The 72,089-nt window shown below is 33.5% G+C and overlaps 3 protein-coding genes and 1 non-coding gene across 4 annotated transcripts; 2 read left to right on the top strand and 2 right to left on the bottom strand.

Moving 5' to 3' along the window:
- The first annotated feature begins 1,566 nt into the window (after positions 1-1,566).
- Positions 1,567-4,097, top strand: LOC110636220 (uncharacterized). The gene is made up of 2 exons (XM_058136431.1): positions 1,567-3,349; positions 3,584-4,097. Exon 1 carries the CDS (start codon positions 1,926-1,928, stop codon positions 3,258-3,260), a length of 1,335 nt encoding a protein of 444 aa, XP_057992414.1. The 5' UTR covers positions 1,567-1,925; the 3' UTR covers positions 3,261-3,349; positions 3,584-4,097.
- Positions 4,098-6,695: 2,598 nt separating this feature from the next.
- LOC110636181 (inorganic phosphate transporter 1-4) lies at positions 6,696-9,237 on the top strand. The gene is made up of 2 exons (XM_021785752.2): positions 6,696-6,905; positions 7,417-9,237. The coding sequence occupies exon 2, from the start codon at positions 7,465-7,467 to the stop codon at positions 9,067-9,069; it is 1,605 nt and encodes a 534-aa protein (XP_021641444.2). The 5' UTR covers positions 6,696-6,905; positions 7,417-7,464; the 3' UTR covers positions 9,070-9,237.
- Positions 9,238-10,808: 1,571 nt separating this feature from the next.
- On the bottom strand, positions 10,809-20,362 carry LOC110636175 (uncharacterized). The gene is made up of 13 exons (XM_021785742.2): positions 20,149-20,362; positions 19,964-20,060; positions 19,808-19,871; positions 19,550-19,651; positions 19,395-19,459; positions 18,976-19,056; positions 18,496-18,575; positions 14,213-14,429; positions 13,942-13,997; positions 12,477-12,602; positions 12,032-12,215; positions 11,030-11,149; positions 10,809-10,910 (listed from the first exon to the last, which is right to left on the bottom strand). The coding sequence occupies exons 1-13, from the start codon at positions 20,196-20,198 to the stop codon at positions 10,896-10,898; spliced, it is 1,257 nt and encodes a 418-aa protein (XP_021641434.2). The 5' UTR covers positions 20,199-20,362; the 3' UTR covers positions 10,809-10,895.
- A 47,130-nt stretch (positions 20,363-67,492) lies between these two features.
- Positions 67,493-67,599, bottom strand: LOC131174384 (small nucleolar RNA R71). Its single transcript, XR_009144632.1, has one exon. It is a non-coding gene; the product is annotated as a small nucleolar RNA R71 (small nucleolar RNA).
- Positions 67,600-72,089: the final 4,490 nt, after the last annotated feature.

The raw sequence follows: 72,089 nt of genomic DNA on the forward strand, positions 1-72,089 counted from the left end.
ATGTGGCATAATTTTTATTTTTTATTTTTATTATTGTTAACGTGAATGTTGATGCGATAAAATATTAATATTATTATTTTATATATTATTAATATGAATTTTAATAATAAAAAATAAATAAAAATTTTTGACTTTGTTAATTATAGTTAATTTTATATTTATTTTATTTGTAGTTAATTGATTAATTTTGATTTATTATAATAAAAAATTAATATTTTATTACTTAATATAATTATTGAAAATGAATATTTATGATATTTAGTATAATTAAAAAAAATAATATCACCTATCTCTTTCTCTCCTTATATTTTTTTTTTATATTAATGAAATTTATTAGTGAAAATATATAAATTTTTTATTTTTTTTAAAAAATTAAAAATTCTTTAAAAAATATCAATAATAACAATAATTAACATAATAATTATAATAATAACAACAACAACATGAGTGGATGTGTATATATATTATTAAATGATAATGGGTGGGAGGAGAGAGAGGGAAAGAGAGAGGAAAATAGTAGTAGGAATATATGAGAGAGAGAGAGAGAGAGAGAGAGAGAGAGAGAGAGAGAGAGAGAGGTGGAAGGGTATTTTTAATTTTTAAATAAATAAAATTAATCTATTTTTATAAATAAATTTTATAAATACTAACAAAAAATTGAGGAAATAGAGTTAAAATTTATTTTTTTTATTATACTAAGTAATATAAATATTTCTTTTTAATAGTTGTATTAAGTAATAAAATATTAATTTTTTATTAAATTCAATTAAAATTAATTAGCTGATTATAAATAAAATAAATTTATAAAATTACTTAACAAAAATAAAAAATTTTAATCTTTTTTATTGTTATAAAAATAATAAATTTTTACTATAATAGTCATCATATTAATAATATAATAAAAAAATTAAAATTTATGTTACATCAATTATCACATTAATAATAATATTTAAAAAGAATACTTTTATCACGTTAACTATCATATTAACACTTAAATAATTAAAATTAGTCAGCTTACTACAATAATAATAGAATTTTAGATTAGGCAAAATTGAGAAAATTAAAAAAATTAATTATAATTAACAAAACATGTGAAGTTTTAGTTTTTTACCATTTGACTTAATAATAATAATAATAATAAATAATAATAATGCATTTTGATATCATAACTGCTAAATTTTCATAAGAAATAAGGGACTAATCACACTATCAAATCTGTCTAGAAACTAGAGAGAGGGGAACTTTTATTTGGTTCAACGATTGGTCTGCATTGATTTTGATCGTAGCATTTTCTTCTAAGACTTTGGTTTGTTTTCCTTCCTTTTCCCATAGCATTGGGACAAATAATTGTTTGAAAGGTGTCGCTCAAACACTTTAACATAAACAAAAACATGTACTTTCAAAATAGTTTTGATGTGCATTAATTAAAAAATTTAATGGGGAAATTAAATAATTAAAAAAATAAAAATATTAAAATTAAATAATATATTTTTTAAAATATAAACACAAACTAAAAACTAAATAATAATTTTTCTTTACTATTTGCGGTGGCCTCTTCTTTTTTTTTTTTTTTTAATTCGAAAAAATTCACTTTCATCCCAAGGCAGTAATCCTACATCACTTTCTCATAGATTCCCTCGCTTTCTCTCCAAATTTTCAAGAGAAAATCCTCCTCCATATACCTTGCAGAAAGCCCATCTTAGCATCTCCCCTCCCCTCGATCATTCTGCAATCTCTACTTCACAGGTAAGCGCTGCTTCTCTCTAGTCTCTGCTGTTGTCAATTTTGTTTAGCTTCGTCATTGGGGTAGGTCCAAGGGCTTTTCTTTCTATGCAACACGGTTTGGTATGCGATAATCTTGTTGTGTCCATTATTGAATAATTGAGTGTTAGGGCTGGTATTGTTGGCGTTGATATTGGTGTCTAATGGTGCCGCCGAGAAGAAAGAAATGGACAGAAGCAGAAGAGAAAACCCTAATTGAGAATTACGGTGAGATGGTCTCTGATGGGACCCTCGCGAAAATGAAAACTAGAGAGAAGAAATATAGACCCATTGCTTTGTATGTGAATTACGTGCACCATGTTCGTGATCCTGTCACCTACTCTTGGCAGTGGACTTGGAAAGATGTGTCCACTAAGGTGCAAAATATGAGGCACCAATACTTGCTTGTTAAGCAAAAGATCAAGAAGCCTGAGCTCTCTGCACTAGAGAATTCAGTTAATGGAGAGTGCAGTAATGGGGATGAGTTTGACTGGTTGGAAGGGCTTACACATTGGTCGAATTTTTTGCTGTACAAGGAAGTTTTCGGGGATGTTCCCATGGCATATAGTTCGAATGGCAGTAATGGGAGCGATTTGACAGCAGTCTTGAGTGAGGATAGGGAAAATGGTGGAGGGTTGTTGGGCGCTGGTAGGGGGATGGAGATTGCGGAGTTTGGGCAAATGGGTAATTCAGCAGAGGGAGATTTTGCTGGGATTGATGGAGGTGAGAATGGGATGCTAGGTTTGGGTTTTGATTATGAGGGGGAAGAGGCAGAGGCAGAGGAAAATTATAATAGTAATGATCGAGTGAGAGAGGAAGGGGATGAAGCTTTCATGTACGAAGAAGTGGACCCTAATGTTTCTAATTTGAGGAAGAAAAGGAAGGTGTTGAAGGGTTTGGGGAAGAGGGTGTTTGGTTTCCTTTCAAACCAAATAGGGCAGTTGAGGGAAATGGAGACTCGATTTGAGCAACATGAAGCGGAGATAGAGCGGGAGAGGCAGAGGAGGGAGAACATTCGAATGGAGAGAGAGCAAGAGTGGGAACGGAAATTGGAAGACAGGGAAGAAAGGGAAAAGGATAGGGAAAAGATGAGATGGAAAAGATATCGAGAATGGGAAGCTATGGAAAGGGAGAGTGAAGAGAGGGAAAGAAGAAGAAGAGAGGAGGATTTGATTCAGGAGAAAGAATGGGAGGAGAGGATGAACAGGAGGAGGTCAGAATGGAAGAAGAGGATTGATGGTATGTTAGAACAACACCGAGCAGAAATGGGGCAGATTCAGACCCGAATTCTTCATGAGCAACAGAACCTTACTGGCCAATTGCTTGGGATTGTTTCGCAGTGGACTGGTCATTCGACTGGGCTTTCTGATCATACTGGTGCTAGTAACCATTATCTTTCACAAATGATGCATAATTTGCACCATGTGGGTGGTATGGTACATGGAGACACCAGGGTTGATGGTGATACTCAAGATGATCAATTTATTGTTGATGGATGATGTCTTTTTCTCAGCACCATCATCTGCTTGGTGAGCTCAAGTAACAATGAAATACACTGGCAGGTTTCTGATGGTGACAAGGTGTAAAGGTCAGAGAATTATTAATCGCATTTTATCATGTATTATTTATTACATATGCTTGTATATCTATCTGTTCAGCAAAAAATTTTAGTTAATAATGAGAAATATTTATTTGTTTCAATTTTTCATGTAACTTTTGTTAAATATAAATAGTCTTTATAAATATTACATTGAGATTTTTGAATTCCTCTTCCTTTTCTTTTCCTCTAATATTATTTACTTGGTTATCCTACATGAGAAAGGACAACAAAAAAGTGAATGTGATGAATAAAAGAAATAGAGGGTGGAGTTCCAACATGTGTATAAAGGCAGCATGGTTGCGGACCTGGGGAGTCTGGGTATGCTTGTGCTGAAGGATCTTCCAAAAGCTGGTGTTGAGTTATTGAAGGATCACGTTCTAGGAGTTTCATGGCCTAATAGAGTTCCTAGTTAGTGTTATCTGGGTTTGCAGGCCTCTTGATAGAAGAAGAAAAAACAGTTCAGCTGCCATTTTGGATTTAGGTCTTGGAGCTTGGAGAAGCAAATGCTTGTGCAGATAATGTGGCTAGAATTGCTGCTAATTATAGACTATCTGTTTGGGATTCTCCCCCAGATGATATTTCCCACAATTTACTAGCTATTACTGTGGGCGTTATTTTCTGTAGATTTTAGTTGTCAGCTATTACTGTAGGCGTTATTTTCTGTAGATTTTAGTTGTGTTATTTTGTTTTTCCTCTGTAAAATAAATAAGTGGCTTTGGCAGAGTTGCCTTAAATACACCATTCCCATTCACAAAATTGCCTCCAATGTAAGCACCTCATGTCATATAGCCCTAGACCTTCTGGGTCTCTTAAAAAAGTAAATATTACTGGTAGAATGGCTAGTTATTTTTTGAATCTTTACAATTTCTGGTGTAGCAACCATGTCATGAACCTACAAAATTAAAAGGGCAGATGTGTTATTATTCCTAAAATTTGCGAAAAATAATTTGGCTCGAAGAAAGTAAAGCCCACTTCTCTTCGCTGCTTCACAGCAAAAAGCACCTTGATCTCTTGACCCATATCCACGGCACTTGGGGCACCCAACCTAGAAGAAGGGCAAACATCTGGCATTTTTTCAAAGTCCAAGATCACAATAATTGAAACAGCAGCAGAATAGTTCCCAAAGTCCAAAGACTAGAACCGCCGTATTCTCAATTGCATCTAGCCAGGGATCACCATCAGATTCTCGAGGGATGAACGTTCAATTCAAATTGAAGAGAAGGCTATGAAGGACTTGAAGAGGTTCTTCAGTAGCGTAAAGGTTGTGAAGAACCCAACTTAAAAAGAGGCTCTTCATTGTTAATGCTCCTTTTTCTAGTTCATAACTGTGAATTTCTTCTTTTAATTTTATTCATTTCTCATCGGCCATCGATTTGTTTTTCTTAGACTTAAAGAGGTAAATTCAATTAATTTAATTTAATTTAATAAAGCTAAAAATTCATGATGAAAAAAAAGGTCAAACTACAAATTCACCAAGCAAAATGATATGTCGTTTGATAATGACGATAAAAGCAGCAGAAAATAAAATAAGGAAAGAATACGAGTGACCTTAATTTAACGATTTTATTATCAATTAGTAACACGTTATATCGTTTAATAACCCATAAAAAAGAAAAATTATTATATGTATTCAGAGTACTAAATTTTAATATTTTTTTTATATTTTTATAAATATAAATTTTATCATAAATTATGAAAAATGAATCTCATATCTATGCGAGTTTAAAAAACACAAATACTTAATATATTATATAAATAATTTGTCATAAAAAAAATATGCAACATTATTATAAGTATGCATAATTTTCATATTTTTTATTCTTATTTTAATTTCAAGGGTTACAATTACTTCAATTTTAATAATCATTTGAGGTAATACATACGTTTCTTAACATCTTACTTGTTTTGCATCATTTAGTAGGTCATCGTTATGCAAATTTTCTATCACCAAATATTTTTTTTTTAAATTGTATTTATTTTGTAGGCAATGTCAAACAAACCAATTGGATAAATTATTTATTATAGTTGAAAAAAAAAAATCAACTGTATCATTGAATTTGATGAAGTTTAAAAAATATCTACATATGTCTTATAAATTAATATAATTAATTAGATATCAATTAATGGATTATTAGGCGGTAATCAATGGTTTGATGAAGTCTTCATCTAATTATGTGAATTTTTTTTCTTTTGGTCTAAAGTTGACCAAAGCAGTATTGTTACAGATAAGGGAGCAATGTGAACCTAAGCAATGAGACGACCAGGGCGCCACAGGCTCCAACACACAAATAGGTTCATTTCACACTTGTACTAAATCATTTTAAAGAAAATTTTATTTTTAAATTTTGATAATTTTATTAAAATATATAAATATTTTTATATTAATAATATAAATATATATTATTAATTTAATATTATAATTAAATAATAAAAATATTTTTATATTAATATATAAATTATTTTTCATAAAATAAATATGATCCAATCTCATATTATTTTATGTAGATATATAATGTGGGTGCAGTTCCTGTATGTGTGAATATGTGTACATTTTATTTATAATTATGTAATAAAAAATAATATTTTAATGAGTAAGATAATTTGTTGTTTATATTATAAAATAATTAAAATTAAAAAATAAAATAGAACATAGAAAAATTTGGAGTCTAGTTTGGGAATTCAGCAAATGTTGACTTTGGAATAAACGTATATAATTATATGGAAATAAAAAAATTAAGATATTACTGCTGAAGCAATGATCGTTACTATTTTATTACCATGAATACGACATAACGGTCTAATAATGCAGCTAACGATTAATTAAATATTATCTCCAGAAATTGCGTGCTTAATGGTGGCATGTAGTTTGGAGCTTTAGTTCTTGCCATGACAGTTTCTTTACCTTTGTTTGCAGAGAGAGGAAAAACAAAAGGAGAAAGAAAATAAAATTAATATCTTTAATTTTTATTTAAATATAAAATAAGAAAGAGAAATAAATAGAAAGAAAAATAAAAGAGAAATTTATTTTTTAAATTTTCTTTAAATTAAAGTGAAATATGAAAGAAGGTGAAAATAAAAGTATTGTTTATGTGTAAATTACTTAAGAAAATAAAAGTATAATAACCATTTTTCGTTTTTCTTGAAAAAATAATTATATTTCTTTTTTATTTTGATAATATATTCAAATCAAAAGGTAAATTTTTCATTTATTTATTTTCTCTATTCAATTTATGTGCAACTAATTAAGTGTCCAAACAAAGGGTTAGGAATCCCACTTGTCCGCGTATGTGTAAATAACATTGACAAGCTAGTTTCTGGTGTCGAACGCCATTAATGTAGAGATTGACGAAGCAAAGAAAAATGAAAACATTGACTTCCATATTATTATATTAGAAGAAGACTTGAGGCAGGCATATGCGATTTGTCCATTAGATGCCGGAGATTATTCTGGGTTTTTGATGGAGGGAGGTTCACATAAATAGCATCCATCATCTCTTTGCAACAAACCTGCTTCTCTATCTCTTCTCTTTCATCAATCCAAAAGGTAGGCCTCTCTCTTGCTATCAAGTATTTGGCTATAGCCACTGTTCTACTATTCCCTTTTTGCTTACCAAAGGATACATGCTAGTTGCTAGTTCCTTGCATAACTAGGATCTTTCCCTTTCCAAGCTAGCTAGCTCCTTCTTAGTGTTTCTTTGCTTGCTTTTTAAGACTTCTTTTCTGAAAAGAATTTGTTTTTTTAAAAGAAAAAGTATTATTTTGAATGGAGGACACTAGTAAAATAGTGTACTTTATGATACAATCTTTCTTTTCCTTTTTAACCAATAAATCCATACATGCTAAACCCGCTTACTTTAACCAGTGATGAAGTGTATAGAAAAGGGGGGAAATCAAGATTTAGTTGCAGAAAGATAATGAAAAAAAGAAATATAGAATCATTGAATGGTAGCAATTTATAATTTTATATGGTGAATAGTTGTTGCACCTATTCTTGAATTTTGATTTCTTGTTGTCCAAAAGCGATTACTCATATCTTTCAATGTGCTCTTTTGCAGTTGTTGGGGGAAGACAGTCACCACAAGAACTTGTGAAACTCTCTAGTGATGGCTAGGAATCAGTTAGGAGTGCTTAATGCACTTGATTTGGCAAAGACACAATGGTACCATTTCACTGCAATCATAATTGCTGGAATGGGTTTCTTCACAGATGCATACGATCTTTTCTCCATTTCACTTGTTACTAAATTACTTGGTCGTATATACTACCATGTCGATGGGGCAGCAAAGCCTGGCACGCTGCCTCCCAACGTTGCAGCAGCAGTTAATGGCGTGGCGTTTTGTGGTACTTTAGCTGGCCAGCTCTTCTTTGGATGGCTTGGTGACAAATTAGGCAGGAAGAAGGTCTATGGAATGACCCTTATGCTTATGGTGGTCTGTTCCGTTGCCTCAGGACTTTCCTTTGGACATTCTGCAAAGGGTGTCATAGCCACACTCTGTTTCTTCAGATTTTGGCTTGGTTTTGGGATTGGAGGTGACTACCCTCTCTCTGCAACAATCATGTCCGAATATGCTAATAAAAAGACTCGTGGGGCATTTATCGCCGCAGTGTTTGCAATGCAAGGATTTGGAATTCTAACTGGTGGGATTGTTGCTCTGATTGTGTCAGCGGCCTTTGATCATGCCTACAGCGCCCCTACTTATGAAGTTAATCCATTAGGCTCAACCGTGCCGGAAGCAGACTATGTTTGGCGAATCATTTTGATGTTTGGAGCTGTACCAGCAGCCATGACTTACTACTGGCGAATGAAGATGCCTGAGACAGCTCGTTACACAGCTCTCGTTGCAAAGAATGCGAAGCAGGCAGCTTCAGACATGTCTAGAGTACTGCAGGTGGAGCTTGAAGCAGAAGAGCAGAAGGTAGAGCAGATATCTCATGACCCATCCAATTCATTTGGTCTTTTCACCAAGGAATTTGCCCGTAGACATGGGCTTCACTTGCTTGGAACCACTGTCTGCTGGTTCTTGCTGGACATAGGATATTACAGTTCAAATCTTTTCCAGAAGGATATCTTTAGCGCAATCGGTTGGATTCCAGCTGCACAGACCATGAATGCAATTCATGAAGTATATGTGGTTGCCAGAGCACAAACACTTATTGCCTTATGTGGCACAGTTCCTGGATATTGGTTCACAGTGGCTCTCATTGATCGTATAGGGAGGTTTTTCATCCAAGTGATGGGTTTTTTCTTCATGACTGTATTTATGTTTGCTCTGGCAATACCTTATCATCACTGGACTTTGAAGGAGAACAGGATTGGGTTCCTGATCATGTACTCGTTGACATTTTTCTTCGCCAATTTTGGACCAAATGCCACCACATTCGTTGTTCCAGCAGAGATTTTCCCTGCAAGGCTAAGGTCAACTTGCCATGGAATATCTGCAGCTTGTGGAAAGGCTGGGGCTATTGTCGGTGCATTTGGGTTCCTCTATGCTGCACAGCCCACAGACCCTGCAAAGACTGAAGCTGGCTACCCACCTGGCATTGGAGTGAAAAATTCGCTTATCGTGCTTGGTGTGATCAACTTCTTTGGAATCTTGTTCACATTATTGGTGCCAGAATCGAAAGGAAAGTCCCTGGAAGAGCTTACAGGAGAAAACGAGGATGAAGCACCAGAAACCTCTTCGAGTAGGACAGTGCCAGTAGTATGAATATGATTTGGCTTCACCAAACAACTTCATCAGATGAAATTATGTTATTAGAAAATTTGTAAAATTTTAAGTGCTTCTCACTCCTCAAGTTTTTTTCTGCTTCTATTCTGTGTATTGAATAATTATTGACAGTGTATTTAAATGTGATGTAATACTTGTTTCCTTCAATCACGCCAAGCCTTGTTTAAGAATATTGCAGTGCACAAGATTTTCAGTATTGAAATTAAGTTGCAGAGAGAATCACGTCAAAAAAAATAAAAATTAATTTCTAATTTTCATAACAATAATTAGCAAGGAAAATACTATTTCAATGAGTAATATTTCAGTGGCAGGGTTGTCAATATGCAATGCAACTTCCAGCAATCTTCCCTGTTTAATAATATTATATATGCAGATAAGGCATTAACCAAATTGTAAATTAGATGAACATAGGAGTGGCCACCGGTCCGGCCAAAATCAATAATTTCAATTTAAAATTTAAGGGGATTGAATTACAAGTCTATTCGATTTTATTTAAATATTGAAAATTTTTATTTTAAAAAGGGAAAAACTTAATTTTGACTAAAACCGATGAATTTTTGTTGGATTGAAAATTGGTTTTAACTAAATTCGATTTAATTTTAATTTTAAATTAAATTAATCTAATTTTAATTCAATTTCAAAATATTCATAACCAACTCTACTTCTACTATAATGTTATTGAATATTTTTATTTTATATATATATATATATATATATATATATATATATATATATATATATATAGAATTGGCGTAGTAAGAGAATATCAATTGGAAGTTAGGGGAGGTTGTTGGGAGTTGATTCCACAATGTCACTATCATTTATTAGTTATAAAATTTTCAAAACATGGATAGTCTTAGGCATGATGTTTATAGCATTTGGTCCAACAGAATGATCTAAGCAGTAACACCTAACACTGGAAATTTTGGCCCCAAATGTCCAATAGAGAAATTATGCTACGTACTACAAACAATCTACAATGGCTTCTTGCTTTGATTATAAATTAAGAAAATTAAAAATGCACATCTTAAATTCACATCCATTAAAATTAACATATATTATATATATTCAAAATATATATATTAAAATTCGAATTATTCATTGTTTATTCAGGCTTTGATATATTTAAAAAATCACGATCCTCGGTTCAAATCCCACTTATGACATTCAAATATAATTTATTTCATGTTACTATTTTTTTTCCTGGGATTACAAATTTTTTTAAAAAATTTTAAATTGTGAATTTCGGTTCTGTTTGTTAACTATTTTTTCCTCTTCTTCTGTAGTTGTGAAATTGCTTTAGAATTATAATTTAATAGTAGATAATTAGCTAACACAACATCGAATTGCGAATTTAAACTGCCTTCATATAAAGAAGAAACAAGAATTTATGAGTTTAATTATGTAATTAGTTAATACAATGTTGAATTGTGAATTCAGTCGGCTTTTCTCTTATGGATCCAAAAACTAGGGTAGAAAAAAAAGGAAATTACTATTTTTAACTTTAGAAAAACGGTGAGTTTGAAATCAAATTCACCCAGCTAGAAACAAATTTCAATACATCTTGGAGCCCACTAAATGAACTGCTCAGAATTCAAAACAATTTATGGATCCCGAAAATAACAGAATTAAAGAAAAAAGGAAGTGCACTGGCAGCTGAAGTATCACGAGTTCAATTTATTGGAAGAACTACGCAAAGGATTAGCCTGGATATAATATATCGAGTGAAACCAGCATCACATGGACTATCATATCGAAAATGAAATCACAATCAAATGGTGCTGTCAGGATATCATTCTGGTACATCATCGAGAAGTATGCTGAAGAAAGAGCAAATTTTTTGAAAAAATATATATATACTCGTGTTAAACTAGACCAACTGCTAAACAATTTGAATTATAATGGCTCATGATGGTCTAAAGAGGAGCAGTAATCATACTTTAGAAGTGCTGTCAGAATGCAGTTCTATGCGCATTTGTTCAACAAGTACTTTTTCAATAGCTTCCACAAAGATCAACAAGTTTAGCTGCACGTTTACGTCCAAGTAGTTCACCACTTCCTAATGAATTGAAATTACACAACCAAAGAGGGGAAAAGATTAATAGATAAACCACTATGTATAAACCTTGTTACAAACATTTTTCCAAGATGTTCAAAAATACTAACCTTTTATCGGAATGTAAACTGCAGACATGCATACATCACCAGTAAAAGTTACTCTTACCATGATTGTTAGTTTCATTTATCGGTACCATTTCCTATATCCCTATATTAAGAACTCAAGATCATATTCAGCAGAATTACTTAAATGGGCCTAATGCATGATTAGATTTGTTTAATATAGATAAAAGGCTTGAATATTGTCTGCGCACTGTAGGTTGTGGTAACGAGAACTCTTATCAATGTAAATTAGATAAGCTGCAATACAATTAGCTTCCAATATTTTCCAAAAAAAAAATATAATAAAACAAAATTCATAATATAAACTACCTTCGTCACCAGATCAAAATGTCAATGAATTTCAGCAAAACCAGTGTTTCTTCAATGTCAACCTGACTTTTTTATCCATGATTTATTCAATGTAACTTCATTGGACTGGATTAAAAACTCTCACAATCATTTAAATAATACCAATTTCCAAGTAACACATAAAGTTTCAACTTCATTAATTAAAGAATTTTTTAGCCGAATGACTTGAAAAATCCTGTACTCTCCACCCAAATACATGATTCCTATCTTGACAACAGACTTATGCCCCCTTGAGCTAAATGATTTTCTTAAACCACAGATACACAAATAAAATATATTGATTGGAAGTTCGTATTTTTAATTAAGAACTTGGAAACTATGAATTTTTCAGGCACCAATTAAAAAATAAAAATTTTAGCACGTGATACTTTTCAGTTCATCCAAAAGCAAGACAGAAGATATGAATGCGCACCTCAACCTTGCAAAGAAAGCTTAATGAAATTTCTTTCGAATGGTGATCTGAGCTTTTGAGGGACAACACCTTCAGTGGAGATCTTGCTATGGGCCAACCTTGACTTAACTTTATGAATGCATCAACTCCCCCAACCAAATGAGCAACAATTGTCTCATCCCTATCCAAGTACTCAAACGAATGCCTGCATTAGGAGATAAGTTATTCTAAAATATGCAAAAAATTATGAGACTAAAAGTGCTATGTTGAAAGCTAATCTCATTATTTCATAGAGATTATCATATATGTGTGTCAATTTATTCCATTCATATCACTAGATCTGTGCCAATTTATTCCATTCATATCATATAGATCTGTGTCAATTTATTCCATTTATATCACATAGATCTTTGTCAATTTCAGAAAGTCAACACTTGAAAACTTGGCCTTAAACATGGTAGTCTACCTTGATTTATCTGCATGCTTCACCACCAAACGTCTCAAGGTGCACTGAATGATTCTATCTTGCACTTTTCTGACAAACCACTCCAACGAAGACCTGGTCTCCATGGATGAGTGTGAAAATAATTGCCTGCAACATTGCAAAAGAATAGTTTACTATAAAACTAAAGCAATGGCATTGCAAAGTAAATACAATAAAGAGAGTCAGATAATCAACTTGTTCACATAATCATGAATTTGAATTAATACACATTTATATCTCCAAATTATAAGCATTACTAGTTTTCACATTGAAGTATAACTGGAAGATGGTTAAAATAGCCAAGAAAGTTTTACAAAAAAGTGTAAATCCAGCAACTAGTATATCTGACCAACATAAATAAATCAATCACAAAGCTATTACAGAAAGAGATCCCACTGCACGACCAAGACAAGAAAGAAAATAGTTAAACAAACTAAATACAACAAAAAGTAAGGACTAAACTTTCAAAGGCCAAATATGTGGCATTGAGATTACAGCGGGCAAACCCACATGCAAAGCAAAGTGCAAAAAAGAACAAATCTTTAAGAGATGATTTTTTTCCTTACTGACAAATCAATAAAAGAAATATTTTAGGGAAAAAAATTGTTTAAATTGTGATGAAAGCAAGCAACCATCAGGCACATTGTGACCAGTGTCAGCTAAGCAACCTGAAAGAGGTTTTCTTTTCTGACAGCTACAAATTTAATTCCTTTGGAAATTAAAGTAGAAGTTTGCCCTTATGCTAAAGGTAACTCATGCTTTGACAAACGTACACTTCTTTTGGTCTATTTGCTCTTGTTTATGGAGATTTGTAGACCTGTAGTCTAATTACATAGAGAAGCAGAACTGCAACCTGTTGTAGCAAAAGTTTATAAACTTGTAACAGTGCCCCCAACTCATGTATCCTAAAGCTGTTTTGTATCCAAAGCTATATCACATTTCATCTTTACAACATAATAACAACAGCTTAGAACAGAAAGGTCCCCACTAATTTAACATCACCTCATAGCCATAATTGTCATATTTTCATTGACAGCCATTATTTTTTGATCAGCAGCCCATAATATCTGATAATAGTGTCAAAAGATAGTAACTTGTTTGACATAAGTGTCTTATTCCAAGAATGCACAATGTTAGCCATAATCCAACATAATTCATCTTTTGGCATTAGGAGTGGAAAATAGCAATATTGTTCCTTGCATTGCAGTATTCTGAAAAAGTTCTAGGCCTGGGCAAGAAATAGGTACAATTGATTATATAAATAGGTATATGAAATTATTTGATATGTTAAAAGGAATCCAGTAGAAGCAGTAGCAGAGTTTTGAAGATGCAAATGGCCAAACCAAATATTAGAGAATAGTTTTATCCAAAAATGGAAAAAGAGGTTCCTTGCACTACTTTTACAAATACAAATTTGGCACCAGAAGGAATACAAATAAAAACGAACCTGAAAGATTTTGCAGCATCAATAATATCATTTATGTACACATCATTTGGAAAAATCTGGAAAAAAACTGATAAGAATGTCAGAAAACCATCCCAAGATCCATCAGATAGTAATAAATGGAGAGGAGAGAGGACCTAGCCAACTGGGTAACCATTCAGGTCAGTTATCCTATTATTTTTCCTTTTTTCCTCCTTATTTCTGCTTTTTTCAGTAAGTAAGATGAATGAGAAGAAATAGTGAAATCTATTTTGGGAGAAAAAGGTGTCCATACCTCAGCATTCTTAAGCTCCATGGTTCCATTAACTACTTCTATCAGCAATTCATGATTTACTTCAGAAGGCTCAGCAGCTCCTTCAATCTTTTGTTGGCACAATAAATCTTCTAATTTAGGAAGATATGTCCGCAATGACAATCTAATACAGATCCCATCAAATTCAATGACTTTTAGACCTGATAATGTATCTTCAATTTGTTCTACAGCATCAATCCTGAGAACAATGATTGAAAAAAATATTCTACAGCATCAATCCTGAGAACAACAATTGAAAAAAGTATGTAAAAGGCTCATGGAAAAGACGTTATGATGTAGAACCCTAGGTTCTCATGACCAAAATACTTTAATTCAGCAAAAAAAGCTAAATATACCTGTAGAGGCTACAACTTTATTGTAAACCCTTATTTTGTGATGAGTATGTGCATTGAGATAGTGAAAAACTCGATGATGAAAATTATATGACTGTAAGATGTAATTGGAGGCACAGAGCTGAATTATTAATTCCGTAACGTGATCTTGAAAAAAAAAATAATAATATGTTTTTTTTGGAAAATTAATTTAATTAAATTTAAATAAAATTTTGTTTTGTTTAAATTTAATACGGGTAGTTCTTAAATGGACCTAATTAAGTTTAATTGGGCTTCATGGGCCTAAGAAAGCCTAGTTAGGAATTTTAAATAGGACCCATTTAATTTATTTTCTGAAAATTAAAAGAAGAAAATATCTTTTTCTCTATCCCTCTCTTATACAAACTCTCTCTCCCACTTGACCCCATTCTCTTCCTCACTCCCTATTGGTGTCTTCCCCTTCCCCTTTCCCTCTCTTCCTATTGGTTTAAACACCTCACCCATATCCCAGTCTCACCCAAATTCTGTAATCCCAGTTGTTTAAGTTATTTGAACCTTATCATCCTAGGACTCCAAACCCTATTACACCTCTCTCCCAAAACCCTATAAATACCCTACTGAGGGAGAAGAAAAAGGGGAGGGAAGAAAAAAAAAACAGAAAGAAAAAAAAACAAATTTAGAAATATTCAGAAAATTCAGAGTTATTTAGAGATATTTTAGAGCTATAGGAAATCTAAAAATATTTAAAATTCTTTTAGTTTTTTATTGTTTCTTTTCTTTTCTTCAAAAAAAATTTTCTTGCAAGATTTCTTGAAAGTTAGTTTTTGTTATTTTCTTTTCAATATCTATACAACTTAACTCGACTCAACTAAGCCTTTATCCCAAAAATTTGGGGTTGGCTATATGGATTCGCTTTTTCCACTCTGAACGATTTTGGGTTAAATCCTCAGAAATGTGTAATACTTCTAAGTCATGCTGTACTACTCTCCTCCAAGTCAATTTAGGTCTACCCCTTTTTTTCTTTCTATCCTCTAGCCTAATGTGCTCTACTTGTCTAACTGGAGCCTCCGTATGTCTACGCTTCACATGACCAAACCACCTCAATCTCCCTTCTCTCAACTTATTGGCACCACTCCTACCTTTTCTCTAATACTTTCATTACGGACTTTATCTAGTCTAGTATGGCCACTCATCCACCTTAACATTCTCATCTCTGCAACTCTTATCTTAGATGCATACGACTCTTCGCCCAACACTCACTACCATATAGCATAGCCGTGTCGTATGGTCAGGTAAAATTTTCCTTTTAATTTATTGGGAATCTTACGATCACATAAAACTCCCGTGGCACGTCTCCATTTCAACCATCCGGCTTTAATCCTATGACTAACATCCTCCTCACATCCCCCATCTACTTGAAGGACTGAGCCTAGATATTTAAAGTGATTACTTTGGGACAGTGCCACTCCATTCAAACTAACTCCTTCCCTATCACCAGTTTGGCCTTCACTGAACTTGCAATGCATGTATTCTGTCTTCGTTCTACTTAACTTAAAACCCTTTGACGCTGGTTGTCACCTTGAAATTTTTACGCTGGTTGTCACCTACCGCAACCCTCCTCCTTTATCCGGGCTTGGGACCGGCTAAGCGCAAACTACTTAGGCGGAGTTTTTCTTTTCAATATCTATGCCACGTAATATTTAATTCTATATTTTTTGTCTTTTAATTTATCTTGCATGTTCATGTGGATCATGTAATTACGTTTAATTTGGAGAGATACACAACTCGGCACATATTCAGTTTCCTGTCTCTCACATTTTTATTATCTTTTGTTATTTTCTGAATCTGTAAAAATTTTAGTAAAATTATATTCATATTCTACACGAAATTTTATATTTTTAGGCTCAAGAATCACTGAAAAAGCTTTTGTATTTTGTAAGTTATGGCTATTTGAATTTAGGGTTTCTGCGAAATCCGATTTGCAGCATACCCAAATTATGAAGCTTATATCTCCCTTGTTTCTTAACAATTTCATGCGAATCTAGCGTTTAAAATTAATTTCAGAATCTTATGAATATTTTCTAATTGGTTTCGCATTCATATTTGTTGTGGTTGATGAGTTACGAATTTTACAAAAAAAAAGTGCAATTCTGTCACTAGAAAAAGTTACGATTTGTGTATACCATTCGGCTAGGGTTTTGTCTGGTTTATAAATTTTATGATCTTGTATTGTGTGTTGACTGTCTTCTGTAATTTTTTCATGATTTTTAGGCATGTCTAACTATTTTTCAGAAATCAGATTTCTTACTACTGTCAATCTGCCAGAATTTAGAAATTGTATGTTTATGCTTGTTCTTGTATTTTCTTGGGTTTTAATTGATATTTGATCTATTTTTCTGTGTTTTTTTAATTCAATAGGTGTTATGAAGTGTTTGGATCATGTTATAAGACTTAGACTATCAGTTAGTTGTAATTGATTAGAAATTTTAACCCCTTTAGGAGACTAGAGTTAGAATATAATGTAAATTGTTATTAGTATTTTCTTATTTTCTTTATTTTCTTTAGTTTCTTTATTTTTTATTACAAACAAAATTGGTAAGTAGCCCTAAGGTAAGCACCAAAGAGGGCATTTGTGTGGAGCTTACATGGAGCTAAATGAGAGTAAGCCAGGGATATCATTGCCATACTAGAAGAGAAAGCCCTTTTTTTAAGGGTAGCTTGCCCCAATGGCAACTACAATTACTAACAAGTAAGTAATCCTAAATTCTTAGAATAACCATTGGCATAAAATTGTAGTAATAATAGGATTTTTATTTGGTAAATTAAAATTAAAATCATTTTTAATTTAACTGACTTTTGCATGTAATTAATTTAAATAAATACTTTGTAAATTAAAATTAATCTTGTTTGTAAATTAAACTAACCTTGACATGTAAAATAAATTTAATTTAATACTTGATAATTGTAAAATAAATTTACATGTTAGAAATCTTTATTAGGTTGTGATTGTTTGAACCTTATGTGATATTAGAATAAATTACACATATACATAATTAATTTAGTTTAATTATCCTTAAGGTAACTTGGTGAAAAATTAATTAATTAGGTTAAATAGAAACTTAGGGTTATTTGAAATTGAATTTGTTTGTACATTAAATTCTCAATAATAAATTAATTTTAGTCATCTGGTAAATATCATTTAAATAATTAGCAACCCCATAGATGAGAATTACTTGTGTGTGAAAATTATTTGTAAATAACAACCTTTTTGTGAATTACATGCGTGTGTAGGATTAGAATTGCATTTTTAGGATAAAGTTTAATAAATGAATAATAAACAAGACTTCTAGAAACATTAACAAGATTAGACCAGGCGTAAGGGGTGCCTAACACCTTCCCCTTACGTACCCACTATCCCGAACCTATACATTGGGTTATGGTAATGACGGTTGTGAAATCTTTGCAAGGAGTAAGTTGCCATCCATGACCCTCAAAAGAAATACTGAATATGTACCGGTTATTACCCAGGTGGCGACTCCTGTCTATCTATGCTTTCGTGGCATAAATCCTTAGTACCATGGTAGTATTATGGGAAGACAGTACTTAAGTGAGACCATTGTGACTCCACCATCTTTCTTGGGTATTACCTAGTGCATTTTATATAATTCTAGTGGATGATATTTCACCTCACCCCCACACTCCTACACTTCTATAGAGAAACAAAAATAGAAATTGCTAAAGAGTCCTACAAAAACATAAAATAGACATTGAATTTCCTACTGCTAAAAGAATAATAATGATAGTTGCAAAGATGCTTGTCTCTCCAAGACAAGCTTAGGACACAATTTGGACTCACACTATGGCCGTGACAAGGAATATAAACTGCATCACTTTAGTCACACAAATAAGATAAGTTTAACGTCACTGAGTTACCTTTTGAATATGGAATCAAGATCCTGTAAAGACTTCAACATTACTTTGCTTTCCTCAATCTGATTATCAAGCTTTAAAAACTGCAAGGTGTGAAAACACTCCCATAAACTGGTATTGATGAACAGCTCAGTGAAACAACTCAAGAAAAAAAATCAGATAATTGGCAAGATGGAACAAATGATTTCTATATTACTCTAGAAATTCAAGGTAGATAATGGCACTCTAACTGTATATATATATATAATATATAATATATATATAGCCTATACATCAGTGTCACAGTGTTAACACAATCATCATACAGAAACCAACAAAATTTCAGTTCCTGTTTACTTGCATCATGCTTAGTTATATCATATGATTCAATCAACACTGTGAAGCACGACACATGAATATTATGAATATGTTCATGCAATTTAAATTATAACAATACACAGGGTGAAAATGATGGTAAATTGAAGGATCACGTTAAATTAATACCTCAAACTCACATTCTCCAGGTGCATTTGTTGAATTTAATTGCTCTTCTCTGCAACCATGTTCTTTTCTTTTCTCCGCATCCTAACAAAAGGTACAAAAAAATGGGATGCCAGAGACCTCAGAAAAAAGTTGTAGAAGAGAAAACACAGAATGCAGTGCACAGATGGCCACAAATTCTTATTCATTTAAGATTCTCAGTTTCTGAATGCTGCATTGAAATTAAATCTTTCCTTCATAAAATAACATGAAAAATTTGAGAAAAATAATATCAACATATAAAAAAAAATCCCATTTAGTTAAGCTTGACAAGTTTAATCCAACAACCTAGCTCAGGTCAACAGACTCTTTCTCACTTCACTTTCTCAAAGGTCATCTCTTTCTTGAAAATTACAAACGTCTCCAGTGAATAGATAACTAACCTGTGACGATATAATATCTAAAGAACATTTCAACAATTCAATATCACTCTCCAGTTGAGTAAAATCTGGAAAAATAAAATGAACCTGGGTTAAGGAACACATTTAATAAATGTTTCTGCATGCTATGCTAAATTTAGTCAGGAATGATACCTTACCTTCCACATGATTTCTTGTAAGAACCTCAATTTCACTGGATATCTTGGTACTCTCAGCCTCTGCCGTGTTGAGTTCCTCTTTCAGATGCTCTACAAACGCATCTACATGAGCATGAGTTGAATCTCATATCAGAATTACACATCCTAAAAACAGAACACAAATTTCAAAACAGGCTTGGTGTTACTGTGGATATTTTATTCTCTATCACTATGAACTCTATTTTCTTGTGAAAGAAACGGAAATAAGAAGGGGCTTACCTAAATCTTCAATCCCTAAGAAACTGAAGTCAGAGCACTCGGTCATAATTTGCTCAACTTTGCTCTGCATAATTAAAATTCTCACATTCCGGCGCCGAAATTATTAAAAAAAAATGGCAAACTTGGAATGGGAAGGACAGAGGATCTCAAAATTACCTCGATCTGAAGAGCACAATCTTTCAGTAATTGGTCTGAATCTGAAGGGGACATTTCATTGCAATTGCTGTAAATTTCTTCGAGCTCTCTTAATTCACTGGATTTTTCTTTTTAAGTTAAATCTAAATTTTGTAACAAATAAAAAATAAAAAAAAACTATTATATGCAGAAAGAGGGAAATAGACCTGCGAAAGGTGTCGAGATCAAGAGGTTCTGAAGAGGGAACGGCTTCCATCTCGGGCGAAATCCAATCTCCCGCTCAAGCGATGCGATGAGGTAGACCGTGACAGGCAGGAATTTGCTTTGGTGTTATTAGTGTAAAAACGTTTGAAAGAACATTTAAAAATGGAGAGGGCGGATTGGCCTCGCGTGTGAGTGTGCAGATTTCGGATTCTGTTTTCGGTTTTTATTTTTTTATTTTTTTTTTTGTAAAAATAAGAATCGAAATTTAACTTCGATTTTCGTTTTGTCAGAATAGAATTTCGATTCGGCTCAAAATACTTTCAGATTTAAGTTTTAGTTTTAATTTTAATTTTAATTTTAATTTCAGTTTAATTTTTAATTCTTACACTTAAAATTATAATATCATTATGCTCCTTTTAAATGAATAAAATTAATTATAAATTTATAATATAAAAAAGTAGTGTTAATATTAAAATAAAATATTAATAAAGTAACATAAAAAATAAAACTTGTTTAAGAAAAATATTAAAATTAAATTAATAACTCTCACATATTATAAGTTAGCACCAAACATTTTTTAATAAGTCATATAATATTTTTCCATCTAGATATAAAATCAATAAGGATAATGCAAAGTCAAGCTTTATTACCACATTTTTCACTATAAAAAAATTTCAATCAACTTTAAAGTTTCAAGCCTTTTTCATATTGGGAATATTTAAATGTTAGAAATCTAATAACCAATAAATTCATTTACTTAAGGTTTTGGTTTTGATGTTATGTTAACCCCATAAATATATTTTTTTTTTACTAATTTCATAAAAAAGAATTATCCCCAAATGTTTTGAATTCCTCAAATCTGTAACACTATAATATGATGGCATTTTCATTTTCATACAATTTAATTTTATTACATGAAAAAAAAATAAGTTAGCTTAAGTTAAGTTTGGAAAAAAAAATAATAAGGAGACTAAACTTCTCATTTTTGTACTTATAAGCATGTGATTATAAATTAGTTTAATTAAGTATTTTACTATATTATGATCTTTCAATTTTTAAAATTTCACCACATATTTTATTTAATATTTTTTTAATAATTTTAATAATATATATTTATAAGTTATTTTTTATTAAATATATTAATTATTTATTTATTTTTTATTAAATATATTAATTATTTATCGATCACTTATAATTTCTTTAACCAAACACGTTCAATGCTTATAAGATTGTTTTTATAAATTAAGCTAAAAATCCATTAAATTAAAGGAAAATTATTATTAAAATACAAATAAAAATAATAATAGTAATATCTAAGTAACAATAGTAATATAAAAAAATATTATATATACATATATATAATCCTTAATAGTAATATCTAATTAACAAGGTTGTACCCTACGGGAAAATGAGCAGGTTAGACTCTTAAGAAAATTACTTCTCCTATACTTGGAAAAATTTATTGAACAGGAGTGATCGTTCAATTCAGTGAGTTTAGATATTGATTATAGATGCAATTTCTATAACTATCTAAAACTAATATAATCCTATCATGAAATGCACATCCATCACATATATTATTAATTCATCTAATATTCTTATAAGAAAATAATTTAGAGCTACTCACGCACCCAATGTATCACATCAATATATAAATCTGGGAGTTAATCCCTCTATACAGCTCTCTTAATCTAAATCCTACCAGCGAGCTCAACTCTAGCCAAACTTTTGCTTAAATTCAAGTGTAGGGGCCAGCGAGATAAATTCAAAGTTGTGCCTCACCTCGACTTTCCATATCCATAAGGACCGGGTTCCAGCGAGACTAGCTCAAGCTGCGACTATCTGCCCAATCTATATCTAAATGTAAATAACATACTCAACTCCAAATTATCCTTAGAACAACAATCACAAAACAAACAACAATAATTATATATGCAGCAACAATAATGCCCTTAATATGTAAACTATTTATGTGCATGATTAAATATTTATAAAATGCATGAACATTTCAGATATATAATTAATATTGAAATTATAAAAATAATCAATATCTGACTCACAGATTGATCGACTTGACTGCAGTTGGTTCTACTGAAAGGAGAAGATGGCTAGCATCGATCACCTAAATATACACACTGACCTCTATCAAAAGACTGACAAAATTAACTAATTAATTCAAACTATAGAATTAAAATGAACCCCAAGGTTTTGCTGAAATTTTGACAGAGTCTTCCCTATAACTGGATCTAATCCCCTTACAAAAAAAATGCAACAACAGCAGCACACAGAGCCTCAGGCCCACAACAACAATTATAATGCCCATCCGAGGTCTATAAGAAACCTAATCTAGGTCCAATCCTCCAAACTCCAGCTTGGGTCCCTAACTCCTCTACAGTCAAAATAATTATTTTTAGTATTTTAAAAATTATAAAAATATTTCTGGATATCCTCTACATCATCATTGTATCGAATAAATTTATTTCACGTTATTTTACTAAGTCAGGAATATTTTACCGATTTATCAACTAGCTTAGCTAAGGTCAAAACTACACAATTTGAGTTCGGGACTACCTTTGCAAATTTTGGTATCTAGAACGGTCCCAAACGTCTTGAAATGCTGGGAATGACTGTAAATACGACCCCTTTTTGAGATAGCTCACCGAACACTCAGACCGAGTTGAAAACTTGATCTCAAGTCTGACAAGCCATTATCGGTCCGATCACATCTAAAAGAAGTCTATAAATTGTTAATAATTATCAAATAATTACTTTTAATTTATAAGAATTGAAAAAACCTGAAAATCTCACATAGCGATTTGGACCGTTCGATAATCGCATTTTTCAAACGATGTCTGATCAAAGTAGGATCAGTCCCATCTCGAAGGCTTCATTTCTCTGAGTTTAACAGTAGTTTCGAATCTCCGGAAAAATAGCCAGGAAGACATTGTCATACCCTTTTTCTCTCTCATTTTTCTCTTGCTAGATCTTCTCTATCCGACCACCTCTAGAGGTTAGGCTGGTTGGGTTTTGAAGCATGCTATGCCAAGAGTTGAACAAGCCCTGCCTTGCAAGAAACAATCATCGGACGACATCAGAAAAAGGCTTGGAAGTTGTTGCCTCAATACGTGCATCCTCCTCTCTCTCTCTCTTCATTCCCGCCGCTGTGGGAGTTTTTACGGGTGTCCATCGCTGTTAAAGGATGGTCGGTCGGTGCTGGAGTTGCTAGGGGATCACCGGCTCACTAATCCTCGCTAGCAAGGGAGAAAAGGGAGGGAGGGAGAAGGTGTCGGGGGAGAAAGAGAGTAGGGAGGAGGGGTTGTGTGATTTTTAACTTTTTTTTTAACTTTTAATTACATAATAAACCCTTAATCTTTTCTATATTTTTCAGCTAAGTCCAAAATTCTTTTCAATTGAGTTTCAAAATGCAAATATATGCATAACTAAATAATAATAATAATAATAATAATAATAATAATAATAATAATAATAATAAAATTAAAAACAACTGAATCAAATCTTAGAAATAAGTTAATAATAATGAAATAATATATTTTATTAATTGATTTAATATTAATATCTAAAACTAGTCATTTAAATTATAATTGAGCTATTAAATAATTTATAAAATATGTTTAGAAATAATATAAAAAATAATATATAAATGAAAGTATCACAGGATTATAAATTAATTATATAATATTTCAATAATATTTAAATACTATTAAAATTTAATAAACTTTATATTTTAAAAAAAATTATGTTATTATAATTTTTCCCCTTAAGAAAATTCGTTTCCGAATTTTACACAAAAAGAGGTAATGAAAAGAAAGTGATTGTTCATTGCTCCTCAAACTCTACTTATGTTGTTGAAACCTATTCTACTATTCCCTAACTTTGCTCTAGCATCTTAGCCATCATCATCTTCTCATAGTGAAACGCTTACTTCAAACCACTCCTTAATCTTTTTCTGACATCTTTGGTACTCTTTATTCTTTCACTATACTCTGATATAGTGGCTTGAAAATCTAATCTCTATTCCCTTCTACTACCAATCTTTATGGTGCACAAAAGTGAGTCTTACTGCTTGCTTTGCAATGTTTCATGAAGTGTCCTTCTGAAATAACTACCTTTGCATGCACTTTACCCGAGATCATTCCTGATCCTATTGGCCATTGAAGCTTTAGCAAGATTCTTCTCCTACCTTAAAGCACCTGTACTTCTTAATCCCATGATATTGTGAGCTTCCCACTTACTTCATGCAACTAACATGGTCCTTGTACCAACTCCTATCCATCTTAAGTAGCCCACTATTCGCAAGCCTTTCTCCTGTCCTTTAGTCTCATTTGCTCTCTCTTTCCTATACTTCCTTCCTAACATGACCATCAAGACATCATCGCTCCTTACTATCATTTGTAGGGAATTGCTCTTCATGGTTAGATAGGTATTCTTGAACCTATAAGTTCCACCTGAACCATCATGGCAGTGAGAAATGTGTGTTCCCAGATAAGATACGTTATGCATTCGTTCTTCTTGGTATAGCCACATCTATTGTATATAACTTTTTGGACTTTAGCCTCAAATTTACCCATATCTCTTGATTCTCCTCTTCAAATTTCATCATCTCTTCGCAATTATTGTGCTCTATTATAAGATATCAGCTAAACCTACCCTTTATTGTACTGTTGTCTCACCTGACATATCATCTTAGAATTTATAATATCTTTTTATTCTCCATTTATCCTCCATATTTGTAATTATTTGTCTAGTGCCCCTTGTACTCTTCTATATTCTGGAAGATAAAATACTGATAAATTCTTCCAGAATTAACTCCAGTCTTACCAACAATCACTCATTTGATCCTTATACTTCTTAATAACTTGTGAGTAACATCTATACCAATCTTGTACTATCCTGTCTTCTACTAGTGTTCTATTACATATTATCATACTATCACTCGTGCTTTCTTATAAAGTTATCTTATTGGTCACATTGAAAAATGCCTACCAAACCCTCGATTACAAACTCTAGGTCTCACCATTTTGAATTCTAACCTCAATATTTTGTGCCATTATCCCTCATTCTTTTCTATCATCATGTATATTTGAATCCATTAGGTTGGGTTTCATTCAATGTGCCACCTACTAACTTTGCTTCTTTGTCTGATAAGATAGTTTAAGTTACCGTTGCACACTCTCTGGTTACTACCTACGTTGGTTGAATACCTCACCTAACTTTCTTTATACTATTAACAATCTAAAAGGTCCTTGTCCCATTGGCCCTTATTCTACCTTGGGGACAGAAAGTAGGCAAAGTCTATTCCAGATCCTATAACTTTGAGCTCCATATTCTAGCTCCTAACATTGCACCAACTATGACCTACTCTGAGTTCTGCATTTTTGGGTTCTAAACCTTGATAAACGTTCTCCCTAATATTGTCCTTTTCTAAGCTCGCTATCCTTACTTTTCTGTTTACCTTTCCTAGAACCACAATTTGCCTCCTTTATATCTTGGCTTTGGTCTTCCTAATCTTATTCTAATTTAAGCCTTTCAATTTATTCTTTAGCCAACTTCTTTTATTTTATCCAAAATCGAACCTTGAGTATTTTATTCTTTAACTCAATTCTCTTTCTTGGTCTAATCACCATGTCGAAAATTGGAACATTTTCATTGTCTCTATCAAGTCATTTACACCTCAATATTACTCAGAATTGATCCTTTGATCACTCTAGCTAGTACTTTTACTGGCATTTAGGTTATGCTGCATCTGCAACCAACTGTCTAAATTTTCATTTCTACACTTTCTTTATTTATTAGCATTCTATAATTTGTCTTCACTGACTTACTGCCCTTAACATTATTTTGTTTAAAGTATACTTTCATCTTGAGTAATAAGAAGTTGAAAAAAGACTTAGGGAATTGCAACCATGCATTCATTATTTGATCTTTGTTCTTATCATTTAGAATACATAATACCCTCTACTACCTCGAGGAGGGGATCTGTAGGGATTCTATTTTCGCATATCCATTCAATTAGCCAAAACTTAAGATACTGGGTGCCCAAACCCATCATTCAATTCAAAGGCTCTACATCCATCATGATCTAATCACTTATGATTCCTACAATAGAAGTTTTGCCCTTTTCCAGGATACCTGAGCCAACAACTCTTTACCACAATCTACAATCCCATTTGGGATACTATTTTGTAGGTCACCATCACCAGTAGTAACTTTCTATCTCTTTTAAAATAATAAGGCCATACCCTACATCACAACTAACTGCAGAAGGGGTACTGCATCTGCCACCTTGCTATAATCATGTCAGGTTATCTGCTCTCTTATCATATTACAAACTCCTTAAAGCGTCATTTCATAGGCTATGAACATCATTCATAACATCCAATCTCCTTTTTAGTGGAGCAAAGTTGTACTCTATGCCTATTTTCATTACACTTTAGGCAAAATGTCCATTGTTGTCACACCTTACCTCTCCGTAAGGCATAACATTATCCCGTAGTATACCTAATGTATTACCAAACTTCATCTACTGATAACCCATTAAATACACTACAAGGGATTTTAAACCTTTTCTTATTTCTTTTTACAGTGGTGAGCACTTTTGATAGGTGTTAAATTTTTTTTTTTTAATTGAAGTGAAACCAAATAACAAATCTGAAGTATCAATAATCTCTGTAAAAATTTCGGCAGAGTGCCGTCTGTATTTGGAGTAAAACAATTCTTCAAAAACCTGTCAAAAGCACTTTCAATATATTTGTTCAATCCCAAACTACAATATGGCTCAACTCAAATCAGTGTCCTCAACACAGTTCAAACTCAATTCAATATTATTTTCAGCAATTCTAAAGATAAAGTGCAAAATAAATGAGTATTTCAAAAGCTAAAATAAGAGAATTGTAATACAATATTTTGACAGGCCAAAATAATTTACAACTTTATTTTACAACTGCTCAAGACCAAGTACAATATATACATACAGTTCACATACATTACAACAAAAATTACAAGGAGGTGGTATATTCAAAATACAAGGCAAAATCCCAAAGCGAAGTCACAAGCAGCCTACTCTGCTGCTTTATCTGTCTATCTACCTGCGACAACAATGAAAAAGCTATCGCTGAGTAAAATTTACTCAGTGGTGCACAATAATAATTTAAAATGCAGTATATAAAACTTTTATTGATAATTTACAATTCAAATAATTCACAATTTCATGTCACAATTTTCAAAGCTCATATAACACAAATTTGATCAAATAATTGAATAACACAGTGTTGCCAATCAATAACACAACTTAGGTTATGACACAAATTTTCTGAACATGCCGTGTTGTATACGACGACAAGACATACTCACCCCACTAATCGAAATAAATGAGGGAGGTGGCTAGCTAGCTAATGAGTACTCATCCAAACTCACCTCAGACTGGCAAGTCAGAGAGGGAGGAAAGTTATCAAATATCAAACTCAACCCCACAAGTGGAGGAGGAACTTATTAATATTGCCATGCCAAGTGTGAATCCAAAATCAATTTAAAACAAATTATTCAAATATTTCATGAAAAACACAATCAATTTCCAAAGTCAATTTTCCATTCACAAAGTGGCAACACAATAATTTTCGAATAAAATTCTCAAAGCCAAAACAATAAAAAATTATTCATAACTCATTTCTCCAAATAAATTTTCTAGTAAAAGCAGTGAATATAAAAAGTATTATGTACAGACTTGATTTGAGTCGCCTCTAGGCCTTGACTCAATGTTTCTTATGCTTTTCAATATCCTTTTCAACTGAAACACACAATTTAAAGTGTTTCGGTACTCAATTAAATTGTTTCTAATAATAAAATCCAATATCTAAATTTTCTTAGTACTATTCCCTTCAAGTCATTTCATTAGTCAACCTATAATGTTAATCATTAATACACAATAGGTGAATTAATTTTAATGTTCCCAATTTATCACATTTTATAGTATCTAAGTGTTGATATATGTTACCAATTTCATTTTAAAGCTTATTGTATTTTATTGCCATTTTCCAGATTTCATGGCCAATGTTTACTATCTATTGGACCAAGCTGCAGTGTAAATTTAACAAATTTCTCTTCATTAAATTGTTTCTCATTGTGTCTTCTTTAATTTCCTTTTTGAATTACTCCATTTGGAGTTGTATAGCTCAAGTTATGGTCAATTAACCATAACTAGGTCAAATCTAAATTTTAGTTTCCTTTTTAAGCATTTTCGATTCTGATTTTACTAATTTATTTGGACTGTTGTAATCATATTGAGGTCTAGCATTCTTCATAAGTATTGTTGCCCTATGTCTTAGGGACAACCAAAAATTTTGCTTACTATTTTTCAAGTCTTATAGAATTCTTTATAGACAAATTGTTAACTTGGACTCAAAGGTCCTATATTGGCATGGTTCTCAATTAGGTCAATAGTTTTGACCTTAAATTCTGACCTTATATATTTATAATTTGAGGAAGTTGTCTAAAACAATGTTTTAGGTCTCTTTCTTAGCTTTCCAGATTGGTATGACTTATTTAAATTGGACACTTCTGGTGGATGATATGCTTATTTGAATTTTTTGGACTTTATGGTCAAATGTGCTAATTCCGGATTTAGTGTGCCAACTTAATCAAGTTGATTGACATAGTTCCCTTGATTTTTGGGTTTTGGTTAAATTACCAATATTGTAGATATATGTCTTATTGAAATTTTGGGACTGATTTCATGTCATTTGGAGTTCTATGGAACAAGTTATGGTCATTTTACTATTGCTGGTCAAGTTGCACTTATATTGCAAAGTTTAGGTTATTTTTAGGTCAAAGTCAATTTGGCCAGTTTTTGTAACCCAAATTTGGCGATTATTTTGACTTGGTAATTGGCATTTCTGGGCTTGGTGGTCTTCACCAAAGTTGTAGCCCTATGTCTAAGCTTTCCAACGGTATAAATTTAACGGTATTTGGACCAGTTTTGAGTGAGTTATGGCCAAAATACTGGCTACTGTTCATATGGTCAAAAATCTGGATTGCAAATTGTCAATTCCGGATTAGGTCACTTTTTGAGTCACTTTCCGGACAGAGTTTTGGTATGCTTTCAACATAAAAGTTGGTATATTTTATGTCTAGTTTTGCCTCCAATTGGCCTCATACCAATTGGGGTCATAATTTTTCACTTATAGCCCAATTTGCATACTGCTCTTACTAACTTAAATCTGCATTTGAGAATTTACACTTCTAATGTTTACCATTCACATTTCATTTTGGTCAAATGACCAACAACAACTCAATTTGGTAATTTTTCCAGCAACAATTTAGTTTAATGAAATCAATTGTCCAACAATACTCAAATCACTTCAACATCCAGCAGCAATTCAATTCTATTCAATCAAATTTACAACAATTTATTCAAGTCTCTAAACCCTAATCTAATTGATCAAACCAATAATGTATATTCCATTAACTACTTACTCAACATTAATATACATAAAATTTATACTCTCCTAAGTACATCAAAGCTACCCACTTATACATTTACTTCAATCTTCCATAAACAATTCACAACCTTACTCAATTTAAGCATACACATAAAATTAAATTACTAATGCATGTAATTGGCCTAATTAACTTCATTACCCATCAAATTCATGTGATAACAATTCAAACTTCTTCAATATCCATGGCTGCCAAAAATGGAGCACCTCCATAACTCATCAAATCTCACAATTTCTTCCATAATCTAACACACCGCAACCTTTACTACAACTTTAATGAAGCAACAATGGAAAACAAGCACTTACCTCTTATTGGAGCTTGCTAAAACCTCACCAATCTTGCTTCTTTTTGCTGCCATAACACTTCCCAAGCTGTGTAGACTAAATTTAATGAAGGAAATTATGTGGAAAAGGGCTTGAAAAATGGATGCATGGAGCTTGGTTTGAGGACATCAATGGAAGTTTCTTAGGGGAAGTTAAATTTGGCCAAATGAAGTTTTTGAGAAAGAAAGTGTTAGTGGAAAAATCTGTCTTTATATAGTTTATATAATCCCACTTAGTACCCCACTAACTCACATTAAACATTTAATAATCCAAGTTTTCATATTTGCAAATTAATCCCCCATTTCTCTTTTAATTGTACTTCATTTTAAATTTTATTTTTTATGGCATTTTCAAAATTTAACACTACAAATTTTTCATGGAAATTTAGGTTAAAAGTCCACTCTAGGTGTCAATTGACCAAAATTCCCCTCCTCAGGTTGTATTTACAATTTTTCGGTAACACCAATTTTTGTCAGTTTTTCAATTTTTTATTTTTTTTGTACTAGTTAATTAATTTTTTTTTGACATTTTCTAAGTCAATTATGCCTCAATAGATGTTTATTTAAGTCCAAAAATATTTCCCAGGGTTCCCCGCGGTCCAAGGCTAGTCAACGGTCTTCGCTGCAACTTCCCAGTGCGGTCACCCATTGCTACGGGTTCTGCTCGTTTAACTTAGTCACATTTTATCTCTTTTATTTTTCTTTAATTATTCTCATCATATATTTCATTATTTTATACTTTCTCACTGTCATTATAGTGTTGTTCCAGACATTCTGACTTTTCGGGGCAGACATTAGCTGTCGGAACAGTAGGACATATGGACTACGAAAATGAGGGTGTTACAATTGTAATGCCAAAACTATCCAAGACCCCATATTGAAGACCAGATAGTCTCACTCTACAAGTGCCACCTTTACTTTGTGACTATACTGAAACCTCTAATTTTTGGCAACTCCTGATATAACTATAGCTTATGTTAGGGTAATCGAGTCATTGACTATGGTTATCGCCTAACTAAGACCTTTTATAATCTAGCTCAATGGTTTTAAACTCCAAACTAGGAGTTCCCAACTCCATTACAGATATAGAATTTTGTTCTAGCATATCTATACCAAACTAGAGGTTGTCTGCACCCTCATTGTGGAACACCATAGGAATGCATGTAGCTCTACACAATACTTTTATATCGGTATTGTAATCTATAACTTACAGAATATACATCGAGAACATTACATAGGTCACTTTGCTACATCCCAAAAGACTAGGTTTCTCAACCTCTCATCTCTCTTTAACCCATCGACACTATAAAGTTACTCTGACTGGACTATCCACTAACGGCTGCTAGCAGTGGTACCCTCACTCCCATCTAGGACAACTATACTATCATAACTTACCTTTATGTACCCATGCCTTATGCTAGATAAGCATGCCACTTAACCCCATAATGACATAAACATAGCATTTCTTAGAGTATGCATCCCTATGGCAGATCTTAACACGTCTGCTAGCTCTAGTTCACATCACCATGTACTCCACGAAAATCGAAACACTAAACTGAAGCACTATAACACCCCCACTATAAGTCATCAGTACATTCTACTATTCTGGCAACTAATATCTATCCGAACATACTAGAATGTCTGGAACTACCCTTAAATTTAAGAAAAGAGTCATAATTTAAATTAATAAAGATCAAGTAAGGTTGAAGAATAAATAAAAGAAGTAGGGTATAATCAGGTAAGTGAGCACAAGTCCCAGCGATGGGTAACTCTACTAGGAACAGATGAGCAGAAACCCGATAAGAGCAAAAATTGGTCAATTAAATTTAAAGGTCAAATATTGACCAAAGATGTGAGTAATTAAGTTAATGAAGTGGATTAATTTAATTAATCATGATTATGAAAAATTAAATCTAAATATTTAATTAGTCAAACCTAATGATTAAAGATTTCCACATATTTACAAGTTTGCCATTTTCACATATTTACAAGTTTGCCATTAGGGATTAAAATAAAAAACACCAATTGAAATATGACAAACATCATCATCTTCCTCTTCTTCTCCTCATTGTTGTCCCCTTCTCTCTCTCTATCCTCTATGATAGCTTCATTCCAAGCTCTAAAGCCCATGAATTTCCCATAATTTCCATAGGAAATTAAGAGTAAATCAAGCATCAAGCCTTAATTTGAAGAGAGCAAGCAAGAAGTTAAAGAAATTTGGAAGATTTGGGAAGAAGGAATTTTGGTTTGGGAAGACCAAGAAGGAGAATCAAAGCCTTTGGTGAAGTGAAAATGGATTGAGAGTGCTTATGACTTATAAACCAAGGTTAGTGCTAAGAATTTCATAAATTTTTAAGTTATTAATAAGTTAGTTAGGGTTTTTATGCAATTAGGGTTTTATTGGTATTGAGTCTTTTTAATACTATTATGATTGTATTATGATTATTTGATGTGTATTGATTGAGAAACATTAATGATTTGTTAAAGAAATAAAATGAATTGATTTTGTGCATTAAGTGTGAAATCTGGACAGCTTGAGTCTTGTAGAATTAAATGCTCATAACTTGAGTTATATAACTCCAATTGATGTCAAACTAACGAAAAATTAAAGATAAGACAATATACTAAAACTTTCATGAAGACAAGTTGCCCTAAATTTATGTGTAGACACTTAAAATAACTGCTAGAAAATTGAGTTACAACACCTGAAACCTAGGTGTAGGGCACCCTGGATAGTCTGGATTAGAATGAGTCTAACTCACTCTAAGAAACTCCAAATTAGGTGATTCTTGATTTTTTAAAAAGCTAAAACATAAAGGAACAACTTTCCTGAAGAACAAAATGACAAATTCAAAGTGTAACTTGTTCAAATCCGGGCTCCAAAAATCGCTCTGAACCTGTCCTGCAATTAGTTAAGTAGTGCATCTGAACCTGTCTTGTTTACCTGGACATAACTCATTGTATATAATTCCAAATGAGGTAAAATTTACCTTGTTGGAAAGCTAAGATATAGAGGAACAATTTTCATGAAGAATACTTGACCTGAAACTGACTAGAAGATATCTGTATTAAGACTGAAATCTGGAGGTGCAAATCTGGAACCTTGAAAAATGACCAAATGAATAGTACACACTAAATTGAGTATAACTCACTCTAAAAAACTTTGAATTGAGTAATTCTTGAACCTGTGTAATCTTAAGACATAGGGGAACAATTTATATGAAGACCATAATGCTAAATTATGACTGTAACCTATCCAAATGTTCTTGACAAAATGAGTTCAGAAATCTACCTAGATTCTGGAAGTGACCTAAAAACTGGAAAGTTGTCACCAAAATAGTTTTGGAAAAATGACCATAACTCAAGCTATATAAATGCAAATTGAATGATTCTGAAGCCAAAATAAATATAAGACATAGATCTACAATTCTCATGAAGAAGGTATGGCCTAATTTCTGCTGTACCTTGGCCAAATCTATTAATGGAGTTAAGGTATCAAACCTTGAATTGATGAAATACAAGCATAATTGTGTAAATTGTGAATTGTGATTAATGCCAATGACATGTAAAGCATGAATGGCATGTAAAATTTTGTTTGGGACTTATGTTCCTATGATGATTGAGATTATGATGGAATTATGAAAGAATAGTATCTAAATGATGAAATAATGAGAACTTGAATTGCTAATGATAATAAATTAGCCCGAGTATGCCTAGACAGTAGTGAATGGGTTGGATAGATTGACATGCCAAGAAGGGATGAGATTAGCAGTACTGCATATGGCTTCTATGCCCAGATACCATAGGCAGGCACTGAGTGTCCAATATAGTCATCCCTTAGTCATGATTGCTTGAATAATCATTGGCAGGTATCGAGTATCAGATACGATTATTCCTATGACTTTTATGCCCAACTATATTGCATACCTGGCAGGCACCGATATATCTAACAGAATGACGGCCAGAGGCACCGAGTATCCAGCACCAGTAAAAATCGCGTATCTAGTCTAGACAATTCTGTAAAGGTTACTTTGGGCACCAAACTTAACTTAAAAAGTTGAATATTGAAATAAGGAAAAAGAAAGATCTTATGAAATTAACTATATCCAAAGTTCGTGAAAATATAGAAGTATGAAAATACAAGAGAAAAATATTGTGAAATATATCCAAATTAGTTATGTAGTTAAACACATGAGATGAATACAAAATTTTGATGTTATAAACTTTATATTCTTCTTAAAATGATTTATGAATATTTAAATGTGCATTTTCTTATTTCATTTAAGCATGAAATTATTTTTGTTTATATATTGTATTTTCATTACGCTAGTGCACCACTAAGCAGAAATGCTTAGCGCGATGGTTTCTCCTCGCGCAGGTCCAGGCGATAAGACCCAATAGACATTGGATAGGGATTTTGGTTGGATCTATAGTAGTAGTCTTTGTCACCTCAGCACGTCATTTTGGTATAAATGTTTGGCCCACAGTAGTGCATGACTTTGTATATTGTAACTAAACAAAGATGTAATTAAAATTTTGAATTGTATGATAAATGTGTACATATTTTGTAAATGAATATAATGAACGAAAAATTTATATATATAGAAATGGAAGTGATTAGAAAAGGAAGTATGAATTATGATGTTGAAATTGATATAGATTTGATACTTTCCAATATAGATGATTTGGACAGGTCAATTATTAAAAATATGGGGAAACTCTTGCAGTTTTCCATTAAAAATTTCCTTAATTAACCATGTTGGAACTAAATTGATTATCAATTAAATATGATAAGATTAGGTGCTTTGGCATAGGATGTGGCATTCCTTTGCTCGGCTACACTGTAGATCAGGTAAGGGGGTGTTACAAGCACTCTTGCACTACCTCAAAGAATAACGCAAAGTTTAGAAATAAGGAATTATAGAATAAGACGAAACATGATCCTATACTTCGCATGTGATAATTCCAGGTACACATTTTTTCATGAATCTAGAGTCTAAGCTTTGATACTAACTTTATCATAACCAGATTCTACAAGTCGGACCGGTACTAGATCTTAGGCTAGCTTAATGCCCTCAAAGACCGTAGTAAGTCTTACTGCTTACTAGCCCATAATCAGACCCAAAATCAAGGCCCAACACACAAGAATAAAATGAAATAAAGTATTGTAAATTAATTGGGCCTAACTCAACCCAACAACTATCAGGAATCCACAACTTGGGAGCCCAACTCAACCTAATAACTCAACATGCATAAACCATTTAATACCATTAATATTCATACAATAATTTAATTAAAATAGTGTCACAGCAGAGTTCCAAGAATAAAATAAGTAATTCAATAACTAATGAATAAATAAAGTTTTCTAATTAAAAAGGTTGTACCCTGTGAGGAAAGGAGTAAGTTAGACTCTCAAGAAAATTACTCCTCCTATACCTGGGGAAAATTTATTGAATAGGAGTGAGCATTTAATATTGATTATAGATGTAATTTCTATAACTATCTAAAACAAGTGCAATCTTATCATGAAATGCACATCCATCATATATATCAAATAATTCATCCAATATTCACATGAGAAGATAATTTAGAGTTACTCACGCACCTAATGTATCACATCAATACATAAATCTGAGAGCTGATCCCCTACACAGCTTTCTCAATCCAAATCCTGCCAGTGAGCTCAACTCAAGCTAGACTTTCACTTAAATCTAAGTGCGGGGGCTAGAGAGATCAATTTAAAGTCTTGCCTCACAAGGACTTTCCATATCCATAAGAACTGGGTTCCAGTAAGGTTAGCTAAAGCAACGACTACCCGTCCAATCCATATCTATATATAAATAATATACTCAGCTTTAAATTATCCTCAGGGCAACAATCACAATAATTATATATGCAGCAACCACAATGTCTCTAATACATTAACTATTTATGTGCATGATTAAATATTTATAAAATGCATGAACATGCCAGATATATAATTAATATTGAAATTATAGAAATAATCAATATTCAACTCACAGACTGGTTGACTTAACTGCAGCTGGTTCGGCTGGAAGGAGAAGACAGTTGGCACCAATCACCTAAATATATATAGTGACCTCTATCAAAAAATTGACAAAATTAACTAATTAATTCAAACTATATAATTAAAATGAAACCTAAGGTCTTGCTGAAATTTCGACAGAGTCTCCCTTATAACTGGACCTAACCCCCTAGCAAGAAAAATGCAACAATAGTAACACACAAGGTCTCAGGCTCACAATAACAATTATAATGCCCATCCGGGGTCTACAAGAAACCTAATCTAGGTCCAATCCTCCAAACTCCAGCTCAAATTCCTAACTCCTCTATAGTTCAAATAATTATTTTCAGTATTTTAAAAATTATAAAAATATTTCTGAAGGTCCTCTACATCGTCCTTGTATTGAAGAAATTTATTTCACTCAATTTTACTAAGTTAAGAATATTTTACCAATTTATCAACTAGCTTAGTCAAGGTCAAAACTACACAACTTGAGTTCGGGATTATCTTTGCAAATTCTACTATCTAGAACACGTCTGGGACGTCTAAAAACACTGGGAATGACTATAAACATGATACCTTTCTGGGACAGCCCATTGGGCACCCAGACCGAGTTGAAAACTTGGTCCCTAATTTGGTGAGCCATTACCTGTCCGATCATACCTAAAAGAAGTCCATAAATTATTAATAATTATTATATAATTATTTTTAATTTACAGGAATCAAAAAGACCAAAAATCTCACCGAGCGATCTGGACCATTCGATAATTGCCTTTTTTAAACATTGTCTGATCGGAGCGAGGTCGGTCCTATCTCGAAGGTTTCTACGCTCTAAGTTCAACAGTGGTCTCAGATTGTTAATCCAATAGTCGGGTCTCCAGAAAAATGGCTGGGAAGAGGCTGCATATCCATTTTCTCTCACATCTTTTTCTTGCTGGATCTTCTCTCTCCGGCCACCACTGGAGGCGAGGTGTAACACCCCTAATTTTTAAATTTATTATTTTATGGTTAATTATTTATATTTTGTTTTATTTAAATTTTGGAAAATTATTTGAAATTTTTAAAAGTCTAGAAATCAGGTTCGGTTTTCCGAAAATATAAAACTTTGATGATTTTTAAAAATTAATTTAAAGATCACGTGGTAAAATTAAAAATATATTTGGAGTCTACAAATTTTTCTAAGTTTTCTAGATTTTTTTTAGAATTTTTGGGCCTTGTTTTCGGTCCCAAGACAGAGTAAAACTTCAATTTCGGGTATCTTGAATTGAACCGGCCGAATCGAACCGGATCGGGTCGAACCGGTGGAATTGGATCGGCCCTTCTTTTTTTCTTTTCTCCTCCCGCGTCGCGCGACCCTCTCCCCTTCTTTCTTCATTTTCTCTCTCCTCCCTCTACCCCTCACCGGCCAGCTGCCACTCAGTCCTCCCCCACACTCCGGCGCACCTCCCCCACCTCTCCCTAACCGCCGGCAAGCCTCCTGGCCATCGAAAACGTAATGCGAAACCCACCCAGCGCGTGCATGCAGATTCACCTTCCCTGCCCGATTTCGGCCAATCCGGCCACCAATCGGACCGGGTCTTATTCCAAAACACTTCTACACCTCGAGAGCTTTCCATAGATACTAAGAACACCCAAATCCATCTAGCGGTTTGCCCAATTTTTATCTCGGAAGTTTTAGCCCATTTCGACTTTTGGGCTAAATTTCTCGCAAATCGTGAACCCCACGAGAAAATCAAGAGTATTAGAGTACTCCACTCGTCGAGAGTTTCGCGGTAATACCAATTTTTAAAATTTTTCAATACCGTTTTTTTATGGGTCTAGCGAAACTTCCCAGTATTTTTCCGAGCACTAAATGAACTTAGAAAATTTCATAAAAATTATGTACTAACCCTCAATTCGCATAGGTACTTTCACTTCGCGGTAATTCAACGGTTACTAGGGTCTGTAAATTTCGGGCCGGGCAGACAGGCTATCAAAAAAGTCTCAGAATTGAGTCAAGATTTTGGCTACCCCATTGTTGTCAGACGTCCTAAGCACGTTCTAGGGGTTGAAATCGGCATAGGTAAACCCGAATCTTACTTTTTCTTAATTATCTAGTGCTTGAATTCGATTAAAAATCTATAAAATATTCGTGGTAGCTTAGAAAATTATAATTTCTTTTGGATTAGCTTAGTAATAATGCTAAGGACTGCGGGGCAAAGTTTTAGAATTTTTAGAGTTCATTTGGATAGTTTTTGCAAAAAGGATTAATTATAAGGACTAAACTGTAATTTTTCACATTGTGATTGTTGACTGTTTGGATGGGCCCAGGAGGGCTATGTGATGTGATTGAGTTATGGATATGTGATTTGTGGATATAAAAGTGCATTTTGAGCCCTTTTGCAAGTTGGGCAGGTCCTAGGTATAGGGGAGACTCTGCTGAATTTTCGACAGGACTTAGGACATCTTTGGTCTTTTCTTAATTTGTATTGAGTCAAATATATTAAATAATTATAATAAAATTGTCAAGTGAGCCGAGACAGCCTTTCTCCTCTGCCCAGCCGCCACAGTAACCTTAATTTAAGTCTGTGAGTAAAATATTAATTTTAATTATAATTTCGATATTATTATATATTCAAGCATGCCCATGCATCACTTATAAATATGTATCTATGTAGTTAAACACTAGGCACATTTTATATTGCATTCATAATTCTTGAAGTACCATGGATGTTGTTTGTAGTAATTTGGAGCAGTGTGTGTGCGTTGCGTGCGTGTGGTATGATATTGGATATGGACAGGACGGGTAGACACGGCTTGAGAGACACTCGCTGGGACTTGGTCCTTCAGGGTAGACACTGCTTGAGAGACACTTGCTGGGACCCCGCATTTGGTTTATTAAGCAAAAGTCCGGCTTGAGAGACACTCGCTGGCAGAGGTTGGATTAAGAGGGCTGTTTAGGGGATTAGCTCTCATATATGTATTGTTTGATAGTATTGGGTGTGTGAGTGCTCCAAATTACTTTTTTACTGTTATGATATGAAAATTATGACGATGTTGCATTTCACTCTACAGGGTGCATTAGCTTTAGATAGTTATAGAGATTATGATTAAAATTGGTATTTTACTCTATGAGTTGAATGCTCACTCCTGTTCATCTATTTTTCTACGCTACAGGAGGATTATTTATTGTGGCTAACCTACTCTTCTTCTTCACAGGTCCATTAATAGTATTTAATGTATTTTGTATAATTGAGTTAAATTTTAGACTCCGTATGTGTTAGAAGCACTTATTTTTATTTTGAGCCTATATTATACAAGTTATATTAGACCTGTAAAATTATTAACTGTATGTATGACTGGATGGGATGAGGGAGCTGAGCTCCCATTGGACTTTTGATATTATGAGCATGTGGAGGGTGAGCTGAGCTCCCTAATTTATTATATATTATGTTTACAGGTCCAGTGAGTCAAAAGTTCCCGTTGAATGGTCCATTTTATGGCTGGACTCTGTCCGGTTGAATTCTTGAAATTGGGCCCAAATGAGCCTTAGAATTGGGTTGAGAAATAGTTAGGCTTACTACGGGCCTCGGGGTCTTTAGGCTACCCCAGGTCCTAGTGCCAGTCTGGCCTATAGGTTGGGTCGTGAAAAATGTGGTATCAGAGCTTACGCTCCAAATTCATAGGGAATATATGTTTAAAGTATTGGGAAGAGTCTAATAGAAGTCACATGCGGAGAATAGGGTCCATATTCATCCTTGCATTGTCATCTTTGCTTCTAGTTTCTATTTGTATAATTGTGTGTAAATATGAGTCTATAGAGCTGTGTAATATGCTGTTTTGAATTTTTATGGGCTAATGCTGTTGAATTTCAAAAAAATGCGTAGAAGCAAAAAAGCTGCCACTACACCAGAACCGGATGTGCCTGACGAGGTGTCGGCACAGGATGAGGCGCCTACCCCGAGGAGGCGGGGTAGGAGGCCTAGAGCTGCTCAAGTAGAAGAGCAACCACCACCAGTTTAGGAACAGTCTTTTATTGTCCAGGGTCCCATAAACCCAATGGCAACTACCTTAGTCGGGTTGCAGAGAACCATCGATATGATGGCACAGTATATGGTCCACCTTCCCTAACAGCAGTAGTCCACCGCACCAAGAGGGGAACCTTACAAATAAATAATTAATTTCAAGAAGTTGGTGCCTGGTACTTATGATGTGTTAGATGATGCCTATTGATTTTTGGATTCCTGCAAACAGGCAGGGATGGAGTTGCAGTTGACTGATAGGAGGCTTATAGAGTGTGTGCAGCATGTCATGGGCCCTGTGCCTTGGCAATGGATGAATGACTACATATTACCTTGGATTGAAGGTTTGTCTTAGACTCAGTTTGTGAAACTGTTTATCAACAGGTTTGTGTCAGAAAGCTTCAAAGACCAAAAACAGTGGGCCTTTGAGGCCTTAAGACAGAGTGGCAGATTCGTAAATGAATATGCTACAAAATTTCTGGAACTAAGTAGGTATATCCCCACAGTAGTGGTTACAAAAAGTATGAAGGTAAAGAGGTTCCTAAAAGGGCTGGATAGGAGGTATGCAAACTTGGCTATGATGTCTGATCAGTCTTTTGATATGGTAGTTGATCAAGTCCGACAGATTGAGATTAGCTATACAGGAGATGACAGTGGAAGGACAAAGAAGAATAAAGCAGAGGGTTCTTCAGGTGTTCCCTACACGGGTACCACGGATAGTGGCAGCCAAAGTCATTATAGAGGAAGAGGTAGAAGCAATAAGAAGGGTGATTTTAAACACAAATCTCAAGGATTCAGATCAGGGTATGGATCCAGCAGTGGTCACAGTTCGGGTTACAGCAGTTCAAGATCCTCCTTGGCACCTTGCAAATAGTGTGGAAGAGGACATTTAGGACCTTGTATGATGGGTTTAGGAGTATGTTTCCAGTGTGGCCAACAGGATCACTTTGCTAGAGAATATCCAGTGTTCAGTGAGCCACAGATGGAGTCACAGGGTTCTATTGTAAATGTTCCTCGTCAATTGCATCCTGGTGCTTATAGCATGGCAGGCAGTTAGTTCAGTGGCCAATAGGGCCGAGGACAAGGAGGACGTGGATTTGGAGGCAGGTCAGGAGGTAGAAGTCAATTTCAGGGTTCTATAATGTAGGGTAGGGGTCAAGCTTAGGTTTTCACCTTGACCCACCAGGATGCTCAGGCTTCCAATGCAGTTGTGGCAGGTATTCTTCTAGTCTGTTCCTATGAGACTCATGTTTTGATAGATCCGAGTGCTATGCACTCATTTGTCTCTCCAGTTTTTGCCATGAGATTGGGTAGGAACCCTACAACTTTAGAATGCCCTTTGTCTGTAGCTACCCCACTTAGTGACAACATAGATGTGGATATGATTTTTCCAGATAGCCCATTAGTAGTGGATGGAAGGATCCTTCCAGCAGACTTAGTTCCTTTACCAGTAATGGATTTCGATGTAATTTTAGGAATATATTGGTTGGCAACTCATTATGCCACTTTAGACTGCAGAAACAAAAAGGTGTATTTCCACATACCTGGTGTGGAAGAGTTTAGCTTTGATGGTGACAGGAGTGTGGCTCCATATAATTTGGTGTCAGCAATTAGTGCTAGAAAAATATTGAGGCGTGGATGTCAAGGGTATTTGGCATTGGTGAGAGATACATCTGTAGAAAGTGTTAACACGGAAAATGTCCTATTGTCAGAGAATTCATGGATGTCTTCCCTGAGGAGCTTCCAGGGTTGCCACCAGGAAGGGAAATAGAGTTCTGCATTGATGTTGTGCCGGGTACAAACCCCATATTAATACCGCCTTATAGGATAGCACTATCAGAATTGAAAGAGCTAAAGGAGCAACTACAGGAGCTTTTGGACAAGGGTTTCATACGTCTGAGCACTTCACCCTGGGGCGCTCCTGTTCTATTTGTGAGAAAGAAAGATGGGTCCTTGAGGTTGTGTATTGATTATAGATAGCTGAATAAAGTGACTGTGAAGAACAAGTATCCACTTTCTCGGATCGATGATCTGTTTGATCAGCTCCAAGGGGCTAGATTCTTTTCCAAAATAAACCTACGATTAGGCTACCATCAGTTGAGAATCAGGAATGAGGATGTGTCCAAGACAACATTCAGGACAAGATATGATCATTATGAGTTCTTAGTAATGTCTTTTGGACTCACTAATGCACCAGTGGCCTTCATAGACTTGATGAACAGGGTGTTCAGGCCATTCCTAGACCGTTTTGTCATCGTATTCATAGATGACATTTTGGTATACTCTTTGACCGATGAAGAACACGTGTGGCATTTGAGGATGGTATTGCAGACTTTGAGGGAGCACCAGCTATATGCCAAATTTTCAAAATGTGAATTTTGGCTAGAAAGCATCTCATTCTTGGGACACGTGGTTTCTAGTGAAGGCATTCAAGTGGATTTCAAGAAAATTGAGGCTATAACTGATTGGCTTAGACCTACAACAGTCACTGAGGTGTGAAGTTTTCTGGGCCTAGTTGGCTAGTATAGGCATTTTGTGCAGAATTTTTCCAGGATAGTAGCTCCCCTAACTAAGTTAACTCGGAAGAATGTTCCATTCATTTGGACAGATAATTGTGAGAAGAACTTCCAGAAGCTTAAGGAGTGTCTAACCACCGCCCCTGTGTTGACATTACCGATGAGTGGTGAAGGATATACCATGTACTGTGATGCCTCCAGAGTTGGCTTAGGGTGTGTTTTGATGCAGAATGGAAAAGTAATAGCTTATGCTTCAAGGCAACTAAAGAGGCATGAGCAAAACTATCCCACCCATAATTTGGAAATGGCGGCTGTAGTCTTTGCACTAAAGATCTGGAGACACTACCTGTATGGTGAAGTGTGCGAGATATACACCGACCACAAGAGTTTGAAGTACATCTTCCAATAGAGAGATTTAAATTTGAGACAGAGGAGATGGATGGAGCTTCTAAAGGACTATGATTGTACCATCCAGTACCACCCTGGGAAGGCTAATGTAGTAGCAGATGCTTTGAGCAGAAAATCTTCTAGTAGCTTAGTGCATATATCAGCGGACAAGAGACCGTTGATTTATGAAGTACATGAGTTAATGGATCAAGGTCTGATCTTAGATCTTTCAGATGAAGGGGTATTATTAGCCCATTTTTCAGTGAGACCAGACCTGCGAGACAGAGTCAGAGTTTCCTAGCACAGAGACTAGCAATTGATGAAGATTATAGAAAGAGTACAGCAGGGTGAAGGTGGTGAATTTGGATTTGCCAATGATGGCACCTTTATGCAAGGTTCCAGGATATATGTGCCCGACGTGGACAATCTCAGAAATGAAATCATGCGAGAGGCACACTATACATTGTACAATGTCCACCCAGGCTCCACCAAGATGTACCATGATGTGAAAGATAGCTACTAGTGGAACAGTATAAAGAGAGGCATAGAAAACTTTGTGTCCAAGTGCTTAACTTGTCAGAAGGTAAAGTTTGAACACCAGAGGCCATCAGGGAAGCTGTAAGAGCTCCCTATCCCAGAATGGAAGTGGAAAATGATCACTATAGATTTTGTAACTGGGGGATATGATTCGATATGGTAATTGTAGATCGTCTGACCAAATCAGCTCATTTCTTACCTGTGAAAACCACATTTTCTGTTGCACAGTACGCCCGGCTCTATGTTCGAGAAATAGTCAAATTACATGGAGTTCCTGCTTCCATAATATCTGACAAAGGGCCCCAGTTCACTTCTCGATTTTGGAGGAAGTTGCAGGAGGCACTTGGCATGCAGTTAAACTTCAGTATTACCTTCCACCCTCAGACAGATGGGCAGTTCGAAAGGACAATCCAAACACTAGAAGACATGCTTCTCATGTGTGTTTTGGATTTTGGAGGTCAATGGGATGATCAGCTACCCTTGGTGGAGTTTGTCTACAACAACAGTTATCATTCCAGCATAGGGATGGCACCCTATGAGGTGCTATATGGCAGAAAGTGTAGGTCTCCTTTGTGTTGAACAGAAATGAGAGAAGCGAAGGTGCATGATATAAACCTAGTGCAGTACACTTCAGAGATGGTTCCTTTAATTAGGGAACGATTGAAAACAACTTTCAGTAGGCAGAAGAGTTATGCAGATCCCAGACGGAGGGATCTGGAGTTTACAGTAGGCGATTACGTATTCTTGAAGGTTTTTCTGATGAAGAGAGTCATGAGATTTGGGAAGAAGGGCAAGTTGACACCTCGATATATTGGACCTTTTGAGGTTATTGATAGAGTTGGAGCTGTTGCCTATTGGTTGGAGTTACCCACCAACCTTTCTTATGTCCATCCTGTATTTCACATCTCTATGCTCAGGAAATATATACCTGATCCTTCTCATGTGCTACAGTCAGATATAGTAGAGCTGAAAGAAGACTTGACGTTTGAGGAGCAACCTATAGCCATAGTGGACTACTAAGTGAGGCAGCTAAGATCAAAACAGATCCCTATGGTTAAGGTTTTGTGGAGGAGCTAGTCAGTGGAAGAGTACACCTAGGATTCAGAGCGGGATATGCGTAGCAAGTACCTTTATTTATGCAATGTATGATTCTGATCTTTTATTCTGCCTTGTGTAAAATTCGAGGACGAATTTTCTATAAAGGGGGAGGAATGTATCACCCCTTATTTTTAAATTTATTATTTTATGGTTAATTATTTATATTTTGTTTTATTTAAATTTTGGGATACTATTTGAAATTTTTTGGATTCTAGAAATCGGGTTCAGTTTTCTAAAAATATAAAATTTTGATGATATTTAAAAATTAATTTAAAGACCACGTGGCAAAACTAAAAATATATTTGGACTCTACAAATTTTTCTGAGTTTTCTAGAATTTTTTCAGAATTTTTGGGCATCGTTTTCAGTCCCAAGGTAGAGTAAAAATTCAATTTTGGGCATATTGAATCGAATTGATCAAATCGAACCAGATCGGGTCGGACCGGTAGAATCGGACCGGCCCTTCCTTTTTTCTTTTTTCCTCCCGCGTCGCGTGACCCTCTCCCCTTCTCTCTTTGTTTTCTCTCTCCTCCCTCTGGCCCTCACCGGCTAGTGGCCACCCAGCCCTCCCCCACACTCCGGCGCACCTCCCCCACCTCTCCCTTGCCGCCGGCAAGCCTCCAGGCCGCCGGAAACGTCCCAGGCAGTGTGCGCGTGCCATTTCACCTTTCCGGGCCAATTTCGGCCAATTCGACCACCAATTGGACCTGGTCTTGTCCCAAAACACTTCTACACCTCGAGAGCTTTCCATAGACACCAAGAACACCACAATCCATCGAGCGGTTTGCCTAATTTTTGTCCGGAAAGTTTTAGCCTATTTCGACTTTTGGGCTAAATTTCTCACAAACCGTGAACCCCATGAGAAAACCGAGAGTTTCGGAGTGCTCCACTCGTCGAGAGCTTCGCGGCAATACCAATTTCAAAATTTTCCAACACCGTTTTTCGGTGGGTCCTACAAAACTTTGTAGTGTTTTTCTACTTTTGGGCTAAATTTCTCACAAACCGTGAACCCCATGAGAAAACCGAGAGTTTCAGAGTGCTCCACTCGTCGAGAGCTTCGGAGTGCTCCACTCGTCGAGAGCTTCGCGGCAATACCAATTTCAAAATTTTCCAACACCGTTTTTCGGTGGGTCCTACAAAACTTTGTAGTGTTTTTCTTAGCTCTAAATGAACTTAGAAAATTCCGTAAAAATTATGTACTAACCCTCGTATTATGGGTTTCGTGTAGGTACCTTCAATTCGGGGAAATTCAATAGTTGCCTAGGTCTATAAATTTCAGGTCGGGCAGACAGGCTACCAAAAAAGCCTCAGACTTGGGTCGAGATTTTGGCTACTCGACTGTTGTCAGATGTTCCGAGCGCAATCCCAAAGTCGGAATCGGCATAGGTAAACCCAAACCTTACTTTTTCTTAATTATCTAGTGCTTGAATTCGATTAAAAATCTATAAAATATTCATGGTAGCTTAGAAAATTATAATTCCTTTTGCATTAGCTTAGTAATAATGCTAAGGACCGCGAGACAAAGTTTTAAAATTTTTAGAGTTCATTTGGATAGTATTTGCAAAAAGGGTTAATTATAAGGACTAAACTGTAATTTTTTATACTATGATTGTTGACTATCTGGATGGGCCCAGGAGGGGCTATGTGATGTGATTGAGTTATGGATGTGTGATTTGTGGATATAGAAGTGCATTTTGAGTCCTTTTGCAGGTTGGGTAGGTCCTAGGTATAGGGGAGACTGTGCCAGATTTTCGACACGACTTAGGATATCTTTGATCTTTTCTTAGTTTGTATTGAGTCATATGTATTAAATAATTGTAATAAAATTGTCAGGTGAGCCGAGACAGCCTTCCTCCTCCGCCCAGCCGCCACAATAACCTCAATTTAAGTTTGTGAGTAAAATATTAATTTTAATTGTAATTTTGAGATTATTATATGTTCAAGCATGCTCATACATTACTTATAAATATGTATCTATATAGTTAAATACTAGGCACATTTTATATTGCATTCATAATTGTTGAAGTGCCATGGATATTGTTTATGGTAATTTGGAGCAGTGGGTGTGCATGGCGTGCGTGTGGCATGGTATTGGATATGGACAAGACGGGTAGACATGGCTTGAGAGACACTCACTAGGACCTGATCCTTCAGGGTAGACATGGCTTGAGAGACACTCACTGGGTCTCTCAAGCTGGAACCCCTCATTTGGTTTATTAAGCGAAAGTCCGACTTGAGAGACACTCGTTGGCAGAGGTTGGATTAATAGGGTTGTATAGGGGGATCAACTCTCATATATGTATTGCTTGACAGTGTTGGGTGTGTGAGTGCTCCAAATTGCCTTTTTACTATTATGATATGAAAATTATGACGATGTTGCATTTTACTCCACAGGGTGCATTAGCTTTAGATAGTTATAGAGATTATGATTAAAATTGGTATTTTACTCTCTAAGTCGAACGTTCACTCCTGTTCATCTATTTTTTCAGGCTACAGGAGGATTATTTGTTATGGCTAACCTGCTCTTCTTTTTCGCAGGTCCATTAATAGTATTTAATTTATTTTGTACAATTGAGTTAAATTTTAGACTCCGCATGTGTTAGAAGTACTTATTTTTATTTTGGGCCTGTATTATAAAAGTTATGTTGGACCTATAAAATTATTAACTGTATGTATGACTGGATGGGATGAAGGAGCTGAGCTCCCATTAGACTTTTGATATTATGAGCATGTGGAGGGTGAGCTGAGCTTCCCAATTTATTATATATTGTGTTTACAGGTCGGGCGAGTCAAAAACTCCTCGTTGAATGGTCTATTTTATGGCCAGACTCTATCCGGTTAAATTCTTGAAATTGAGCCCAAATAGGCCTTAGAATTGGGTTGAGAAATAGTTAGGCGTACTACGAGCCTCAGGGGCTTTAGGCTAGCCCAGATCCTAGTGTCGGTCCGGCCCATAGGTTGGGTCGTGACACAAGGCTAGTCAGGTTTTGAAGCATGCTATGCTAAGAGTTGAATGAGCCCTGCCTTACCTGAAACAACCACCGGACGACGTCAGAAAAAGGCTTGGAAGTTGCTGCCTCAACATGCACATCCTTCTCTCTCTTTCTTCATTCTCGCGGCTATGGGAGTTTTTGCTAAAGTCCATGGCTACTGGAGGACAACTAGTCGGTGCTGGAGCTACTGGGGGAGTAACCGACTCACTAGTCTTCACTGGCAAGGGAGAAAAGGGAGGGAAAGAGAGGATGTCAGGGGAGAAAAAGAGCAGGAATGGGGGGCTGTGCGATTTTTAGTTTTTTAATTTTTTTTTTAACTTTTAATTACATAATACCCTTAATCTTTTCTATATTTTTTAACTAAGTCCAAAATTCCTTTCAATTGGGTCTAAAAATACAAATATATGTATAATTAAATAATAAAAAAATACAATAAATAATAATAATAATAATAATAATAATAATAATAATAATAATAATAATAATAATAATAATAATAATAATAATAATAATAATAACAACTAAATCAAATCTTAGAACCAAGGTTAGCAATAATGAAATAATATATTTTGTTAATTGATTTAATATTAATATTTAAAATTAATCATTTAAATTAAAATTGGACTATTAAATAATTCATAAAATATATTTAAAAATAACATGAAAAAATAATATATAAATGAAAGTATCACAAGATTATAAATTAGTTATATAATATTAAAATAATATTTAAATACTATTAAAATTTAATAAACTTTATATTTTCTTAAAAAAAAATTCAGACTATTACAGTTACTATGAGAACTGAATTGAACTTATTTTATAGTAATAAAAATTATTTTTTAAATAATTTTTAATTAAAAGAATAATCTAAAATTATAAAATACCCTTCAAATAACACTCAAATTATTAATATTAACATTCTATTAATTTAGTTATAGCTTTCTCATAAGTTAAATTTTTTATAAATTTATTTTGAAATTATTTTTAATTAATATAGAAAATTAAAAACTAAAAATTAAAGTTTTTATTAATTAGAAAATAAAAAATTTGAATTTCTATTAATAAATCAAATTTGAAAGTTAAAGTAATAATAATAATAAATTATAAAACAATGAATTATTTTATTATATATATATTTTAAATATATTATTATTGATAACCGTAAAAAAGTTTTAATATTGTCCCTTCAAAAGTAGGGGTCTAGTTTTACGTCAAAATTATAGCTTAAATATGTAACTTTTTTAACCAATATGGGTGGGGCAAGATGGCTCAATGGAACCGGATAAAATTGTCATTTCTGGTCAGAATTAAAGTATTCATGAGAAAACTACATGCGTAGGCTGTAATGGCCCCACCAAAAAATAAAACCACGCAGCTCATCATAAAAAAATATAGCTAATTTAAGTTAATAATTATTATTGATATATAAAGTAATTAATAAGGGCATATCATATAATTCATATTATTATTAAATAAATATATAATTAATAATTTATTATATTATATTATATTATTATTAAAATAAATATATAATACTTATTATATTATTATGTTATATCACTTATTTTTTTATTGAAATAGATAAATGAAAAATAAATAATAAATAATAAATAATTAATTCAATAATTTAAGAAAATAAAAAAAAAATTAGAACTGATAAAATGTAGATAAGTAAAATGGATTTCTATAGAATTTTCATGGTTGTGGCAAAGGCATAAATATAAACATTGGCTTTAAAAAAAATAAAAATAAAACTCAATTCTTAATTTAGTTTCATCAAATCATAAGAAGCAATTTACTACTTACTATAAATGGGTCTCGCCACATAGTAAATTACAATCATTAATTTACTGCGGGCATTTTTATCAAAGAATAAAAAAAATTCTATTACAATTCATTAATATTGACATAAAATCAGTTAATTTTTTTAAAGAGTTTACCAAAAATGTTAATATTGCTATTTGGATTTTTATTATTATTTATAGTTGATAAACATCAAAACAGCTAGACATATCTATTTAGTAAATCTTTTGACTGACAACTAATACAATACTCATCAATTACCTTTAAAGCTGATTATAATCATTAATTTCATTAATTTACTATGGGTATTTTTGTCAAAGAATAAAAGGATTCCACTACGATTCATGAATAATTCTAATTATAAGATTGATATAAAATATTAAAATAAGAATTTTTTTAAAGCTATTTTTATACTGTTAATTTTGAGTCCCAATACTAAATAAAATCATAATTTTTAAGGTTTTTTTATTTGTTCTTAGGCGGTTGAATTACTTTTTTTTAATTATTTATTATTATTATTATTATTTATTTTAATATTAAAATAAATAATATTATATAATAAATTAAAAATTATATATTTATTTCAATAATAAAATAAATTATATATTATATTTATATTAACTATTTTATATATTAACAATAATAATTAGATATATTTTTATCAAATATTTAACAAAAATCAATTACAACGCATCTAACTGCTAAATTAAAAAAAAAAAAAAAACAATTCAGCTGATAAGGTGAAAGGTCGTGAAACAACAAAAATACCATAGAATTTTATGCACTGCTTCACAAGATTTTTCCAAACTTATGGAAAAAGCACAACGATGCCAGATGAAATCATGCAACAAAAAAACATATGAAAGAGAGAAGTAGAGTTATTAATTAAATTATATACAAATAATAATAAAGTCAATAAAAAAAAGAGCACCATCTTACACATATAATAAAGACGATAGCTATAAATCTATCATTTTACAACACAGAGCTATCATTCTATGGAAATAATCTAACCAAACAAGGAGTATAATTATGCCATATATACAAGGATGATAAACTATCATCCACTCCCTTATTTATGACCCATCTACAGGGAAATAAAGATTTACCAGTCAGCTAAACTAACGGCCAATCTATTCCCCCCTGCACGATACTCATTGAAAGAAAATTTCAATGACACCTAATTTAGTGAAGGGAAGATCTCCCTAAACAATGATGGAGCACTTTTGCAGCTAGCGATAATAACTAGCTCCCTAATAAAATTCATTCAATTGGTGGTTGGAAGGAAAACCCTAAAGATGGATCGCTTTCCAATCTTCTTACGGCAGTTTGGGCATTTGTTATGTGATGATTTTAGCGAGTCCAAGATGCACTCCTTACAGAAGATGTGGCCGCACCTTGTTGCAGTTGGTTCAACAAAAGGGCTAAGGCATATTGGGCAATTGAAGGTAGATTCAACAGGCGCAGGGACGGACTTGGATGATTCTTCAATCTCGGAAACATTTTTTGCCTGCCAATCAAAGTTCATAAGTGTTGAACTAGTCAAACAAAACTAAAGCTTACTAAGAATATCAAAATAGCTACACTAACAAATGATATTCAATCTATGTTTAATAATAAAAGACCAAGGAAAGTCAATTAGACAAACATCTCAGTGGAGGAAGAGGTAATGGAGTTTAAATCAATAACAGATATAATTTGAGATTTCAAAGCATCAGGAAGTAGCCTATAGAGAAGAGATGGCATGCAATGACCACAAATTAAAAGGGGAAAAAAAACAGCAAGATCAAGCAAGGAACACATAATTAACTTTGAAAATTTTACTGCAAATACCTTCTTGTTGCTATCACAGTCAACGAGCATTTTTCTTTTGCAGTTGGTGCACATGCTGGTCGCAGCTGTTAATTACAATTTACATGCAAGCGTAAGTTACAGCTAAAGATCTGAATTATAGGCAAATTGAATAAGAGCATGAGGGCCAATTACCTTTGTTTTCAGTAAGAATAACAGTAGCTTCAGCAAGCACTTCAAGCCCTCCAAAAGAATGGTTTCCTTCAGAATTTTCGCCAGCCTAACAAAATAGGTAAAACCATCAGAGGGAACAAGTTGATGAGAATTTAAAATGATGAAAGATGAAATATATAATAGTGACCACGATGACATACTTGAGAAAGTGTCCTTTGGGGGATTATAGTAACTTCATTGACATTTGTAGTTTGACTGGGAGACCCTCCATGCATTTGAGTTTGAACTTCTTGAGAATTAGAATAAATGGATAAACTAAGGGATAAGTCAAGATCAGGATGAAGATAGTTAAGATTTGAGCCTTGGTCCCATCCTCCTCCTTGAGAGTTCGTCATGTTCCCTTGTAAATAGTTCAGCCCCCATGAATCCATGCTAACAGCAAAGCACAACAAGCCTATATACCAAGAAAAAAACATGTTAATATCTTACTGAATTGAACAAAACCTTTATCGTCATCTAATGAAAACAGGCATGTAATGGCTTTTTAAAAATTTGTAAAATTCATAAAATGAATAAATATTTAAAAATATAATTAAAATCAAGATATATAATTAAATAATAAGCATAAATGTATTAAATAAAAATATTAAATCTATCGTTGTATTAATAAAAAAAAAAGCCAAAGATTTTTTTTTTTTTAAAATAACATCTTTATTTAAAATAACGGTTATAACGATTTTCACAACCATAATTTTAAAAAACCGTTAATAACGAATAATAACGGTCGTAGCGGTAACACTGAGCTTATTTTCATTTAAATAACTGTCTCAACACATACAAACACTGTAGCATCTGCAGCTCAATATGCAATTTAACTATCAAAACACTTGTATCCCTTAACATCCAACGAACAATTACCCTAGAAAATGAAAGAATCATCTTGAAAAAATGCAGGAAAGTAGTATAGGAAAATTTTTTTGATAAAAGAAAATTACTGCTGAAGAAAAATTTCTAAATACTGGTAAATTAACACTCGTATCGGTACATTAATCAAATCCCCATTGTACTATGCAATAGACACAATTTATCAGCAAACACCAAAAATAACAAAAAATTATATAAAACTAAAAAATGGATCTTCAATTTGATCAAATATAAAACCAATGGCTAAAAGAAAAAGGAAGAGAGCGTACCAACAGGAAAAATCAAGAACAGGGAAAGATATTCTGCTGTGCAAATAAGGGCAATTTATGGAAGGAGAAAAGAGAGGTTTTTTTCTAAATTCAGCAAGCCCATTCTGGATTTCCATTTTTATTCATTAAAATTTAAAATTTTTCCTTTTATTTGCAAACCAAATTTATTTCAAAAATACTCTCTGGCTGGCTTAGTTTAGATTCAATATGGAGAGGAATTATACTCCTTAATCAGTTTTGAGTGTTTTAGGAAATAAAAAATGCATATATACTAAATAAATATTTTCTTTTAGGGAAGCAATTTTGCTATTTTTAGTGCAAAAAATAAAAGTCAGAAATAAGATTTGCTCATTAATTACTATGTTAGTATTTACTTAGAAAAATTATAATAACTATTCAATAAGATAAATTCATTTTTAAAATTCACTAACTACTAAATAGATCAAATGTATACCTCGGAATATTTACTTTTATACACATTAAATATTGAATTTTAATTATAAAATATACTTCCATTTAATTCAATAAATTTAATTAACTGAATCTTAATTATTTGATTGAAATTTAAGCTTAAATTTTTATAAATAATTTTGATATTATTAAACTAAAATAATTAATTATTAATTATATTATAAGGAAAAGATAAACTAATAAAATTTCACTTAATTAAATTAAATGGCTAAAAATCTTAATGAAGTTAGTTGGTTTTATTCAATCCAACAATTTACCAAAACAAAATATTATAAATAATAAATTACATGAGCTTAAAGTAATCAATATATTTTTATGCAATGATTCAAACAAATGAATTTGTCCATTTAGATTGATTTTATTTATGTGTGATAATAATAATAAGAAGAAGAGGAGGAGAAGAATTTATTAAAAAAATAGAAAAATAGATTATATATATATATATGGAATATTAAGTATTAACTAGTTATTTATGAGCTCAAAAATGTATATAATCCGCCGACTAGATATTTAGATAAAAGGAATTATTCACTGTATTAGTTGCATATGTTTGCTTACTCGCATGGGAGTAGGATCCACCTCCCTATTTTATAACGGATACATTCTTATATGAGTGCAGAAACACTAAATTTATATGTATTGTAGAATTCTTCATTAGTATAAAATTGATGAAACTTTATAAAATATTGATATAATTATAGCAGATGTTGAGTAGTTGATCAATTAGGAGATGGGATTGAATGTTTTGATTTTAAAAAATAGTTACAATTTAAATTAAAATTAATAGTTGATGTAAAATTTATTAAACTTAAAAAATAATTAAAATAAAAAAATAAAAAATATTTATTAACTTTAAATAAAAACTCAATTTAAAAATTCAATATATATCTATAATACATATCAGTGAGGATGAGGATGGAATAATAAGATTGATAAAAAAGAATCTGATTAAATTTGACAATAATAAAGGTTAAAAATATAAAATTTGATTTTTTATATTAGTCTTATATTTAAAGTTTTCTTAAGAAATATAATTTTATTTAGAAATATAATTTCATTAAGAAATTTTTAATCGTAATAAAAAAATAAATTAATTAGTATTAAATAACAAATTTACGAAAAACTTAGTATTTTTCTTTTAATTTGATTTGTTATATTAGTCTTCAATTTAAATTAAATTCTAATCTATTAATAAATATAAATTTATTAAGAAAATCTTATCCACATTAAAGCATAAATTAATTAATATTGAATTAAATAACAAATTTGCAAAAATTTTTAGCCCTATTTTATATCATTAGAGCTTAATAACTTAATTATTTCACTTTATAGTTATTTGTTAATTGTAATGACAGATAAAGGCAAAGGGGCATTAGCCCCTAGATCTTAAAAAAATTTTAATAGTATAGTTTTTTTAAAAAAATAATTTCTATACCTACTAAATTTTGATGGGCACTGAACCATTTAATATTTTAGAAGATTTTAGAGATTTATTAGTGTAACGCCCCACTTCCACTACTAGAGAAATTGTCCGCTTTGGCCTACCCCATCCTGAGCGTAACGGTTTTGTCTCATAAATGGAATGGAAAACTTCTCAGGAGGTTACCCATCCTAAGATTTCTCTCAAGCAAACATACTTAACCTCGGAGTTCTTTCAACTCTCCAGGCCATTCAACCAAAAGGCACCTCTAGTGATTAGTTTCCCCCATTTCAATGTATAATTCGGTTCATTCTTGTCCCCCTCCAGGCCATTCAACCAAAAGGCGCATCTAGTATTTAGTTTCCCCCATTTCAATGTATAATTCGCTTCATTCTTGTCCCCCATTTGGACAAGGGTACTAGCGAGCCTTGCTTTCCTAGAGGATCGCTGTAACGGTCGGGCTCCAACCACTAGAAGAATTGTTCGCTTTGGCCGTAAGCCTCACAATTTTGTCCCATAGGTGGAATGGAGAACTTTCCAGGAGGTCACCTATCCTAGGATTTCTCTTAAGCAAGCACGCTTAACCCTGGAGTTCTTCCAACTCACCAGGCCATTCCACCAAAAGACACCTTTAGTGATTAGTTCCCCTATTTTATATATCATTACTTTTTGAACCCAAGACCATCTCTATGCTTTGCCGATGTGGGATTTGCTTAAGGAACCTTTCTCTTCCCCTTTTGGGACTCAGCGTCCTCGCTGAAGTTTGCCCCACCATCACCCAAGAGGACACGCGAGTGGCTCTGGTACCAATTGTAACGGTCGGGCTCCAGCCACTGGAGGAATTGTCCGCTTTGGCCGTAAGCCTCACGGTTTTGTCCTATAGGTGGAATGGAGAACTTCCTAGGAGGTCACCCATCCTAGGATTTCTCTCAAGCGAGCATGCTTAACCCTGGAGTTCTTCCAATTCTCCAGGCCATTCCATCAAAAGGCGTCTCTAGTGATTAGTTCCCCCATTTTATACATCATTACTTTTTAAACCTAAGACCATCTCCGTGTGTTGTCGATGTGAGATTTGCCTAAGGGACCTTTCTTCCACAAGGCCTTAAAGCAGTGCCCTAGTGATTCTGTCGGATGCGACGAAAAGTTCCCTGAAAGATGGGAAACACGTCCCACATTGGAATGGAAGTGGAAAGTAATGATATATAAAATGGGGGAACTAATCACTAGAGGTGCCTTTTGGTGGAATGGCTAAGAGAGTTGGAAGAACTCTAAGGTTAAGTGTACTCACTTGAAAAAAATCTTAGGATGGTGACCTCCTGAATAGTTCTCCATTCCACTTATGGGATAAAATGGTGAGGCTTACGGCCAAAGCGGACAATTCCTCTAGTAGTTGGAGCCCGACTGTTACAATTAGTATCAGAGCACTCTGCGTGTCCTCTTGGGAGGTGGTGGGGCAAACCTCAGTAAGGACGCTGAGTTCCAAAAAGGGGGGGGGGGAGGGGAGAAAGGTCCCTTAGGCAAATCCCACATCGACAAAACACGGGAGAGATTCGGGACTTAAATTGGATGGTCTTGGAACATTGATTAGCGCGCTTTTGAGTGTAAAAGCCCAAGGGACAAATCCATTAGGCCTAGTATAGGCTGGGCCAAAGCGGACAATATTAGCCAGTGGGCTAGGCCGTTACAACCGCTCCAACCGAGACCTTCCCTTTCTACACGAGATGTTACAATTAGTAATTTTATATAAAAAAAATTTGTTACCCTATTTAAAAAAAAAAAGATACCAGCAGTGAAACATAAGTTATCTTAAAAAAAAAAATCCAAACTGTCTTTATATTTTACCTTTTCTTTTCCATAAATTTTATTTTGTTGTTTTTATCTTCCAACAAATACACAATCACCAACTTCTATACTTTAAAATTTAATTTATAGAATAAGATTATTGAAGGGAAGTTTTTTAAAAAGAAACGATGTCATTAATTTTATTCACTTTATAATTTTAATTGAATTTACTTTTTATGGTTGGTTTGAAATAATCAGAATATAGATAAATTGGATAAATTTTTTAATTTTAGGCATTGTATTTTAAGTTTAATAATTCATATTATTAAATATTAACTGATTTTTGAATTAAAATCAATTTTATTAAATTTTTAACAAATAAATTTTGTTAAAAAAGATAGAACTATATTTTAATTAGCCCATTAAATTGAATTAAATAATAAATTTGCAAAATTCTTTTGCTCTATTTTATATCATTAGACTTAATAATTTAATTATTTCACTTTATAGTTATTTGTTAATTACAATGACAGATAAAGGGCAATGGGGCATTAGCCTTTAGATCTTAATTTTTTTTTTAATAATATAGTGACAATTTCTTTTAAAAAAGTAATTTCTATACCTACTAGATTTTGATAGGAACTGGACCACTCAATATTTTAAAAGATTTTAGAGATTTATCAATAATTTTGTATAAAAAAATATTTATTGCCCTATTGAAAAAGAAAAGATACCAGAAGTGAAACATAAATCATCTTTAAAAAGAAAAAAATCCAAATTGTCTTTATATTTTGCTTTTTCTTTTCCTGACATTCTATTTTGTTTTTTTATCTTTCAACAAATACACAATCACCAACTTTTACACTTTAAAATTTAATTTATAGAATAAGATTATTGAAGGGAAGTTTTTTAAAAAGCAACGATGTCATTAATTTTATTTAATTTATAATTTTATTGAATTTGCTTTTTACCATTTTGAAATAATCAGAATATAGATAAATTGGATAAATTTTTTAATTTTAGGCTGTAACACCCCTATTTGCATAGCCTGGTACATTTTACTATTCCGATGATCGGTATCAGTCTGGACAATTAAGGGGATTAGAATCATATCTAAGACACATAGATAAGCCCTGAACGCAAATAATTAGTAATTGCCAAATAGTTAAGTATAAAGAAGAAAAACAAAACATAACAAGTTAAATGAGCCGGGAGTCACAGCGATGGGTGACCTTCCTGGGAAGTGACTGCGAGGTCAACCTTAACTCAAATTTCGAATCGGAAAATGTGACGCCGCGGTCCTTAAGACTTTTGCGAACATAGTGAAAAAGAGAAAATTACGAAAAAGAGTTGTTAAGCAGGTCAAATAATTAGGTCAGGGATCCAGAAGAAATATCAAATAACTTGCAAAACGGATTGAACCAGCGTGGGGCAATTTGGTCAATTCACCCCTAGAGTTGACTCCTAACCTAACTGTCCAATAAAATTAGAGAAAAGAAAATTTCAGAATCAGGAATTAAATTAAGAAGCTATGGAAAAGTAAGAGAAAAAGAAAAAGAAAAGAAAATTAGAATAATGACATCACCTATATGACCTAAGCATTACCTCATAAATAATTACCATTTAATTATTCTATTTGACTAAGTCAATTAAAGGGATAAAAACAAAAAAAAAATAAAATAAAAGAAATTTTCATTTCTTCTTCACCATATGGCCGGCTCTCTCTCTCCCAAAATCTCTCTCACTAAAACCTCCATGGAAGCTTACTCTCAAGCTTCTTAAACCCCAAAACTAACCATAAATTCTACAAATTCCTTCATTAAACCTTATTTTTGAAGCTTGGTAAAACTATTGACAACAAAAAGAAGAGGAAAGAAAGGAGATTTGAAGAAGGAGAAATTAAACAAAAGAGGTTAGTAGTTGAATTGAAAATTTGTGTTTAATACTTATGTTTTTAGTTTAATTAGCTTATATCTTAACTTAAAATCAAAAGAAAACACTTGTTGGGGGAGTAACTAGAAATTCGGCCAGCCTTAGGTGTGGTTTGAATTGATGGAATTTGGTGAAATTAAATGGTTGTTTAGGTTGAGTTATGTATGTGGAGTATGGATATATGTTTTGAATGCATTAGATTTAAACTTTATGTAATTAGGGTTCTTGAGTATTTTGACAATTGGGAAAAAATTGGAGAATTAGTTAATTGATGCCATTGACCTTACTTGAGTTGTGAAATAGTTAATTGTGACCATTTGTGGTGTGTGTGAATTGCTAGAACCAAGTTTCAATTCGGATTGGTTAGGGTCAGTATGCTGACAGTTTGACCTAGGTCTCTTTCAAGGGCTAAAACTAAAAATTTACCAACCCAATTGGTGTGAGGTCAATTGGGAATGAAAATAGACACAAAATGGTACATTTTTCATTTAGGAACCATTCCCAGAAAATGACATTAGGATAGTGAACAATTAGGCCAAATCCGGATTTGGGTACACTGCCCTGCATAAAAATGACCAAACGAATAGTAGTTACTTAAATGACCATAACTTGGTCTAGGAAGGTCCAAATGACCTGAATCTTATACCGATGGAAAGATGAGACATATCCCTACAACTTTCATGAGGAAAATAAACCCAAATTTTGACCATAACCTATCCGAAAAGTCACCTGCAGTCAGCACACCAAAACTGTCAGTATCCAGAAAATGCGCAGAATTCTGGATAACACCAAATCCGGTCAGCCCCATTCAAATAGTTATATTTTGAGTTACAAAACTCCAAATGGAGTGATTTAAAAAAGGAATTAAATTTAAGACAATAAGGAACAACTTCTATGAAGAAACTTTTGCCAAATTCTAACAGCAACATGACCAATGGAACAGTATAAAATAAGACATAAAATCTGGAAAATTTGAAATTGTGCCTAGGAAACCTAAAAATCTATGGAGCAACCAAAACCAACAAAATTGGTAACCAAAATGTGGTATGTGGGTGAAATTGAAATCCCTATACCTATTAAGCATAAGAAAGTCAACAAATTGACTTGAATAGTATCGTGAATAGTAACTCCGAAATGCAAATTTTAAAGAACATCAAGTTGAGCATATTAAAGCTAGAAATAAATAGATTTGAATTTGTTTTTGGATTTATGATAAATTGTGATACTGAAACACTGTAAAATTGTGTGTTTCAGTTGAAAGGAATACCGAGAAAGAACCCGAGACGTCGAGTCAAGGCCTAGAGGTGAATCGCACGAGGTTTGTGCACAACATAAAATATTCTTTAAATTTCCTTTGCAAAGTGCATGAAATGAATTGTGATTTATTTATATTGCAAAATGGTGATTGAAATGTATATTATGCTATTGATCTAAATTGTTGAAAATTTAATTGCATGTGTGTTAATTGTCATTAAATATTTAGAAAATTATTGAGATAGTTTTGAAACCACAGTGTCATGACCATATATTGAATGCCTCACTAGCATGACTAGTGGGAGGAATTAGTTTTGAATTTTGATTCTCTCTGTGACAGAAGTGTTGAGGTGTGTGCCAGTAGAGGAAGAAATTGAATGGGTACCCATAGATTGCGGTAGCTAGCCTTGTGATTCCTCATAAGCCTCTGGCTATTGAGATGAACATTGTTCTGATGGCATGATATAACTGTGTATTTTTATGAAACTTGTTTTGAGACTGTTTTGAGTAAAATTATAAATTGTCTTTTGTATCTACTTTTCATTGTTTAGTGCTATATTTGAATAAATGTGATTTGAATTATGCATAAAATGTCATTTTAGTATGTTGTGCACCACTGAGTCATAGTACTCAGCGATGGCTGTTTATTGCTGTCGCAGATAGAGAGAGACTAGTGGAGCAGCAGAGTGAGCTGCTGAGGATCTCGGAGCTACATCCTTGAGATTTGGTCGGGTATAATTTTATACCTTGATTGTAATGTTTATTTTGATGTATGTAACTGTATGTACATGTATAAACTGGTATTGAGCAGTTGTATAGATTTTGTAATAATATTATTTTGGATTTTCTAATGTAAATTTTGGGTTGATGAATGTAAATTGATTTTTCTTTAATGGAATATGAATGAAGTTATTTAGTATTATTTTTGAAGACAATTGAATTGAGAATTGTTTTAAATTATAGAGTTGGGAGAAATGATGTTGATTTGTGTTGTGGTAGTGATTGATTTTGATGAAATGAATTATTGGAAGTATTTTTATAGGTGTTTGAAGAACTATTTTTCCCAAATATAGACGGCACTCTGTCGAAATTTTTCTAAAATTTGCATAAAAATAAAAAATAGACAAGAATTTTAACTAGTTTTTAAACTTCAATTAAATGTTTTTAATACCTGCTAGAAATGCTCACCACTCTCAAACGTAAGAAAATTATTTTAAAATCCCTTGTAGTGTATTTAATGAGTTATCGGTAGATGGAGATGTTAATTCATTAGGTATACTACGAGATCATGTTATGCCTTACAGAGGGGTAAGGTGTGACATGTTTTAGTGGTATCAGAGCGAATTTTTGAAGTATGTTTTGACTTGTGAATTTGTGTCTTTTCTTTGATAAGTACAACTGCTCAATGTTCTTATTTGTTACATACAGTGCATTACATCATAAATATGAATTAACGGAGGAAAATCTCCTTGTGTTATTTGTTCAGGAGATATCCTAACCTCCAATTTGAAATGGAAGAAGGGGATCACTCAGTTGAGCAGTCGGTAGAGGCTGAGGCCCAAGAGGAAGCCCCAGCTTTTGCAAAATGTTAGTGGTTCAGTGGCACCAGCCCACAAATGCCACAGTTTTCGGCACAGTTCGCCCAACAAATGGCTATAATGTTTCAACAGATGGCTGGGGGTATGCCTGCTCAAGCTCCACTCCAGACTCCTGTGGTGCAACCTCAGGCTCCAGTCAGACAGTTTGATAAATTGTTGAAATATGGGGCGATAGAATTCAAGGGTACAGTAGACCCTCTAGAGGCAGAGCAGTGGTTGGAGAGAATGGACCAAGTGTTCAAGAAACTGCATTGCCTAGATGAACTGAAATTTGAATATTCTGTGTCATTACTTCAAGGGGATGCGTATGATTGGTGGAAGACCATCCCTTATAGCTTGGCAGAACCACCAGTATTGACCTAGGACGACTTCATCAGAGAGTTCAGACAGAAATATGTCCCAGATGCATATGTGGATCAGAAATTGCAAGAATTTTTGAGTTTGAAACAAGGCAACAGATCAGTGGCAGAGTATGAGAGGGAGTTCTCCTGCTTAAGCCACTATACTGGGAGTCTCCTGTCTACCAGCAGATAAAGGCGCAAGAGGTTTGAAACCGGCCTGAAGCCTAGTTTAAGAGTACAAGCGGTCAGCTTTAAATACAGTAACTTCTCTAAACTTATGTCCCAAGCACTTGAAGTAGAGAGAATTGAGTTAAAAGTGACACCAATGAAAGAGAAAATAGAGAAGACTGAAAAATCATAGAAAGATGAAGGTGAAAAATCAGTTGAGCAAAATTCCAGTGGAAATACTGGAAAAAGAAAGAAATTTAGGGGATCAGGCAGAGGTGGAAGGTTTCAGAAGGGGCAGATTCTCTAGACAGAGACCCCCTAGGTCTGGTCAGCAGTAGACCAGGGGTTCATATCCTCCCCGCCCTTGTGAGAATTATGGCAAGACTCATGGGGGAGAATGCTATTGGGCTACAGGAGCTTGCTTTAATTGTGGAGGCATGGACCATCTCGCTAAGGATTGCACCAGAGCTCGTAGATTTGGGCTAGCTCCCACTACTACTGAGGGATCCATTCAGAGTTCTGCTGCCAGAGGTTCACAACCGGTTAGCAGAGGAAGAGGCAAAGGTAGAGGCAATGCTTCTAGCAGTCAGGGTACCATTAACAAATCAGCACAAGGGAGTGCTCCGGCCAGAGTTTACACAATGAGACAGCGGGAAGAGGCTGAGACTTCCAATATTGTAGCTGATACTTTCTCTATCTCTGATCAGGATGTCTTTGTGTTGTTTGATCCGGGTTCAACCCATTCGTATGTTAGTGCTAGCATAGTTAGTTCTCTTGCTGTTCCCTGTGTCAAGATGAGTTTTGAAGTGCTAGTAACTAGTCCGTTAGGACAAGAGGTCAGAGTCAATAGAATGTATAGAGATTGTCCTTTGGTGATCCAAGGACATGTTTTTCTATCAGATTTGATTGAAATGCCCTTCAGAAATTATGATATCATCTTGGGCATAGATTGGTTAGCCAGGCATCACGCCATGATTGACTGTAGATTGAAGACAATCACTTTTGGTCTCCCTCTATACGGTGATGTGATAATACACGGGAAGAGGCAGTTATTGCCATCAAACATCATTTCGGCTGCATTAGCCAGGAAGATGATTAGAAAAGGGTGTGAAGCATACTTGGCACATGTGATAGACACCCAAGTGGGGAGTCCAGCATTGAGGGACATCCCTACCGTATGTGATTTTTCGAATGTGTTCCCTGATGAGTTGCCAGGATTACCTCCGAAAAGAGAGGTACAGTTTGAGATTGATGAATGCCTGGTGTGGACCCAATCTCCATAATACCATACATAATGGCACCAACAGAATTGAAAGGATTGAAAGTGTAGTTGCAAGAATTGCTTGACAAGGGCTTTATTCGCCCTAGTGTGTCACCTTGGGGAGCGCCAGTGCTGTTTGTTAAGAAGAAAGATGTCACTCTCCGTTTATGTATTGACTATCGGTAGCTGAATAAGGTGACAATAAAGAATAGATACCCACTGGGGGCATTGATGACTTGTTTGATCAATTAAGGGGTGCAACTGTGTTCTCCAAAATTGACCTGAGATCGGGTTATTATCAGCTGAAGGTGCAAGAGCAGAGTATCCCTAAAACTGCCTTTAGAACCCGCTATGGCCATTATGAGTTCTTGGTCATGCCACTCGGGTTAACCAATGCTCCGGCTGCTTTTATGGATCTGATGAACACTATCTTCAAACCATACCTCGATCAGTTTGTGGTGGTATATATTGGTTTATTCGAGGAGTGTAGAAGAGCATGATAGACATCTACAGATTGCACTGCAGACTTTGAGGGAAAAACAGCTATACGCCAAATTATCGAAGTGTGAATTTTGGCTGAAAGAAATATCCTTCTTGGGGAACATAGTATCAGCAGAGAGCATCAAGGTAGATCCAAGTAAGATAAAAGCTATCCTTAATTGGAAGCCACCCAGAAATATCACTGAAATTTGCAGTTTTCTTGGTTTAGCTGGATACTACCGCTGATTTGTGAAGGGGTTCTCCATGTTGGCATCTCCATTGACTAAGCTACTTTGAAAAGATGTGAAATTTTAGTGGATGGATAAATGCCAATAGAGTTTTGATGAATTGAAGAAATGTTTGACTGAAGCCCCAGTCCTTACTTTACCTACTCCGGATAAAGAATACACAGTTTACAGTGATGCTTCTCACAATGGGTTAGGCTGTGTATTGATGCAAGATCAGAATGTCATTGCATATGCATCACACCAGCTGAAACTGCATGAGAGGAATTATCTGACACATGACTTAGAGCTAGCAGTTATTGTGTTCGCTCTTAAGATCTGGAGACACTATTTGTATGGGGAGAGGTGCTACATCTACACAGATCATAAGAGTTTGAAGTATCTGGGCACTCAGAAGGAGTTGAATTTGAGATAGAGGAGATGGTTAGAGTTGATAAAAGACTATGATTATCTAATAGACTATCAGCCAGGGAAAGCTAATGTGGTGGCTGATGCCTTAAGTCGTAAGACTATGGCAAGTCTACGGGTTTCTCCTTTGTCTATGGTACATGAGTTGAGAGTATTGCATGCTAGCTTAGAAATTAATGATGAGGGGCAGACAGCAGTTGCATGACATGTACAACCAGTGTTGATTGATCAGATCAGAATGGCTGCACAGAATGATCAGAAGTATCAGAAGCTATTAGAAGAAGTCAGACAGGGTAAGAAACCTGAGTTCTCAGTGAGAGATGATGGCCTATTGCTACACCAGGACAAAATGTGTGTTCCTAATGACGTTGACTTGAGACAGATCATTTTGAAGGAAGCACATGAGTCTCCTTTTGCTATGCACCCTGGTGGCACAAAAATGTATAGAGGGCTGAAAGAGCACTACTGGTGGATGGGTATGAAAAGAGATGTAGCAGAATTTGTTTTCAAATGTTTAACTTATCAGCAAATGAAGGCAGAGCATCAAGTACCAGCTGGTTTGTTACATCAACTACCAATACTGAAATGGAAATGGGAGAGAATAACTATGGATTTTGTGATGGGACTTCCGATGACACAGAAGAGTCATGATACAGTATGGGTTATAGTTGACAGACTGACCAAGTCTGTAACACCCTAGGCAAATCCCACATCGGCAAAACACGGGAGAGATGCTGGGTTTATAAGTTGGCTGTTCGTAACCCTTAATGACGCACTTTAAAACCGTGAGGGCTTCGGCCTAAAGCGGACAATATCACTAGTGGGCCGGGCCGTTACATTTGTGGTATCAGAGCTGCTCCACGTGCAACCTTGAACGATAGTGGGGTAAACCTCAGCGAGGATGCTGAGTCCCATAAGGGGGGTGGATTGTAACACCCTAGGCAAATCCCACATCGGCAAAACACGGGAGAGATCCTGGGTTTATAAGTTGGCGGTTCATAACCCCTATTGACGCGCTTTAAAACTATGAGGGCTTCTGCCCAGAGCGGACAATATCACTAGTGGGCCGGGCCGTTACATTTGATCAAAGTATATTTATCTGCATAATTTATTAATTTTACTCCCATCACATTTAGTGTTTTCAGTATGTTTTTATGCATAATTCAGTTGACTAAACTATATTTATCATTTAGGCATATTTTTAAATAGTTGTGGAATAATTGTGTTAAATGGAGAAATTTTCAGCATTTGACATTTGCTGTATTTTTCAGGTGTTTCTAAAGTTGTGGGTCTCCAAATTGATTGTTGTTTAATCCATTGAAAAGCTAAGATAGAGGGACCAAAGCCCAAATCAGTCTCCAAGGTTGACAAAATGAGCTATAGATCTATTGCAAAAGCCCACACTTGATTGTCACGACTAGTTTCAGTATTTATTTTGTATCTGGAGTTTCAGACGTCCAAATGAGGCAAGCCCAATCCCCATTGAACCTTAAGAGCCACCTCTACAACTTCTATGAAGGGCTAGAAGCAAGATAAGACCATTGTAATTATCAAAAACGGCAATGAAGTCGTCACTATGGGCTGGGTTGTCTATTTGAACCAGTCCCAATTTTTGGGCCATAGCTTGGGCTGTAGAACTCGGATTTAGGCAAATGAGTACCCGTTGGAAAGCTAAGAAATAGGGCTATAACTTTCCTAAAGAAGGCAGAGATAGATTCGGAAAGAAAGTCACTGAAAATTGGCCTTGATTTCAGAGATGGGAATGCAGGCTAAAAATCTATCTTTTGAATTTCAAAACTTTTCCTAGTTTGGTCCCTATCTTTGGGATTAGGTTTTTGATTATAAATGCATCTTTGGGCAGCAGCTAAAACAAATCCAATTTAGACCTTCGTTCTCCATAGAAGACCTTCGTTCTCCATTCTCTTTTTAGATTTCTTCTTTATTTTTCTTTATTTTTCTGTAAGCCATGAACATGAGTGGCTAAGTTTTTAATTCAGTTCAAGGGATTCTAGTTCTTATGCGTGATTTGTGAGACCAGGTTCTTAGTTTAATTTATGTCTTTTTGAATATCTATTATTTTCTAATTTCATTGTCTTTGATCTATTGAATGATTTGCTAAAAAGGCCTATTAGTTAATTGTTTGATGTGATCAATTGCTAGTTCATCTTCATAATCCGTAATTGTTGTGTAAGATTGAACGAGAGTAGCAATTAGGTTTTATTAATTATGATCCAAGTTTTCGATAATAACCTAAGAAAACAATAGGGTGAATTAAATGATTTATGCTTTATAAATTGTTGTTCAGCTTAACTACTTCCTATTCTTAAAGCAATTATTAATTTGATGAGGATTACTTAATACCAATTCAGTTAATAATTAGAGTCAATAAAAGTGTTGGGCTCGAATTGATGAGTAGAGGGAAGTCAGGGGTTTACCTCGCTGTTTGGTAAATCTACATTAAGTATTCAATAAGATATAATTGTATTTCTTTTGTCTATGATCGAATCAATGCATTGGAATGCGAATTACCTTGGACTGAAGTTTATTTAATTCAAGAGTTTCTTATTTAATTTTAGATCTTAATTTTGGATTTTTGATTTCTTCTTTGGATTGCGAATTACCCCCCCCCCCCAACCTTTGTTTCTTTTTCCAGTACACAAGTGCACAAAATTTAATAATTCAGTCTCTAGGGTTCGACCTGGATTTACCACTTACTACAGAAAATATTTCATAATTGGTGATTTCAGTTAATTTAATTTCTAGTGGATTTGACAACCATCAAAGAATTTTAGGGCCATTGCCCGGGATTGAAATTTATTGGATTTCACGTTTTTAGTGTTAGGATATTCTGTTATTAATTTTGTTTGTGAGTTGTTGCTGTTTTCAATTTTTTGAAAAAAAAAAAATTACAGTGTTACTATTCATCAATAGATTTTTGCTTGAATTAGGAGGGCGGCTCATACCTATTTTGAAGGAAACGACGTTATGGTCAAGACCAATGAATCTAAAGATTCTTTGGCCCCACCCTCTTGAGGCCAAATTCCATCATTTTCTAGGATTTTGAGGCATTTTTCTATTTTTACTTTGATTTCTTTTTGTATATGACAAGAACTTCTCAATCTGGTGAGTTGATCTTTGATCCAGAAGTAGAAAAAATAGCTAAACAGTTGAGAAAGTTAGCTTAGCAGGCTAAGCAGATTCCGAGTACATCTGAAGGAGTCCAATCTCCAAGGGAGTTAAGTTTGGATTCGGATTTGGATTCAAATTTCGAAAATGAAACCAAGGCTGCTAGGACTTTGAAAGAGTTGGCTGCTCCTGATCTAAACCAACAGCCTTTGTGTATTCAATACCTTACTTTAAATGTTGATCTGGACTAATCCATTGGTTGCCTAAGTTTCATGGTCTTGTAGGTAAGGATCCACATAAGCATTTAAAAGAATTTCATGTTGTGTGTTCCAGCATGAAACCTCAAGGAGTTTCTGAGGATCAAATCAAGCTTCGAGCTTTTCCCTTCTCACTAGAAGGCACAGCTAAGGATTGGTTGTATTACCTTCCTTCTGGATCCGTTAACTCATGGAATGGAATGAAACAGATATTTCTGGAGAAGTATTTTCCTGCTTCCTGTGCTGCCAATATAAGAAAAGAAATTTGTGGCATCCAGCAGTACAATGGAGAGAGTTTGTATGAGTATTGGGAGCGATTTAAGAAGCTGTGTGCAAGCTGTCCCCATCATCAAATAAGTGAGCAGGTATTGATTCAGTATTTCTATTGAGGGATTTCTACCAATGGACCGCAATATGATAGATGCTGCCAATGGAGGAGCTTTGGTTGACAAAACACCAGATTAAGCAAGGAGGCTGGTTGCTAACATGGCAGTAAACTCTCAGCAGTTTAGAATGAGAATGGATCACACACCCATGAAGGTTAATGAGGTAAGTACATCTAACCTTGAGAAACAGATTTCTGATTTAACTTCTTTGGTGAGGCAATTGGCTATAGGGAAAATGCAAACTATTAAGGTATGTGGGATTTGTTCGGGTTCGGGTCATGCTACTGACATGTGTCCTGCATTACAAGAGGATGAATCAATGCAACATGTTAATGCAGTAGGAAATTATGGACAACCACAATGCAGGTATGATCCCTTTTCTAATACTTATAATCCAAGATGGCGAGATCATTCCAATCTGAGTTATGGGAATCAACCAGTGCAAAACCGATACCATCAGCAGAGACCACAAGTAAATAAACCACCTCCACCTCCACCTCCACCTCCGCCTCCCTCAAATCAAGGTATGTCACTTGATGAAATTGTTAAGGCCTTGGATAACAATACCCAATAGTTTCAACAGGAGACCAGAATAGCATTCAAAATATAGAGAGACAGATTGGTCAGTTAGCTTCATCTGTGAGCAAACTTGAAGCTCAAGGTTCTGGAAAGCTCCCATCACAAACAGTCATGAATCCTAGAGAAAATGCCAGTGCTATACTGTTGCTGAGTGGGAAAGAAGTTGATAATCAGACTCCACATGAGCCAATAAAAAAGAAGAAGCAAGGAGTAAAAGGGCCAATATTTATTACCCTATTAAGAACAAAAAGAAACCAGCAGTGAAACATAAGTTATATTTAAAAAAGAAAAAAATCCAAACTGTCTTTATATTTTGCCTTTTCTTTTCCATAAATTCTATTTTGTTATTTTTATCTTCCAACAAATACATAATCACCAACTTTTATACTTTAAAATTTAATTTATAGAATAACATTATTGAAGGGAAGTTTTTTAAAAAGCAACGATGTCATTAATTTTATTTACTTTATAATTTTAATTGAATTTGCCTTTTATGGTTGTTTTGAAATAATCAGAATATAGATAAATTGGATAATTTTTTTAATTCGAGGCAATGTATTATATGTTTAATAATTCATATTATTAAATATTAACTGCATTTTTTAATTAACGTCAATGTCATTCAATTTTTAACAAGTAAATTTTGTTAAAAAGTTAGAACTATATTTTAATTGGCCCATTAAATTGAATTAAATAATATATTTACAAAAGTTTTGGCTCTTTTTTATATTATTAGGCTTAATAATTTAATTATTTCACTTTATAGTTATTTGTTAATTACAATGACAGATAAGGCAATGAGGTATTAGCCATTAGATCTTAAAAAGTTCTACACAACTAAAAAATGGATCTTTGATTTGATCAAAGATAAAACCAATGGCTAAAAGAAAAATGAAAAGAGCGCACCAGTAGAGAGAATCAAGAATAGGGAAAGATATTCTGCTATGCAAATAAGGAACAAACTGAACGGGTTGGCAATTTATGAAAGGAGAAAAGAGGGGTTTGTTTCTAGAATGGGCAAGCCCACTCTGGATTTCCATTTTTACTCATTAAAATTTAAAATTTTTCCTTTTATTTGCAAACCAAATCTATTTCAAAAATATTCTCTGGCTGGCTTAGTTTAGATTCAATATAGAGAGGGAGTGTGCTCCTTAATCAATTTTGAGTGTTTTAGGAAATAAAAAATGCATATATACTAAATAAATATTTCCTTTTAGGGAAGCAATTTAGTTATTTTTGGTACAAACAACAAAACAAGATATAAGATTTGCCCATTAATTACTATGTTAGTATTTACTTAGAAAAATTATAATAACTATTCGATAAGATAAATTCAGTCTTAAAATTCACCAACTACTAAACAGATCAAATGTATAACTCAGAATATTTATATTTATACACATTAAGTATTGAATTTTAATTATAAAATATAGTTCCATTTAATTCAATAAATTTAATTAATTGAATCCTAATCATTTGACTGAAATTTAAACTTAAATTTTTTAATAGTATAGTGATAATTTGAAAAAAAATAATTTCTATACCTACTAAATTTTGACGGGAACTAAACCATTTAATATTTTAGAAGATTTTAGGAATTTATTAGTAATTTTATATAAACTAATATTTATTACCCTATTAAGAACAAAAAGATACCAGCAGTGAAACATAAATCATCTTTAAAAAAGAAAAAAATCCAAACTGTCTTTATATTTTGCCTTTCTTTTCCATAAATTCTATTTTGTTATTTTTATCTTCCAACAAATACATAATCACCAACTTCTATACTTTAAAATTTAATTTATAGAATAACATTATTGAAAGGAAGTTTTTTAAAAAGCAACGATTTCATTAATTTTATTTATTTTATAATTTTAATTGAATTTGCCTTTTATGGTTGTTTTGAAATAATCAGAATATAGATAAATTGGATAATTTTTTTAATTTGAGGTAATGTATTATATGTTTAATAATTCATATTATTAAATATTAACTGCATTTTTGAATTAACGTCAATTTCATTCAATTTTTAAAAAGTAAATTTTGTTAAAAAGTTAGAACTATATTTTAATTGGCCCATTAAATTGAATTAAATAATATATTTGTAAAATTTTTGGCTCTTTTTTATATTATTAGGCTTAATAATTTAATTATTTCACGTTATAGTTATTTGTTAATTACAATGACAAATAAGACAAGGGGGCATTAGCCCTTAGATTTTAAAAAATTCTATAAAACTAAAAAATGGATCTTCGATTTGATCAAAGATAAAATCAATGGCTAAAAGAAAAAGTAAGAGAGCACACCAGCAGAGAGAATCAAGAACAGGGAAAGATATTCTGCTGTGCAAATAAGGAACAAATTGAACGGGTTGGCAATTTATGGAAGGAGAAAAGAGGGGTTCGTTTCTAGAATGGGCAAGCCCACTCTGGATTTTCATTTTTACTCATTAAAATTTAAAATTTTTCCTTTTATTTGCAAATCAAATCTATTTCAAAAATACTCTCTGGCTGGCTTAGTTTAGATTCAATATAGAGAGGGAGTGTGCTCTTTAATCAATTTTGAGTGTTTTAGGAAATAAAAAATGCATATATACTAAATAAATATTTCCTTTTAGGGAAGCAATTTAGCTATTTTTGGTACAAACAACAAAAACAAGAAATAAGATTTGCCCATTAATTACTATGTTAGTATTTACTTAGAAAAATTATAATAGCTATTCGATAAGATAAATCCAGTCTTAAAATTCACCAACTACTAAACAGATCAAATGTATACCTCAGAATATTTATTTTTATACACATTAAATATTGAATTTTAAATATAAAATACAGTTCCATTTAATTCAATAAATTTAATTAATTGAATCCTAATCATTTGACTGAAATTTAAACTTAAATTTTTTAATAGTATAGTGATAATTTGAAAAAACATAATTTCTATACCTATAAAATTTTGATGGGAACTAGACCATTTAATATTTTAGAAGATTTTAAGAATTTATTAGTAATTTTATATAAACAAATATTTATTCCCCCATTAAGAACAAAAAGATACCAGCAGTGAAACATAAGTAATCTTTAAAAAAGAAAAAAAATCCAAACTGTCTTTATATTTTGCCATTTCTTTTCCATAAATTCTATTTTTTTTGTTTTTATCTTCCAACCAATACATAATCACCAACTTCTATACTTTAAAATTTAATTTATAGAATAACATTATTGAAGGGAAGTTTTTTAAAAAGCAACGATGTCATTAATTTTATTTACTTTATAATTTTAATTGAATTTGCCTTTTATGGTTGTTTTGAAATAATCAGAATATAGATAAATTGGATAATTTTTTTAATTTGAGGCAATGTATTTTAAGTTTAATAATTCATATTATTAAATATTAACTGCATTTTTGAATTAACGTCAATTTCATTCAATTTTTAACAAGTAAATTTTGTTAAAAAGTTAGAACTATATTTTAATTGGCCCATTAAATTGAATTAAATAATATATGTGCAAAAGTTTTGGCTCTTTTTCACATTATTAATCTTAATAATTTAATTATTTCACTTTATAGTTATTTGCTAATTACAATGACAGATAAGGTAAGAGGGCATTAGCCCTTAGATCTTAAAAAATTATATAAAACTAAAAATTGGATCTTCGATTTGATCAAAGATAAAACCAATGGCTAAAAGAAAAAGGAAGAGAGCGCACCAGCAGAGAGAATCAAGAACAGGGAAAGATATTCTACTGTACAAATAAGGAACAAACTGAACGGGTTGGAAATTTATGGAAGGAGAAAAGAGAGGTTTGTTTCTAGAATGGGCAAGCCCGCTCTGGATTTCCATTTTTACTCATTAAAATTTAAAATTTTTCCTTTTATT

Source organism: Hevea brasiliensis, chromosome 15, assembly GCF_030052815.1.
Source record: "Hevea brasiliensis isolate MT/VB/25A 57/8 chromosome 15, ASM3005281v1, whole genome shotgun sequence".
Classification (NCBI taxonomy): domain Eukaryota; kingdom Viridiplantae; phylum Streptophyta; class Magnoliopsida; order Malpighiales; family Euphorbiaceae; genus Hevea; species Hevea brasiliensis.

Bases quoted from the DNA above. Each gene is read 5' to 3' on its own strand.
- LOC110636220 (XM_058136431.1), top strand. From the start codon at position 1,926: ATGGTGCCGCCGAGAAGAAAGAAATGGACAGAAGCAGAAGAGAAAACC.
- LOC110636181 (XM_021785752.2), top strand. From the start codon at position 7,465: ATGGCTAGGAATCAGTTAGGAGTGCTTAATGCACTTGATTTGGCAAAG.
- LOC110636175 (XM_021785742.2), bottom strand. From the start codon at position 20,198: ATGGAAGCCGTTCCCTCTTCAGAACCTCTTGATCTCGACACCTTTCGC. The intron at 20,061-20,148 runs GTCTATTTCCCT...AGAAAAATCCAG, and splicing joins GATCTCGACACCTTTCGCAG to TGAATTAAGAGAGCTCGAAG. The intron at 12,603-13,941 runs GTTCGTTTTTAT...GCAATGTTGCAG, and splicing joins GATGCTGCAAAATCTTTCAG to GCAATTATTTTCACACTCAT.